At 38.4% G+C, this 65,870-nt stretch overlaps 1 long non-coding RNA gene across 1 annotated transcript; it reads right to left on the bottom strand.

Moving 5' to 3' along the window:
- Nucleotides 1-9,782: 9,782 nt before the first annotated feature.
- LOC110296727 lies at nucleotides 9,783-31,098 on the bottom strand. Its single transcript, XR_002378201.1, has 4 exons — nucleotides 30,900-31,098; nucleotides 29,928-30,008; nucleotides 22,723-22,810; nucleotides 9,783-10,190 (listed from the first exon to the last, which is right to left on the bottom strand). It is a non-coding gene; the product is annotated as an uncharacterized LOC110296727 (long non-coding RNA).
- Between the last annotated feature and the right edge of the window lie 34,772 nt (nucleotides 31,099-65,870).

Below are 65,870 nucleotides of genomic sequence, written 5' to 3'. Positions count from 1 at the left end.
TCTCTCTGTCTCTCTGTCTCTCTCTCCTCTCTTTCTCCCTACATTTCTATAATAAAGCTCTTAAACCATAGAGAGTCTCTGTTCCATCAAGATCTGCTGTGGACTCTGGTCAGTGTTGGGAACCTCCTCCCTCATTCCTCTCTCCTATAACCCCAGGGCAACATGGTGCCACCTTGGGGTCCCGGGTTGGGAAGTGCCCCTTGTCCACCCCCAGCCAAGTGGGGTCAGAGGTTTAGATGCCCACCTGGGACCGAGTGGAAAGCGCCTGGAAGTCCTCCTGGGTCCACCTGCCCAGAGCACAGGAACTCTGGCCAGAAGTGACCTATTTCTTCCCCCCTTCTTCCCCAGGGCCTCCCCAGGCCTCCCCTTTTTGTTCCCAACAGTTTTTGGTGTTTTGTTTTGTGAATTATTTTTTTTAAAGATTAAGTTTATGTTTCCACATCCTCATGGTTAGTTTTGGAAACCTATACAAAATTGAGCAACATGACTTTATTATTTGGGAGAAACAAATTTCCAAACGATTCAGAGAGCAAAGGAAAACTAAGCATGCAGTTTAGTGATCTGTCAACTAACTGATGTGTGAGAGCATGTCAACGTACACTATCTCAGGCACACGATAGAGTAAACACATCGTTCTTAAATACAACGCCCAAAACAATGACGACGTTTCTCTATACAATAGAAATACACATTTCTCTCCCAACCCTCTGCCCCAGCCCCCAGAGTACTGCATGGTCAAAATCAAAAAGGTCACCTACTAAGTGCTCCAGTGATGACTTTACCTTAAGGATCAGGATTGGACTCATGCTTGAGGTCTTAGGTGAAATGAGTTTGACGGATTAGGTTCCCTTACTGGCTGTCAGTACACTACATAAAATACACTACACACATAGGGCTTAGTGAAACTAGCTGTTTTCTGCACAGGAAAATTCCTTGATAGAGTTAGCATGAAGACAAATGAACTGTTATCCCCTAAGAAAGGTGTCCCTTCAGGTTAGGCTCCAGGTTAGCAACACCAAACAGAAAGTGCTCTTGACTCCTTACAGCTGACAGACTCATTACCTTTGTAAATACCAAGGCTCAGCTTTGAGTGCCTGGATTTTTCCCTGGCTTCAAGAAAGCACTCTTAACACACCAATTACTGAAATAATAAAGAAATTAAGATGAGAGAAATAAGGGTGATGTAAACAAATGCCCTTCATCGCCTGCCATCAAGCGGTGTTTAAATTTTCTCCTTTATTATTATGACGTTTAAATCCCCACTATTTATTCAAAGCCACTTAAATAGACCATTGGACTCCATTATATTAGGAAGTCTATAAGAAACTGTTTTCTTTAATAGGTTGGAAAACGAAACCACACATTGGATTAATTATAAGATGGTAATGGCAGGATTAGAAATATTACCTTGCAGTGTGGAAAATTAGTACTTCCCCTCGTCTTCGCATGCAGAATTTGTTATTTGAAAGCTATTTTTCTTATGAAGCTATATAGTCAGTGTTTCCCTTTAATCTTTGATTATTTTCTTTTATTTTCTGCCTTCTAATCTCCTCCTGAGCAAATGCTGACAAAATATTCCTGACAAAGCCTTAAGCATCGCTCTCTACTGTTCAAATGTCTTTCACTTACATTATAAGCATGGTGCTTTTTATGTATAATTATCTTTTATCCATGCTCATTTAAATGACTACAAACACTTTATTACATAGAGTACATTATTGTGCATATTTTAATGATCTTTTAAAAATATAAAATAGTCTAATTACATCAATAGATTACTCATTATTGTCATTACCTATGATTCTGTAAAAACCACGGCATCCTCCCTCAGGACCCTGATCTTCTCCTGTAGGTATTTCCTTGTGAGTTTCTGTACACATTTATACATTGGTAGACAGTCACAAATCTGACACAGATGCACAAGCTCTGCTTTCAGCACTGCTGCCTCATACAAGGCTTCTTCAGCCCAAGTCATTCTGACTTGGCTCTGTTGCCTGAACACAACCAGTGCATTGTGGTCAGGGTAAGGTTCCCTAAGACCTCAGCCTCTTGACCAGATCAATCTGTGACTGTCCAGAGTCTGACCTTTCTTGCCCCATGGACAACCACAGAGAAAGCTTAGAATCTGCATCCAGAGTTGCCATCATTAAAGACACAGGATGATGGCACTTTGAGGTATCTAAGAGGTATCCTTGTGGAAAGTGAATAAATGGGGTAGGGTATAATATACAAAGAAACCATGGAAACAGACTCAGCAAGTCAAGGTGGACCCCATTGGCTCTACTCTTGCTAATTTGGAGCCTATCTGAAAAAAAAATGTATTGATTTCAAGCAGGTATTTTTATCAGTGGGTTTTTTTTGTTTGTTTGTTTGTTTTGGGTTTTTTTTGTTTTTTTGTTTTTTGTTTGTTTTGTTTTGTTTTTGTTTCTCACAAGGTAGCATCCATTGTCTTCCATTGAAGTAAATTCTTGTTTTATTCCCCACTGGGATTTGTTTTATCCTCAAAATAAGAGATTTAACACTTGATTCAGATAATCCAATCTAAGAAAATAGGCATGACGATATGTGTTTAGTGAAATACAGCAAACACTGAATCAAAATGTCACGGGCTCACCCACTCTCCAGTAAGTGATAAGGGAATTAGAAAACATACCATTACTTAAAAATGGAAACATGAGAAATCAAAATGCAGAGGAAATTAAATCAGTATTCATAAAGAATTTGTTTTAAATAGTCTGTTGGGAGAGCTATAAATCAAAGATTGACTTTTCGTTTAAAGCTGTAGGGATACTGGTGAGATCTCCATGACGTTTTCCATAATGTCTGTTCTAACCAACATTCTCTCCAATAGCATGCATTGGCTGTGGTGGTGAAGACACACAGTATGGGATTATTCCACCTCCTGATGGGTGCTCATTTTCTGACTTGTCCATGATAATCACACAAACAGGACAGCTCCTGTCTCCTTGTAGTTTTGATTTCCTTTCTTGCCAATAGTAAATTTGAGCCCCTTCAATACCTGCTGGTCATCTGAACACCTCGTCCTTGGAGAAATGTCTCCTCAAGTATTTCCCTATTTCCTCAGCAGATTATTTTGCTGCCAGGTTGTATAACTTCTTTATATAGTTTGTCATGTATCCCGGGATATGCAAGTACTCTCTTCTTGTCCACAGCTGTCCTCTTGATGTTGTTTAATACATGGTTGATAAAATCCTTACATTGATGTTGTGTCACTGTGCATACTCTTTGGTTCGATATCATTGCTTTTGGTGTCATACCCCCAAATCATCATCACTTCTGCCAATGTCAAGCCAATTTACCCTACCTCTTCCTTCTCATAGTCACAGGCGCGAACCTGTTACAGCCGGTTTGCTCTGATTTTTGTATATAGGAAGAAAGGGGTCCTGTTTACTTTTCTTTTGCTTTTGTATGCAGATATATAGTTATTCCAATGCTGCTCATCTTTGTGTACTGTACAGTTTCAGTACTTTTGTCAAAGACTAGTTGGTCGTACAGGTGTACATCATCTCTATACCCTTTAATAGTAGATATATCAGCTTTATATCCCTGCTATGTTATCTTTAAAAATGTGACAGTACACTATAATCACATCATTTCCCTCTCACTTTCTTTACTCCTAACATTCTAATGTACCTGTCCCTCTACGCTCTCTTCCAAACTTGTGGCTTCTTTCCACAAGTTAATTGTGGCTACATTGTATATAAGTAACCATTGTATATAAGTAAATGCCATTGTATATAAGTAACTATATGGAGATGTTCACACAGTATGAACACAGGTCACTGATATTTTGAAATATTCTGCCTACCTTTACTTTTTTAATTTGTAAGTTTAATCTACTTATATTTAAAGTATTCGCTAGAAAAGCAATTATTCAAGCCAGTTTGCCATTCATTTTCAGTATTTTCTATATATTTTTTTTCTGTCCTTTTTATATTGACCCCTTTTGGTATCTAATTCATTTATAGAACTTATATTTATTTATTCTTTTTATTTTTATATATTTTCAGTATTTCTTTAGTGATTATATCGAATGTCACATTTAATATCTGAATTTTATAGCAACTCAGTTTCAACAACAATATATATTTTTTGGCATTTAATCTCCGTTTTCACAATTATTGGTCTACCTTTGTAGTCACTATTTCATTTTACGTTTTTTGTCATTTTAACCCATTAACATCTTTTCTTTTATTATTGGCTTGGCATTTACTTGTTTAGTTACACAGGAACACAGGTTTCAAATTAAGAGCCAAGTAATGCTGATTTTTTCATTTCACTAAGGAATTACAGCTATAATTATTTTTTATTAGTTTCCTTTCTGATAACTTCAAGTAACTTCTTACTGTCTTTTGAACTGAGTCTAAGAAATCACTGTCATCATTTCTTATATCACAGCTCTACCATTGAAAATGCCCTCAATTCATATTTATCTGCAAATGGTTTTACTAGTTCAGTCTCGAAGGACAGTTTTCATGTTATAGAATTTCTGCTTTATTTTCCTCGCTTTGGGATGTTAGCTACATCTGAAAATTGTCTCTCATCTTCCATGTCTAGTCAAAACCAGCTGTTAATTTCATGATAGCTGAAGGGAACCACATTAAACCACAGGTATGGATTACTGTAAAGTCCAAAATTGATGAACCAAAGCAACTAATCAACTAACTGACTGACAGACAGACTGACTGACTGACTGACTGACTGACTGACTGACTGACTGAGTAACTAGGCTAGACCATGAGTGAAAAGAGACCATCTCAGAATTACACAGATTGCAATCTGGAGATAGATTCTATTGCTGTTGGAAATTTGTTTAAATGAAAGTGTAAAATCAAGGACAAGGGGATGGTGTATTTGCTGTACCCCAATTTTAATTGGGTCATTTGGTTTGTTTGTGTCTCATATCTTGATTTCTTTATATATTTTGGATAATATTCCTCTGTCAGATGTAGGGTTAATATAAATCTTTTTCCACTTCATAGGCTGCTGTTTGGTTCTATTGATGGTGTATTCAGTCTTGCAAAGGCTTTTCAGTTTCATGTGGTCCCAGTTTTTAATTGATGATCTTAGTGACTGAATTATTGGTGTTCTGTTCAGGAATTTGTCTCCTGTGACAATGTCTTCAAGGAAGTTACTCACTTTCTCTTCTATTAGATTTAGTGAGTCTGGTTTCATGTTGAGGTTTTTGATCTACTTGGATTTGAGTTTTATGCAGGGTGATGTATATGGATCTATTTGCATTCTTCTACACACAGATATCCAGTGAGACCAACACCATTTATTGAAGAGGCCCCCTGTTTTCCATTGTATGGTTTTGACTTTTTGTCAAGAATCAAATATCTATAGTTGCGTAGGTTTATTTCTGGCTCTTTGATCGATTCCATTGATCAACATGTCTGGTTTTATGCCAATACCATGAGGGTATTATTACTATTGCTCTGTAGTACAGATTGAAATTAGGAATGATGATTCCTCAGAAGTTCTTTTACTGTTGAGAACTGTTTTCAGTATATTAGGTTTTTTGTTATTCCATATGAACTTGAGAATTGCTTCTTCCATCTCTGTGAAGAATTTAGTTAGAATTTTGATGGGGATTGCATTGAATTGTAGATTGCTCTTGTTAAGATGACCATTTTTACTTTGTTAATGCTACTGATCAATGAGTATGGGAGATCTTTCCATCTCCTGATATCTTCCTCAATTTCTTTCTTCAGAGACTTGAAGTTCTTGTCATACAGGTCTTTCACTTGCTTGGTTAGAGTTATATCTTGTTACTTGTGCTACTGTGAATGGTGTTGTGGGACCAGTCTTTATGTAGAGTTAGTGTTTGCACATTTTCTGGAACACTTGATGTTGCAAGAAGACAAATTTTATCAGAAACCAAGTTTGTAAAAGTTTGATTGATCATTGGAATAACAAAAACAATGAATGACTAATAAAGAAAGCAGCACTAACTCTTTCAGCCTGACTGAAAGAGAGACTGAACAAGGAAATACTTTTTCAGATTTTCAAAATCATAGGGACTATGGTTGTAGTTTTTACATATTTTTCAAAAAGTTCTTGATTAAAGCTTAAGTGAGGAATTTTAAAATAATTTTATATAGTAGTAAAATTAATAGAACATTATAAAGAAAGTTTTGATCAGACCGAAGATAAAAATAAGGTTGACAAGGTTTGGGTAAAGCACTAATGATACAGTCAATTGGAGATGTTGGGAGAATGTTCAAGAGGTTTCAGCTATCTCTAATATACTTACTGATAAATTCAAAACACAATTATAAATTTTCTTATCAAAGGAACACAATGCTACTCCAGTAAGACACGTGGTAAAAAAAATCATCTCATCCCCTAACACATTCTGTCACCAATCCACTTGGCTATAATCCATTTTCATAAAGAACAGTTTTGATTTAGGTCATCATACTACCTCAAAAATCTCTCGGTGGAATCAATCCCTACCCACCTAGACCATTACATGGTTTCAAAAGAAATATTTTGCAGTGCTTCATGATGTCATCTGTCAGTTCATCCCTCTACACCTACCAAGCAAATGCTTCAGGACCACTTGTAAACTCTCTCGTCCTTGGAGTCTTATTTTCTCCTCTCTGAAACTATATCTAGGCATTATTTCTTTTCATAATCCCCAGTGTAGCGTAGTTACTGCATTTTCTGATTTCTTAGAGTATAGAAACTTGTTTTTGTACAGACAAATTTTCATCCTAACTTCACCACTTGAGAGTGGCAAAAGTCAAAATGGGTTCTCTAAAAGTTAGCCTTCATTTGTAAAACAGCCCGTGACAGCTAATATTGTCAGCTTGGCAGGATGTGGCATCACCTAGGAAACATGCCTCCAGGCACATTTTGAGGGATAGATCAGTTAACTTCTGGAAATATATATATATATATATATATATATATATATATATATATATGAGATTGCTAAATTAGACTAACTGAGTTGGGAAGACCCACCCATCAAATGTGCGCTACTATTCTCTGGGTTGGGATCCTAGACTGCACAAAAAGGATGATGTGGGCTAAACCCCAACAGTCATGGCTCTTGTCTTGCAACTGAGATTGTTACAGAACCCGATGCCTTAAGCTCCTGTCGCCTTGACTCCCCCACCATGCTAAATCATATCTTTGAACTTTGATTCAAAATAAACTCTTCATTTGTAAAGCTGTTTTTATCAGGACTATTATTTTTAATTCATGCTGCCAACGAGGTAGCTAAAACCCAGACATTTAATATCGAACTAACTGTACCAGACTGTGTTAGCTATGTTTTCTTGTTGTTGCTGTGATAAACACAGTGACCAAGGCAGAGGGATGGACGTCTCTTTTGGCTTACGGTTCGACAAGGAGAGTCCATAATGACTGGGAAGTTACGTCAGCAGGCAGCTATGGCAGGAGACTAAGCATTACCCATCTTCACTTGCATGCACAAAGCAGACGGGGCAAACTGAACGTAAGGTGAGGTTCTCAATGTTATGAGAAAATGGCCCTCAAAATATACCTCTGAACTATACAGTTCTGCTCAGGCACTAGCAAAAGCCTTTAAAAACATAATAGAATGCTCTTCACAAATCTCCCTGTGCCTGCAGTCTCTCCTCATTAGAACTCTGGGTTTGATTGATTTATACACCTTGGAGGAGATATGGATGGAGAAAAGAGGGTCGGTGTGGACCAGTACCGGGAAGAGGTGGTGCTGAGATTGGACCCACTGGCGGGAGGATCAGTACTAGGTTCTCTTTCCTGGAACTTGTACCTTTAGAAAGCTTCAAGCTTCATTTCCTACAATTCAACTTCAGCTGCCTTTCTTTTGAAGTCGGACTGTGGGAATCCTTGATAGTATAGAAGTGAGTGATAAAAGGAGCGCTGGAGTTTTCTCCTCCTGTTGTCTGAAATGTCATCTTCACTAACGATTGTATCTCTTCCTCCACAGATGAAGCAGGGACCACACAGGGTCCCCGCTGAGCCTTCAGTATGGAACCAAAGGCCCTCATCCTGCGGCCTCTCTTACACTCTGGCAATCTCCCTTCAGTTTCTCATCTGGAGAGAGTTCCTTTTCCTTTCCAGCGTCTCAGCTCTTCTATCGCTCTGCGTGAGACATTGTGTCTCCTGTGCTGGAGTCATTGTGATAGTTTCTATTTCCCTGGAGAGACTTCTTGTGGATAGGAGAGCTATTGATAAGATCTTCTGATACTCAGCAGTTACTCGTCCAGTGTCCGAGAGCAGAGCGCTATCATCTGGGCTGTGTTGAATCATATGTTAAGGAGAATATTACAGAAATACAATTGATAAGTGTAAAAATATAAGTATTATAATTAAGAAAATGACTGAATTCAATAACATCTATTTGATGCAAAGCCTTGTATTTTTTAATTTATAACAATACTCAATATGGTGAAAGCATTAAATTTTTCTTTAATTTGGGGTCAAATAACATAGTCAAACAAATTGACTAATTTTTGAAATTTTGTTGTGAATGGATTGACTTTACGTAATTACATAAAATAAAACACCAGAGTATATTCCTGTTATAGTGTTTTATAAAAGGATTGCATATTTTTGTCTTAAAGATACGTGAGTAGGGAAGATGTATATAGTTTATATTACTCTAGATCAAGAAGAGAATAGCAATGACATATTGTTCTAGACACAGACCATGCCTCTACATGAGAAGCGGTTACCCTATCTGTAGTGTTACTGAATTTTGAGATCAGATATATTTTCTTGCTCCTATATCTTTCTTCCCAAATTTAACTCAGTTCTTTTCAGGAAGTGTGATACACAGTTATGTGTAGCATTACTAGTTGACTTATTTTACCAAACTGAAAGAGCACTTTTACGTACTTTTAAGAAACTAAAAGTATACTTCCTTCCACATCAAGTCTATAAAGCATGCATGTATGCATGCATGCATCACATCTATCCATCCATCCATCCATCCATCCATCCATCCATCCATCCATCCATCCAGAAACAGGTGTAATAGAGAAATGGTATAGCAAAAGCTAGACCTGGAGAAGAGGGGAGCTGCAGCCATTAGAGGTTTGCAGCTCTCCCTCCTTACACTAGGAGAAAATGAGGAGTCAAAGCAAATAGCAGGAGGTGCAGTACTCAGAATTACAACTGATTTCCTCTCAGTACAATGAACTGTGACCTGGTTTATATAGTTATCAATCGCCACAGTACGTTTTCCATTTTCCTCCAATACAGTGTTCTGTTCGCTTACCTCCTTATTATTTTTTAAAATAATTTAAATGTATATAATTTACCCATATTTGAGTATGTAACAACTTCTGAAGGTAAAAATCATTCAAAATTTACAAACATTTTTATGAAAGATATAAAAGTGTGTTCAGAAATTAAAAAGGGCTAGTGTAAAGGAAATTTCCCATTTTCAACCATCTTGACTCATGAAATAGTCAGAAACTGACATCAAAGCTGATTAATTATTTTCTGTTTAGGGAAGAAAGAGAAAGGGGGGACTGTAACGTCTCTTACTACTAAAATAAAGTTTTCTTTAGTAAAAATCAAAACAGTAAAAACTCAGAAATGGGAATAGGCAAGGGTCAGCAAAAGAGATTAATACCAATGTGACGGGATTCTGTGAACAGTGAGCTGGATTATCAGCCAAGTTCTCTTGCCTCTAACCCTGGCCACCTGGTCTCAATCTTGGGGACTCATATGGTAGAAGGAAAGAATTAAATAAAACCCATCACCCTACACACAAAGTAAATAAACAAATGTATTTTGTTTGGGCTTTTTCTTTTTTTTTAATGAGAAAATGAGCAGTTTTTAAGGAAATTAAAAACATTCATTCCACAGAGGACCAATGTCTTTTGTCACCTCTCAGGAAATTTAATCTGTAATGTAGAGGCTTGGTTCTATTTAAATGAGTACAGTGGAGCAGTGAAGTTATGATCTAGGCTTACAGATGTGTGATATAGTTCTGTGAAGAGAAATAGTTTATAAGTCTCTGAGGTTTTCCTCTTCATAAAGGTTTTGTCTCAGCCTCGCCTTAACAATATTGATTTTTCTAATTACTAAGTTATTACTTGGGACTTCCAATTCAGTGTGGTTGATTGGACACTGTTTCTTAGAGTTCACCACTTTCCAAAGATGTGTAGTAATAAAAAATCATAAAGCGTTCGAGGAGGTACCTAGAGAGAAGAACACACAGAGAATAGCGAAGTCAACCAATTTGAGAGAAGTGAAAAAAAAAACCCAGAATGCTAACTAAGGAGGCTAGATGAAGCTTTTGGCCCCCCTTTTTTACAGCAGGGACACAGAGGGGGTCAGTGGGGATGCCCTGAAGAAAGCTGGGTGCTAGCAGTTCATCCAAAGGCAGCAGAAAGGGGGGAACAGAGAGTTGGCTGAGAAAGTCCATGAGGAGCAGCTGGGCTCTTAGTGGGTGCAATGAAGACATTGGTCAAACTCACACCTTTCTTCCACTGATCCATTCTCTAAGGACATGGAACCCAAGGGACAAAAGCCACACAGGGGAATACAGACAAGCATAGTTTAATAGCAAGTGCAGATCATGATGGGCAAACTGGTCTTTCTGGAACTCCAAACAGCCGGGTGCATGACATAGAGGAAAACTGGAAATAAGGAAGCAGTTAATGGTTGGGGAGTGGTTAATGCAAGGGCCTCTGATCACACACATGTGCGTATGTGAGTGTACTGCTTACATACATCTTACATCTCACAGGGAAGAATTTCCTCCATCCACAATGAGTTTTGATATTGCAGCAGGTGGTCATACATGAAAAAGGGGGAAGCGTGCAAATCATGAACCTAAGTGCACCTTATCCACACCCATGCACATGTTGAGCTATAAGCAGAAACTTGATCCTCACTTGGCATGATTTTTGTTTTCAGAGATGCAGCTGTAAATTGTACCCAAATGATACATTGCTTAACCCAGGGTTTATCCAAGAGTTCTAGCAAGGTATAAAGTCATATCACATTAGCAGTCTCTCATTCCTCCTTTGGATATTGTAGCTAAAGGGAACAAGTGATTTGCTTTGGGAAGAAGATATCCTTACGTGTGTATTTAGACCACTGTTTACACCACTGTTTACCTTACAGAGGCATGAGGAGGTATCCTGCTCTTCAGTGGAATGCGAGTAACCATACCTGGTGTGAACACAGAGAAAGAGAGAGAGAGAAGCTACTATTTCCCATAACAGAGACATTGGTTATATTAGGCTATATGAAGTCAAGAAGATACAGAATAAAAATTATTGAAGCTTCTCACATATATTTCTCTGGAAAAAAAAAAGATCAAATAGAATAATAGAGCTAGAGAATTAAACTCTGGGAAGGACCAGCAGAGTGAGGAGGTTAGTGAAAGGTAGCAGATAGACCTAAGGACAGGACATAGCAGACACACAGGTTATGTAAGCCTGGGGACCTGACAGACTACACCAGGACAGCAGTTCATAGCACACTGCAATGGAGATTTTGTTCACTAAGGAGATCATGACCGTTCCCAGCAGGAGAGAATAATGGGCAGCTGCGATTGACGGGCATGGGGATTTGTTTCACTGTACCAAGCACTTTACTACATGGAATTTATCTCGGAACACTGTGTCATATGCCTCAGACAGACACAATGGATTTCAAGGAGGAAGCCATGCTACTTGACACACGTCAGTGTTGCTCGCCAGCCAGCACATGTCTCTCCACCTGCATTGACAACTGCCACCTCCACAGATAGTCAGCACGTGCGTGCAAGCTCCTGACATATGACATAACCACAAAGTGCGCGTGCTGGATGATTGACACCGCAAAACACATATTTTTTTATTACAAGGTGCTCTCTGCTTCTCTTCTGTTTACATTTCAATTCTGTAAAGACATTATTATTATTGGTAAATTGTATGTGTTGAAAGGTTGGGGTATACCAAAGGATGGCACAGTAAAGGCGTGTTGATAAAGACTCTGCTTTTTTCACAGATGAGCATCATTCATGATGTTGAGGGTCCAGTACCTTAGATGAATTCACTCATTGAAAATTCTTCTCCCAAACGCAGAGCCCAGCCAGTCTTTTGTCCTTAAATGGAGGCTGTCAGGCAGCTGTTCTCAGATATCTGAGGAGAGCTCCTAAACACGGCAACTTAGAGAAAGAGGAAACAAAACAAAATAAAAAGTAAAGCAAAAAAAATAAAATAAAATAAATAAAATCAAGAGGAGAAAAACATGACAACACAGGAAAAAACAAGGTGGTGTGTGTGTGTGTTCACGTGTGCATGTAACAGCAATTTCTAAGCTATATAGATGAGAGAACATATGTGCTCGTTGCCCTTTGCTTGTTTGTTCAAGGTCAAAACCAATTTCCTGATACCATAGAGCTTTTGTTTCTCTTATTTGCCCCCTACTCTCATGAGTGTAAGCTAGAGTTCTTCAGAGGCAACACAATGCAAGAAGACACACGATAAATTAGGATCTAAAATATCTTTGCGAATGCAGCTGTCTTCAGTTAAACTGGTCATTAAAATAGTATTTTTACTATCATGTGACAGGTTTAGTGTTATTTGTAAATTAATAAATGTTTTAATATAACTATGTGTCACTTAACAAGGAATATATGTTCTGAAAATTGCTTCCTTCACCAATTTTACTGGTGTGAAAATTTCCCAGAGTGTACTCCCTCAGACTCAGTTGGCTCTGGTGTGTCTAGTTCACATGGTCTGGAGGGACGGCTGTGTACACAGTCTCTCACGAACTGAAATGTCCTTATGTGGCACAAGCCTGCTGATCAGCTCTTGTGTCTAATACAATACCCACAAATATAACCTACACAAGAAAAGCACTTTGGGATCTTCAGTAAATTTTAATATGTGGGTTTTGGTGACCAAGATATTTGAGAAACAGTGAAGTCCAACTTGTGAAATGTGTATCACCTGTGCGCATGTATGTATACGTGCATGCAGAAATGGTAAACAGACACAAATGAATGTGCACACACACACATGCACACTTACATTTGTACTTACTATCCTAAGGACAATGACAAGGACCATGGAACAAACACAAAGTATCCTGATTAAAAAAAAAAAAAAAAAAAAAAAACAGAAGAGAATGTTTACATAGCCTTAGTGTTTTGAAGACAGAATAACTATTTAAAATAAATAATCTAGAAATTTAAATTTTAGTGGATGGGCTAGAGAGCTGGGTGAATGGTGAGGATCAGTTGCCTCTCTTTTAGAGGAGCTGGGTTCTTCCACACACCCACATCCACATGTACACTACCATCTATATCTTCAGTTGCAGGGCATCTGATGCCCCTCATCTGGCCCCTATCCCCCCCCCATGCATGCAAGTGATGTATGTAAACATAAACACACAAGAGTGTGGGTTTATGTCCACACACAAACAAATGAATAAAAAATAAATTTTTAAAAGTGTAATTCAATAAACTTCTCAAAATGAGTTGCAAAAGACAAAGTATACCGAATATGCAAAGGGGGAGAAAAGGCAAGAAAATTAGATAATAGGTCCAGAGGTTTCTGTATTCAGTAATGAGAAGTTCAGAAAAAAAATATTAAGGGCATTAATTCAGAGAGACAATACACAAAATCACAGAATTGCGGGACAAAACTTGCCAGAATAAAGGGTTAAATGGAGCAAATTGACCAACAACAACAAAATTACCCTAGGAGCCATGCAGTTCACAGCACTGAGGACCAAAATAACTAGAATCTCTCTTCCAAAAGCTGACAGATTGAGTATAAAAATAAAAATACTTGTAAGTGGAAAATGGTAAAATTGATGCACTAAGTCTTTTAAAAGATTAATTCTGTTTTGAGTTGTATACCCATGACATCCCTGTAGAGATATGTGGATCTGCGTGCAGTGCCTATGGAGGACAGAGGAGGTCAGCTGATTCCTGGAGCAGGGGCTACGGACAGTCATGAGCTGCCTGTATAGAAAACAGGGAGACACATCAGAATGTCATACAAAACCTCCAGGTCTGCAGTTTGAGGAACAGCCTAGCCATGAAAAGTCAGGATTCCCAGCAAAGCATTTCCAGGAGAAAGGAGTGAGCCTGTGGGTTTTCCCTCCCTCCCTCCATGATTGCTATAGGAGGATAATTGTTTGGTGTGGAGAATATTGGCACAGAGGGAGTGAAATTGGATTTGAATATAAGGGAATTATCCCATGAAGAAAAAGGGAAACTTGAAAGAAAAACTCACCATAACACATCACTCTCAACTTACCTGGGCAATAATTTATCTGAAAGCTATTGATCCCTTTCCAGCCAGCCCAAGTTGAAATCTTGTAAGCTTACATAGCAATGAAGAAAAACATAAAGGACAAACTAGGTAGATGACAGCGAGAACAGTCACTGTGAATGCCTAGAGACTCGGATTCAAACACACCAATTTATGTGTAGGATTTCAGGATATTTTTAAGTAGCAGTAGAAAGGTATAATTTCATATTTATGAAATTAAAATGAAATTTCACATACTCTTTTATAATATAATGATGATACTTCATACTTTAATCAGACAATCTGAAGCACTTTATAAACATTAGCAAATTAAGTCCCACAATACCCCATGTGGTAGTTAATAATAGTCATTCATTATATACTCAGTCGTTGAAATGAGACATCAAGAGATTAAATGATTTGCTTCAAGATCATGCAATCCCTGAGTTCCAGGGAACCGTTGTCGGCAATTGCCCATGTATTTTGCTCTAGCTGTCAATATTCTCTTACCATTTGTGTCACTTCAGATAATGGACTGAGCTCTCTATTTGCTGTCATTATCTGGAACGCAGGATCACTTGGCCACCTTACAAATGCATAAAATTTCCACATTTCCCCTCGGGTATGGTGAAGCACAAACCCAGTGCTTACCAAATTCCTTTTTATTTCCAAGTATATTTCTTGATGTGAGTTTTTTTTTCCAATGTAAGCATATTTTCAGAATAGCACCTATATTTAACAATTTATGCTTTGAAAAAATCTATTCACCCTTAATTAATCAAATATTTATTAGGTGATTTCTGTAGACCAAGCACTGCAGATTTAACTCTTACCATCATGAATCTTCATGTCTACCTACAAATGAAAGGATGTTTTTAACAGTGGTTACAGTAAAGGCAGCTGGGGGTTACAAAGGCAGAGTATGACACCAAGGAATCATGTATCTACACCCAGAATAGAAGTTACATCTGGTTATTATTTTTGTGGGACTGTTAAGGTGGAAGATAATGCCCACAGGCAGATTGCTGAAGCCTTGTGAGATAAAACTCTGGATAGTCAGTGATGACAGAGAAATATTCAGTTTGATAGCAAAGCATGCAGAGGAACAGAGAGACAGAGCGGGAGAATGAATCTAGCCTGTTCTGGAAGGCTCAGAAACAAGTGCAGAGTGATAATCTGTCTCTGCACTTCATAGGGGTGGTGGTAATGCTTCAAGACAAAGAGAACGCCTCAGAAAACTCACACTATACTTCCAGTACTAAATAACTATATCTATATCTATATCCATATCCATATCCATATCCATATCCATATCCATATCTATATCTATATCTATTTATCATCTATATATCTATATATCTATATCTACATATAGATATAGATATATATATATAGATAGATATATATATAGAGAGAGAGAACAAAAGTCATGCCCACCAGCTGCATGGCACTCTGCTGGGAAAACCCTCTCTTCTCCCCACACAAACAGAGCAGTGGCAGGAAGCCATATTTAAAAAGAATCCCCAAGTCTGCAGCTAGAAGGCTCTGGTGACAAAGCCGCTTCCTCATGGTTCAGTCTGCACATCCAAAGCAAGTGTCATCAGACTGTCTTCTTGTCTTCTGAGATTTGAATCTAGATAAAATGAAAGAACTTTTAGGTTAGTATCACTCAGTGTTTTACCAGGTAGCAATCTGCTCTGTATCATAGTCTGGAATGAAGCTCAGAGAGACAGGATTTCACATGTGACCAGCTCTGTGAGCGAACACTGTTCCTGAAAGAAAGCAGGCAGAGGCAGGAATACAACTGTGCCAATCAGTCATCCTCATTCCCAGAAGCTAAGCAAAGAGCCACATCCTTGCCTAAATGAGAGACAGCGTAGCACACATGGTCTGTTTGACATAGCTCTTCAACCAGCTTGCTGTTCCGTACTGTTTCATGTGGAGGTTAGAAAGGGATGCCAGGATAGTCTCTCATCACTGTCTACCATGTCTTCTCCAATAAAGTCTTTCACTGAAGCAGAAGGTTGTCATTTCAGCTAGGCTGGCAGCCATGAGCTCTTGGGCTCCAACAGTATCTGCTCCTCGGGACTCTGGTTACAGACATGAACAGCTGTACACCTCACCTTTATGTAGATACCAGAGATTCAAACTCAGATCCTCATAGTTGCAATAAAAATTCTCTCTAGCCTGTCTCCCCCTTTTATATCCCTCTCAATTTTTTAAAAATATTTTTTATTACATATTTTCCTCAATTACATTTCCAATGCTATCCAAAAAGTCCCCCATACCCTCCCCCCCACTCCCCTATCCACCCATTCCCACTTTTTGGCCCTGGCGTTCCGCTGTACTGGGGCATATAAAGTTTGCATGTCCAATGGGCCTCTCTTTCCAGTGATGGCCGACTAGGCCATCTTTTGATACATATGCAGCTAGAGTCAAGAGCTCCAGGGTACTGGTTAGTTCATAATGTTGTTGCACCTACAGGGTTGCAGATCCCTTTAGCTCCTTGGATACTTTCTCTAGCTCCTCCATTGGGAGCCCTGTGATCCATCCAATAGCTGACTGTGAGCATCCACTTATGTGTTTGCTAGGCCCTGGCCTAGTCTCACAAGAGACAGCTATATCAGGGTCCTTTCAGCAAAATCTTGCTAGTGTATGCAGTGGTGTCATCGTTTGGAGGCTAATTATGGGATGGATCCCTGGATATGGCAGTCTTAGAGAATCTACCCTGTCTAGGATTTCTCAATGAACACAGTGTGACTGGAGTTAAGTTAGGTGTTTAGATGCTTCAGACTCCTAAACACTGGGATTATTTTAATATCTTTGTATTTCTTTAGCTGTCTTCCTTTTCATTTTTATTATCCCCCCTTCATTTAGTTTTTATTCTCTATTTTCCTTCATTTATTTATAACAACTAGTCTTCACTGTGGGCTGTACAGCTTTTAGAATCACTTCCCAAGAGACTGAGGTGATTCATGAAATTAAATCAGCGGTGCAGAAGACACATCATGGGATCAGACCAAGGAGAAGGATAACCATGGCATGGGAGGATAAGAGAGAAAAGACTTCAATAAAAGAGTAAATAAACAAATGAGGATTAGTAAAATGACCACATAGTCAGAAATTCACAGAGTTAGAAATTTTGAATGTAGGCTGGAGAGATGGCTCAGGGGTTAAGAGCACTCACTGATTGCTCTTCCAGAGGTCCTGAGTTCAATTCCCAGCAGCCACATGGTTGCTCATAACCATCTGTAATGGGATTCTGGTGCCCTCTTCTGTTGTGTCTGAAGACAGCAACAATGTACTCATATAAATAAATAAATAAATAAATAAATAAATAAATAAATAAATAAACCTTTTTTTTTTTTAATGTTAGCAGTCTTGATTTTTATACCCTGCACGAGGTGTACAATGCTGCTCTCAGAAGACAGGGCTATTCAATGAAAATGATTACATGTACACACGCATATATGTATATAAATGGATATATATATATATATATATATATATATATATATCAAGTCATATATATATATATATTAGGTCATATATATATGGCTCACTTGTCATCAAGGCCGGCTCAGGGGTACCCCAAACAATACATGTCATTATAATTGTTCTTAGAATCCCATGGTAATTAGATAGTAAGATTCTATTGTGACAGTAAAAACCACAGTAGTTTTAGGACATTAAGCAATAAATCTTCCTTTGACTAGGAAATTTTCTAATTACTGGCTAGTATTTGTAATGCTGAAAGGAGATTTTTTTTTTTTTTTTGGCTTCCTGGAGAAGAATAATATCAATGGCCTCAATCCAGTGCTGGGATCCTTGTGCTATAATACTGTCATACTAAGAAAAGTATGCTCATTAATGCAATAGTAACATGATAGTTAAGTGAGTGACCATTTTTTAGCTGTATTTGAGGCTTCACAGGAGTATTTTATGCCTAAATTATAAACTTAATCGAAAGTCCATGACTGATGAAATCCTGGGCACGAGAAGAGAAGTAACTGATTTTTTTTCCTAAATAATCTTGTCAGACTAACTTCTTAATATTTATGTTTATACTAATAGATTCTAGCTGCTCTTCACATTGGTCAGATAAACTTCCTTTGCTTTGAATAGTAGTTAATACAGAGACTCATAACTCAGAATAAGAATAAATGGACAGTCATATATGGTCCACCTATATCTGCCCCGTTTTCTTGATCAAAGGCTTGGCAAACATGGAAGGCTTGCAGAGAAACAGAAGAGTTAAATGGCATTAGGTTGAATAAACCTAATAGACATCTTTGGAATATTTCACCTAAATTTTGCACAATGCACACTGTCCCAAGAAAACCATGAAATCTCCTGTAACATAGGCAGCAATTGGAAGAGAAAAGATGTTTTAATATGAACAATAAAAGATAGTTTATTATTATTATTAGATGTGTGTGTGTGTGTGTGTGTGGTATTTGTATCACATTCAAGCTCTACCCTCATTAAACTCTCTTATCTCCTTCCTAATCTCACTGCATCCTTTCTTCTTCTTCCTAACAGCCCCCTTTCCCTGTTCATGTCCTTCACATATGTGTGTGAGAGAGATGTGCTAAGGTTGATTCAAGTGACTCTCAGGAGCATGAGTGAGTATTTTATACTAGAACATGGGGAACTAACACATGATCACACTATTAAAGAAAAGGCCTCCCCATTCCCAAGCAATAAGATCTCATCAAGAAAGGTGGGGACTCGGGAGCCTCTCTTCATTCTGTAATGGAATGTCAGTAGGTCTTTCTTGTCTAGATATCTATAGCCACTATAAGCAAAACAACAATAGGAAGCTCTGTTCGATGGCCCATGACCTCCTCAACTGCAGGTTCTGGATGAGACTTACAGTATTAGGTATGACTTTCCCTCCTGAAAAGTAGACCTCAAACTCAACAAGAAGGTGGCTAATTAATCTCATTATAGTCATGCCACCATCGTGCCAGTGGGCCCAACTTGTCTGGCACATTGGTGTTTTGTGTGAGATTCAGCTTTACCTCACTATGGCACACAACTGAAGTGCATGATTGCTTCAATAGCAGAGTCTTCCTATGAAGCTCTGAGAGGCAATCAATAGCAATGACAGCAGCCTATGTTGTTCCAGAGAGCTTCCCTGGAGCATCCCCGAGGCATCCCTGATTAACAACTTCTAGGGAAATATCCCACACTTCAGACTAGCATGTTTGTTTAGTTACCATTGTCTTCTGGGAAGAACCTTAACCCCAAGCTACCTACCCCAATCCAAATACTTTTTATAACTATATTTCAAATTAGCTTACAAATGGTAGTGTTTCAAATACTTTTTATCCACTGTTGTTGTTGGTTAACGATTTGCCAATAGTTCCTTCTCTTCTAAAAAATTCTCTTAAAATTTTCTACCAACAGTAACCCCCCTTTTAAACTAGAACTAAACAGAAAAATAAACTGCAGGACTTACTAAAGATACTGGGAAGCAACAGATGAATGACGAGGCCTCATTAACGAAATCATGAGGAAAATTAAGCATTTTCCAGAACTGAAGGAAGAAGAAACCACGGTAAACCAGAATATGTGAGACCTTGTAAAACAGATTTTATTGCTTTAAGAGGGACAATTGCAACTATAAATGCCTATGTTTAAAAGGAAGCAGAAACATCTTAAATAGAAAAACTTAATGGGATACCTCAGAGTCTTAGAAAAACAAGAATGAAAATTCAAAATCAGTGGATGGAAAGAAACAAAAATTGAGGCCGATTTGGTTGAAATGGAAAAGAAAAAAATGAAACAAGAAATGGATAAATGAAGTGTTGGTCCTTTGAAAAAATTAAGTGAGACTGGAAAAACCTATCTCTAAACTAATCTGAAGAGAAAGAAGCTCCAGAGTAATAAAATTAGGAGTGTCTAGGAACATTTGGGCATTCATTTAATATATTGCAATGAATTATAAACTATACAAGAAATCAGTAAGTATAAAAGTAGAACATGTGACCTCCCAAAAATTAAGGCAGAAAAAAGTTTAAGTAGATCTGTAACAAACAGGGAGGTTGAATAGTAATAAAAATGCTCTTGCAGCTGAAGAGATGGCTCAGTGGTTAAGAGCACTGATTGGGTCCTTTCAGCAAAATCTTGCTAGTGTATGCAATGGTGTCAGCGTTTGGAAGCTGATTATGGGATGGATCCCTGGATACGGCAGTCTTTAGATGGTCCATCCTTTTGTCACAGCTCCAAACTTTATCTCTGTAACTCTTTCCATGGGTGTTTTGTTCCCAATTCTAAGAAGGGGCACAGTGTCCACACTTTGGTCTCCGTTCTTCTTGAGTTTCATGCGTTTAACAAATTGTATCTTATATCTTGAGTATCCTAAGTTTTGGGGCTAATATCCACTTATCAGTGAGTACATATTGTGTGAGTTCCTTTGTGATTGTGTTACATCACTCAGGATGATGCCCTCCAGGTCCATCCATTTGCCTAGGAATTTCATAAATTCATTCCTTTTAATAACTGAGTAGTACTCCATTGTGTAAATGTACCACATTTTCTGTATCCATCTGCTTGTGGACGTTGTACATCGTGGTGCGGAGCCTAGTGCGCACCACGATGTACAACGTCCACAAGCAGTCTCAGGGTTGTTTTGATTTGCATTTCCCTGATGATTAAGGATGTTGAACATTTTTTCAGGTGCTTCTCTGCCATTCGGTATTCCTCAGGTGAGAATTCTTTGTTCAGTTCTGAGCCCCATTTTTTAATGGGGTTATTTGATTTTCTGGAGTCCACCTTCTTGAGTTCTTTATGTATACTGGATATTAGTCCCCTATCTGATTTAGGATAGGTAAAGATCCTTTCCCAATCTGTTGGTGATCTTTTTGTCTTATTGAAGGTGTCTTTTGCCTTGCAGAAGCTTTGCAACTTTATGAGGTCCCATTTATCGATTCTCGATCTTACAGCACAAGCCATTGCTGTTCTATTCAGGAATTTTTCCCCTGTACCCAAATCTTAGAGGCTTTTCCCTACTTTCTCCTCTATAAGTTTCAGTGTCTCTGGTTTTATGTGGAGTTCCTTAATCCACTTAGATTTGACCTTAGTACAAGAAGATAGGAATGGATCAATTCGCATTCTTCTACATGATAACCGCCAGTTGTGCCAGCACCATTTGTTGAAAATGCTGTCTTTTTTCCACTGGATGGTTTTTTCTCCCTTGTCAAAGATCAAGTGACCATAGGTGTGTGGGTTCATCTCAGGGTCTTCAATTCTGTTCCATTAGTCTACTTGCCTGTCGTTATACCAGTACCATGCAGTTTTTATCACAATTGCTCTGTAGTACAGCTTTAGGTCAGGCATGGTGATTCCACCAGAGGTTCTTTTATCCTTGAGAAGAGTTTTTGCTATTCTAGGTTTTTTGTTGTTCCAGATGAGTTTGCAGATTGCTTTTTCTAATTCCTTGAAGAATTGAGTTGGAATTTTGATGGGGATTGCATTGAATCTGTAGATTGCTTTTGGCAAGATAGCCATTTTTACAATGTTGATCCTGCCAATCCATGAGCATGGGAGATCTTTCCATCTTCTGAGATCTTCTTTAATTTCTTTCTTCAGAGACTTGAAGTTCTTGTCATACAGATCTTTCACTTCCTTAGTTAGAGTCACGCCAAGGTATTTTATATTGTTTGTGACTATTGAGAAGGGTGTTGTTTCCCTAATTTCTTTCTCAGCCTGTTTATCCTTTGTGTACAGAAAGGCCATTGACTTGCTTGAGTTAATTTTATATCCAGCTACTTAATTGAAGCTGTTTATCAGGCTTAGGAGTTCTCTGGTGGAATTTTTAGGGTCACTTATATTTATACTATCATAACATCTGCAAAAAGTGATATTTTGACTTCTTCTTTTCCCAGATATAGGTGTCTCTTGTGAGACTAGGTCGGGGCCTAGCAAACACAGAAGTGGATGCTCACAGTCAGCTATTGGATGGATCACACGGCCCCCAGTGTAGGAGCTAGAGAAAGTATCCAAGGAGCTAAAGGAATCTGCAACCCTATAGGTGGAACAACATTATGAACTAACCAGTACCCCCGAGCTCTTGACTCTAGCTGCTTATGTATCAAAAGATGGCCTAGTCGGCCATCACTGGAAAGAGAGGCCCATTGGACACACAAACTTTGTATGCCCAGTACAGGGGAACGCCAGGGCCAAAAAGTGGGAGTGGGTGCGTAGGGGAGTTGGGGGGGGTGTACTGGGGACTTTTTGGATAGCATTGGAAATGTAAATGAGGAAAATACCTAATAAAAAATTAATTCAAAAAAAAAAAAGAGCACTGACTGTTTTTCCAGAGGTTCTGGGTTCAATTCTCACCAATCACATCGTGGCTCACAACCATCTGTAATGGGATCTGATGTGCTCTTTTGCTGTGTATAAAGACAACAGTATATTTATATACGCAAAATAAATAAAATCTTTAAAAAGCAGATTATCTTACCTAAAAGCTCTAGGCCCAGATACATTTACTGCTGAAATTGTCCAGATCTTCAAAGAAGAACCATTATCAATGTTCCTGAACCCATTTCCTAAAATGGAGAGAGAGAGAGAGAGAGAGAGAGAGAGAGAGAGAGAGAGAGAGAGAGAGAAACCTCTATAAAAATCCCTTCATAAATTATTAACAACAACAACAAGACAGTAGTAGACCAATCTCCTGCCAAGTGTGGATGGAAAATTTCTCAATAACAGACTTAAAACTGATAAAAAATTACGATCTTCTTTGCTAACCCAACGGACTTCTTTACAGTGGTGAGCTTAGAATTAAACAAATGAAATCATAAAAACTCAGAAGAGGAATTTGTAAAACTAAAAATAAGACAGCCAAATAAGCAACAACCAACCAAGTAAAATACAATGAAGATGTTGATGCATAGAGAAAACCTTCTGATAATATGAACACAACTATAAAATTCAAGCAAGACAACTTGTAACACCAAGGAAAAAGACCCGTTTTAAGGGATTATCATTTGTGTTTATATCCTTATGTTTTAAACTTAGCCATGCAGTCCCTAATACCAAAAAATCATCTATAAATTCAAAGTACAATAGTATATCATGTCATAAAATCACCAGGGGGATCACATTTCTATATAAAAGAAAAAAAAAAGTATTCTATTTCCCTGACACAAAGATCTAGGAAACCACAATGACATCGCAGATGGTAAAAGCACAACAGAAACTCCCAATGGTACAAGCCTCACTTGGATCGTTCATTCTTGGAACTATTTCAAGTTTTTCAATTTCTTACCTTCTCATAAAACTCAAAACAAAGAGTGCCATGGTTCAGCTGCCCACGTGGGGAACTTGTTTCTCATCTTTTACTTCATCAAAACAATAGACAGAGCAATGTAGAGCTTCTTTGTGGCCCCTTCCCCTTCCCTCCACTTTTTATCTGCCCCACTGACTACTGTGTAGCTTCTAATAATTTATAACATGGAGGCTGAAAAATAAGCATCCAACCCAACCAGCATGAGTGAGGAGATATCAGGGCAAGAGGTCAGCAGTGGTTTCTGAAAAGGACCATTTTATAAATTATTTAGTTGTGTATTGTCAACTCAGATCTGACTTAGTTGCAAAGGAGTTTGGGAAAATATGTAGATAATTTTGGGTGACTCTATTATGTTAAAATTTTAATGACCACAAAGCAGGTGGCAGGGTAGATTTGGTCTGTAAGCGCTAGGTGGTTGACAACTTTATTTAGTCTTTTCAGAGAAACCAGAAAGTACTCTGAATTTCATAAAGCCAAAATATCTTCTAACTGTCTGAAAGCAATTTTTTTCTCAAATAAAGACAAAAACATTAAGTTTGTGGGTGATATTTGAATTGCTAATACTCACATTAAGATATGTGACTAATGATGAAGATTTTCTTGAACCAAGATGCCCATGTTCCACAGAAGAATAAACCTCAGACGAACATCTTTGCTATCCTGCTGGAGAGAAGCCCATTAATAGCAACACACTATCAGGGTATCAGAGGCTTAGGACATAATGTCTGCTTTGTGCACACTTTGACCCAAACTCAGGAAGCTATTAAGTGATGTTTGACTGAACAGAAGCTCTGATCAAAATGGCACCTGAGGGCTGACTCTAATTGCATCTTACTCCTGTGACTCTAATTGCTTCACTCATTTCTCCCAAACTTCAAACCCCACTAAGATGCTCAGTCCATTTTTGCTGACTATGCACCCTCCTGGTGCACAACTGGGTCTCAGGCTTCCTCATCATCTGTCCTATTGATCAGCTTAGCCCAGCATAATAGCCAACCTTTCTCACGTAGCTTCATGGCCTTTGACTCATGGGAGTGGCTAAATGCAGTCTGAGTTTAATCTGCTTCCTAGTTTTTTCTGTATCTTCATCCAAACTTTACCAGATCATCCTTACATCACAGGAGTGGCTGCAAACCTCCGACAGATTCTCCACCCTGCTATTGTGACTTGGTTCTCTCTTTCTTCAGAGATGCTCCAAAAGCTCTCTGTTGGCTTCACAGAGCAAATGTAACTTTTTACTTGGTTTCTTTTCTTTCTGTTACAGTGCATCTTTAGTTTCATAGTTTTGCATTTGGTGCAAATGTGGAGTGATGGGGTCCTATGATCAGAATCTTCCAAAATTATACCTGGAAGAGGACAGAGCTACTATTCTATTCCTAGATTAGATATGCTTTCTAATCTTACTGGTGTTCACTAATATTAATTTCTTGTAGTTATAAGATAGACGTCCCCCATGTGTATCTCTCTGTTGGCTAGGGACCAAGCAAACTATGTAAGCCATTTGACTTCCTCATCACACCTTATATCAACGTCTTTCACAACATAGAATTCATTGTCTCTTGGTCAGCAACAATTGATACCTCTGATGTCCTCATCTCTAACCACATGGGGAATTGTTTTAGGGGTAACGCTACTCAGCAAGGTTCATTCAAGATGATATTTTTCTATAAATTAAATAATTATAGGAGCAATGTTGTCTCACAACACAGTACCTAGAGTGCTGTGTCCGAATGTTACTCTGAGAGTAGGTGCCACCACGAATGTCACCTTGGAACTCTTCCTTTAATCTCTTCCTAACTCTCAGCTAATATAACTCTTTTGTTCACTAATTAAAAAGTGATTATAAATACTCAAAGAAATGCTCTGATACTTTTTTTTGGTGGGTCTTCCAGCCTGTTCTCATCTGAAGACTTCTTATACAAGGTTTTCTCTTCCAGTATCCTTTTGTGTTACTGTGATAGGAACAATGATCAAAAGTAACTTGTGGAGGAATGGTTTTGTCATCTTCCATGTTACAATCTATTAGAGACGGAAGCCAAGACAGCTACCTCAGGTAGGATTCACAGAGGAATGATGCTTAAAGACACATTACCTGGCTCATTTTCAGCTCCCTTTGTTATATAGCACAGACCCAGCTACCTACAGATAGTATCATAGGTAGAGGGCTAGGCCTTCCCACATCAATCTAGAAAACACCGCTACGCATGACCACAGGTTACTCTGCTGTAGGCATTTCCTCAGTTGTTGGTTCCTCTTCCTAGGTGCATCAACCTAGGCAACCAAGATGAAACCTTGAAAGTTCAGATTTATAACTATACCTGAATTACCCATTCTCTAGTCCTACAGTCAACTCCATATGTTCACAGGGTCTTACACAAACCACTCGACTTCAGAACGTGGGCATTCTAATTATCTTCCCCATAAACATTCTCAGCCACATGTGAACAGTCTACAATATAACCAAACAGATTTATATTTTCCCCACCAGCAGCTCATTCCTTTCACCAGTAACCCTAATTATCTAACTGTATTCATCTGTGACTCCCTCCAGAACTTACACAAATCTGTCTTGCCTCCTACCAGTATTCCTAGGAAAGTAAATGATACCCTTTTTTAAGGGAAATATCACTGTCGGTTACCATTTTCTGGTGACACTCAGCATCCATCACACTGTTCAGTTCCTCTATGAAACACTCCCCACTCCTAAGATTCTGGACATCACGTGTCCTACTTCTCTGTAATGATGGTCCATGTAGCATCCTTCCTGAACCTTGTTTATCTCTATACAAGACATCATCTTTAGCTAATAGTTCCACTAATACATTGTAGCAATTCTTGAATTTCCATCATTGCATTCATATAAAAGCAGTCTGTAACCAAACTGTTTGGCCTCACCTTCAGACATATCTCTTCTTTGTTCTTGGTTCTACAGCTACTGACAAGCTGACACCCTTCTTTCCAAATCAATGGCAGTCCCATCCTTTAACCATACTCTTCCTTCAACTCCTGCTCTACCAAGATTCCTTCTTTCCATCAACCTGTATGACAGTGTAAGACAGAAAGTGTATTAGTTAACTACCTTTACTGTGAAAATAACATATTTTCATCCACACTAGAGATAAAGGTTATATTTAGAGAGTCTGTTGAACAGCAAAGAATCAGGACCTGGTCTGGTCTGTCTCACCTACAACGATAGATAGCTTTGCTGCCTTTATAAGCAAATAAGAAGATGGACCCTGTGGTTTTGCTCACAGATGAACTAATGGTATTTTCCTCAGCATCACTGGGACTTCTGTTTAAATGACACCTTCCTATCTGTAATATTGAAACTAGAAGCCTACCAGTCTCTTTCCATTTACTAACCCCTTTGTTTCTCTACAATACTACTACTGTGTTACACTACAGTTCTTACTTACTGCATAACATCTATAACCTACAGTAGCATAGAGAAACCATGGGAGCAGCCTTTTCTGCTTTATTACTGACATATTCCCTATCAATAGAGCACAGTTTGGTACATAAGACTATTCACCAAGTATTGAGTATTAAATAATTTAGAATGCAATATGCTAATGATCAGTCAACATTTATATGCCAACTCTAAAACTCTGCTAAGTCCCCTTGATTCACAATTTTGGTTGTGACACTTGAAACAACAAAATACAATTATCAGATGTTAATTGCTAATAATAACACAATTAAAGAATAATTTTGTCATAACCATCTTCTATAAGTGTATTTTACTATATTCCTAGTATAGGTATGTAAGAACTTTGCCCAGATATGGAATGGTCAGGCTATGGGGCATGTGCATGGCCTTTTGGATAATGACAAACTGTATTCCAAAATTTTCAGAAACGAAATGAATACATGACATTTCTTCTTGCTAGGTACGGATGAGAGTAAAGGGGGTGTGCTTGGGATATGTCTAGAAATGCCACGGAGACTCTCAGGAAAGCTTTCAACCATGTAAGTGTCCTAAGCTTATATGGTTATGTACATATCCTAAGCTTACGCGGTTAATCTACAAAACCAAACGATTCACTTTAGCTAACGTACAAATGAGTGATAAAAGGATGATTCACAGAAGTTCCAGATTACTGTTTGACTTGTCCCCGAGCAGAAAACAGGGACTGGAAGTATTTGCCATGGCAGAGACTTCAAAGATACTGGTCATGTATTTTTCTCCAGGGATCTGCTTTATTTAATATTTTATGATTCACATGTATATGTTTTCTATAGATCTTCTTTTATATGTATAAACTAAAATAGACTTTATCCATATAACTCCTGTTTACTGAGCGTGTATGATCTATTCAGGTTCAGTTTGTCATTCCTTCTCATAACCAAGGAATCAATTGCAAGCATAATAATTAAAAACAAAAGGAACACAAACAAACTGAAAGACGAAATGTTGGAAAAGAGAAGACCAGCTCACGGAGACCCACCTTACACATAGGCAAGAACAGTTTATGACCTAGTGAAAGAATCATAGTGTGTGACTGCAGAGTACAACTTTTACAAAAGACACTGAACAGTTGTATCCACCCTCTTGTTTGCTGCCCTTCAGTGAGGCAAAGCTAAAAGAGACCCTGTGTTTTAAATGGCATTTGAAATGCAGCTTCATGGTATCCATAGCCTATCACCCTTACAGGAACTGGTATGAGGCCTGGAGGTGCTGACCAGAAGCACGGTGCTGAAATGCCAGGCACAGCCAGATTTGGCTGCATTCCGGTGGATGCCGCACCCACACCCTTTGGTCATATTCTCTGGACTCTCATTTCTCAACACTCAGGAGGCACTTGGGAAGAAAGTCTGCAGACCTGCAGGAAAGACTCGTGCCTCACCTCTACCTTTCAGCTCTCTCTGACTCAGAAGCAACTCAGCTATCTAAGCCACTTTTACATGTCCCCCGGCAGTGATTATGGAACTGCACATACAGTATCGTATAAATTAAACTAAGTGAAAAATTAACTTCCTGGAGAAAAACCACATGCTGTCCTCCTCCAAAATATGTGTTCATCCTGACCTTTCAGAGGCAACGACACATCCCAGCCTTTTAACTTCATGAAAATCTTTCTCGATAGCTTACTCCCAGGGCAGATTTATGTCCGGAAAATTTGGAGTTGCTTACCAAAAGGATGAGAGTCATTTATTTTCCTGTTTCTGGTCTGCCACATGAATGAGATAACATCAGCTAAAATATTCAGCAGAAGCTGGTAGACGGGTTATATATATATATTTTTTTCTCCTTTCCCTCTTTGAGACCAGTTACCTATTTAACTCCATCCTGTCAATTAAACCGGAGAAAAAATGCAAAGAACTAATTAGGCAACTGTGTAATTTTAATTAGCTGTTTTGATAATTAAACTAATTAGTTCCCCTGTGTTTCCACAATATGTGGTGGACTGGTTTTGATATCACAGCTTCCGAGTTCCATTCCATTAGTTAATTAGTCACTTTTGCATTAGAAAGCTTTATTAATGGCCTTAATTTGCAGTTGAAATGAGAAATCTGCTGTCAATAATTTGGATAATTGCCTACTGTTTGATTATAAAGTACAAAAGTAGCAGAGCCCCATTACATATGCAAATCCCGGGGGGTTATTTCCTGGATGCTTAGCTTTCTTGATCTACATTTCATCCTCTCTTGCTTTCTGTTTTTTTTTTTTTTTCTTGACCCTGTTAGGGGGAAGAGAATCCAGCTTATTAAGAAAATGAAGGCCTGTTTTCTTCCCCCCTCCCTTCCCCTTGTCCTGTACTGCATGTATGCTTGTGCCTGCAATTGTTAAAGTTATTGCTTGCTTTGTACCTAATTAGTGTCCTTGGAATTAAATGAACAGCTCTGTATACACCTCAAGCTCCTGCAGCCATGTTTGTGCATTGAATAATTGATTCTACTCTGCTAATCAGATAGGGACATAATGAGCCAGTTTAATTAAATGGGGATCTAACCTGGTGAACACTGGGAAAATATTTGCTCATTTACTTAGTAAAAGGCCACAGTTGCTTTTCATTGGATGGAAGGGAAGGTTACAGAAAGTAAAGTAGGCTTTCAGAGCGGCACATTACAGTGGTCCACGACCACGGCTGGAAGAGCAGAAGGGTCCAGTTGGTTTGGGACTGGGGGCCAGCGTGGGAAGACTTTAATCAAAGGACCAGAAGACGCCGAAACGGCTGCCAGGTTTCCCTGACTCTCCCGAGGTGTGAGCACTGCTGTTCTGCTATGCACAGGGAGGCAGGTTTCTCGGTCATACATGGTCTTTAGTGATTTCCAGAAAGAATTCAACTCACTGCCCTGCCAGTTGGCGCCCGTGCGACCGCATAAAGGTAAGACACTGATGCAGTTTGGCTTCTTGGCCAAGCGACAGGACTGACCTGATTGTTTTCCTGTGACCCTGTGGAGGGTGCCTGCTGGAAATGAGTAACCAAATGTGCGCATCTCCTGCAGCCTTATTTCTGTGCAGAGGAGAGAGAGAGAGAGAGAGAGAGAGAGAGAGAGAGAGAGAGAGAGAGAGAGAGAGCAAGGCATGGGAGGGAGTAGTGCAAAGTTCTCTGAGCATGTTCGAAAAGGGAATTTCTTCACACTTCAGGGGCAGCAGTTGATCATTTTCAAACTTCAAGCTGACCACAGCAATGGTTGCGTGTGTCCACCCAGGTGGAATCTCGGGAGCGCGAAGACAACGCTGGCCTTTAAGCGTAGACATTTACCCACATTTTCAGTTCCACATTAAGTGAGACACATCAGTATCCATATAATCAGTGAAACATGGTCCAGTTCACCACAGGCACCACCATGCTCCTCTAATTCCTACTGCACATCAGACTAACTTTAGCTGCAGGGATCAAACACTGGGAGGCCGATATAACCACACATGGTGCTCATCTGCTGGGGTGCAGAGGGATGAAATAGCATATTGACCCTGAATCTATACTCTGAGTCATAGCAATTGTCATTCTGCCACTGTATCACCTTGTTGCCGCTGGCAATGTAATTAAAGCTGTGAGGACTCATTTTCCATCCTTATCTCTTAAGCTCCTTTGAATCAGAAACTGTTTGTCTGTGGTAACACAGCAAACCTACTACAAGGCTATATGTTTATGTATGAATGTTTGGTAGCTTTTCCATTTGGGGGGCCGAGGATGTGGACATGATTACCAACATTCATCTGAATAATATGTACGAACAAGTGCTGAAGGCCCGGTGTACTGGGCACATGCAGCAATTCTTGTCCATAGTGCCTTGTGAATTTTTATATATGCACAGAGCCCAAAGATGATCTATATAAATAAACATATATGCTGCACACACGCATGCACACATGCACACAGAGTCTAAATTTTACTCACCCCCTTTGCTCCCCTATTAAAATTCCAAACGGCTAAGAGGATTTTCTCAATTTAGTCATACTTTTAATCTTCACTGAAATGACTGATGACTTCTTATAATAAAAAGTTGACAGGCTTACATTGCGCAGAGGTGGATTAGTTCCCCTTGGTGATGAGGTTTTCTTTTGTGCACCGTGTGTCTGTTTGATGGAGGTTTAACAGAAAGCATTTTGGCAGAAATTGGATGCAGCAGGGATCATCTGGAGATGGCTGCTGTTCGATATTAACTGCACACAGTAACTTTTTTTTCTTCTTCCTTTTTTTTTTTTAATGTTCTTCAGCCAGGTGACAGAGAGAATGAGCCAAATGTTGTTTCTTTCTTCTTCTTTTTTTTTTGTTTTCCTTTTTTCTTTTTTTCTTTTGCAAGTAAAGTTTTTTTTTCCTTTTAAGGATAAAGTATTTTGCAATCTGCAAACACCTCAAAGTACACTTATTGTACTTGGCCCATTGTTTAATCAAAGCATAGCAAAGAGGCTTGCTTTGCAAGGAGGTATGAGTACATAGATAGTTGAGATGTGTGTTTCTAATTACCAAATGACTGGGGCACTGTACACATCCACATGCAAACAGGAGCTGGATACAGGTAAGAATTAAACGTTTAATGGAAGATATACTTTTGATACTTGACTAAAATTTAAAAAGGGGGAAGGTGGGACTTGAGGACTGCCCATCCTTAACTCTCTCCTGAAATACCTGCTTATTCCTCATTAGAAACATTAAGAATCTCATAATAGAGACTTACCCAGCTGTCAAATATTATAAAACATGCTCTGAACCATATGTATACATTTATACTTGTAAATATTACACACTGAGCAAATAAACAACAAAATGGATACATCTCCTCTGACAGGTAATCTCTGACCAGGTCAGTGGTCCATAGGCTCTATACCCGATGCACTCAGTCCAGTCATTTGCAGTGTATCACTCTGCATTTGACATGAGGACAGTAGGCCTGAGCGCTCCTGTCCTGTACAAGTGAGGATTTCCTTTAATCAAGAGCTTGATCTGTGTGTGCTCATTTAACACACCAGCGAAGCTATCCTATCTAATAGCAAATATGTATCTCTAAAAAGAGCAGTGTTCTTTGAAATATGTGAGAATTTAATTACTGCTTTAATTCTCTGGTAATAAAGAAAACCTTCAAGTCTGCTCACAGTGGGAAGTTCTTAGGTCCCAGCAAAAGTCTTCTGATAGAGACAGCACAAGTTTAATCTGCACTTACCTCGGCTGCAGAAGGCAGCATTGACAATCCTGCCTAGCTTGTCAAGTTTCAAGGACTTGCAATCCTTAATTTAAACCCTTGTGAGATCTATGGGGCCTGTCAGTCTGGTTAATTAAGGTCCTCATCTTTCACCCCATCCTCTCCACCAAAACAAAATCTGGTTCTTTTTTTTAATACCACTTAAAGTGTTATCTACTGATTAAGCAAACAGGTTCGAGTTTAAGTAGTCTATCTTAGGAGACTAAGTGGAAGAGCTTTTGTTCTGAAAGGGAACGCAAAGTAAAATCTAACTGGTGAGTGTCAGAGATTGGTCAACCTTGCCTTCCTCAGCTCTCCCACTTCAGAACTAATTAAAGAAATGTTGAATAATCCAGGATGTGAAATGATGGTGGAGTGGTGTTTATGTCACCATGTTTGCCAGGACTTAATTTGTGAGCAAGGGAGCGAGCTTCATGTATGTCAGATGACACTCCGAACTGGGAAACACCAGTTCCTTCTCATTTGTAAGATCTGAGTCGCTGGCAAGCTTGACCAGGAAAATTTGTGAATGAAAATTTGGTATCCTGTGGGAAAACAGTGTCATTTGCAAAAATCTCAGGCTGAGGTCATCAAGATGGTTCTTTGCGTGAAGGTACCTGCCACCAAGTCTGAAGATCAGAGAGTGATCCCTGGGGCCCTCATGGTAGGAGGGCAAAAGCAACTCCTAGAAGCACGAGCGTGCGCACACACACACACACACACACACACACACACACACACAACCAGTAAATTAAAATGTAGTTAATCAAATAGGGGAGCAGCTAAGGGTTGAAGGTGTATTTACAGAAATATGTGTATTTAAAATACAAATTCAGGGAGATATCAGTTGATATTTGTTGCCTTGGTGTCAAGCCCTAAAACCAGGTATCCAGCACCCAGGTCAAAAGTTGAAAGTCGTCACCTGTGCCTGTAACCACAACACTGTGGTATGTGGAAACAGGCAGATCTCTGGGCTTAAAGGCTGCCAGTCAGACTCCAGGCTCAGAAAGGGACCATGTCTCAAGAGAGTAAGGTTAAGGCCTTGTTGGGCATCAGTGGGAGAAGAGGCCCTTGGTCCTTGTAAAGGCTGCATGCCCCAGTGTAGAGGAATGCCAGGGCAGGGAGGCAGGAGTGGGTGGGTGGGTGAACACCCTCATAGATGCAGGGAGAGGGGAATGAGATACAGGGTTTCCAGGGAGGAAAACAGGAAAGGGGATAACATTTGAAATGTAAATAAAGAAAATATCCAATGGAAAGAAAGAGTGATAGGGCAAGAAACCCAAAGTTATCCTATGGATTTTACATGCCTAGCCATAGACACAAGCATTCCCTCAACATATGGCACACACATCACACTCATATAAACCATCCACATATATGTACACACATGCTAAAGGAGAGAGGGACCAAAATGTGAGATTATAATCATGAATAAATGAAAATAGTCCACTAAAGAAGGCAACCTACATAGAGAGCCCAACCTTCCTGCATCGACAGGGAACAAAGGTATGAATTGGCACAATTTATATAGTGCTGGGGATGGAACCTGGGTCATTGAGCATTTTAGGCAAGCACTCCAACTAGTGAGCCACATCTCATCGTGTATATCTGATTGTTAACGAATACTGCCTAATCAATCAAAAATTACTTTCATTCAATGTCACAATTCATTTTTTCTAATTTTTATTAGGTATTTTCTTCATTTACATTTCAAATGCTATCCCGAAAATCCTCTATACCCCTACCCCTGCTCCCCTACCCACCCACTCCCACTTCTTGGCCCTGGTGTTTCCCCTGTACTGGGGTATATAAAGTTTGCATGTCCAATGGGCCTCTCTTTCCAATTATGGCTGACTATGCCATCTTCTGCTACATATGGAGCTAGAGACACGAGCTCTGCGGGTCCTGGTTAGTTTATCTTGTTGTTCCTCCAATAGGGTTGCAGACTCCTTCAGCTCCTTGGGTACTTTCTTTAGCTCCTCCATTGGGGGCCCTGTGTTCCATGCAATAGCTGACTGTGAGCATCCACTTCTGTGTTTGCCAGGCACTGGCATAGCCTCACAAGAGACAGCTATATCAGGGTCCTTTCAACACAATCTTGCTGGCGTATGCAATAGTGTCTGTGTTTGGTGGCTGGTTATGGGATGGATCCCTGGGTGGGGCAGTCTCTGGATGGTCCATCCTTTTGTCTCAGCTCCAAACTTTGTCTCTGTAACTCCTTCCATGGGTGTTTTGTTCCCAATTCTAAGGAGGGGTGAAGTGTCCACACTGTCACAATTTATTTTAGCATCTCTTTCTGTCTCTATCTCAATGACATCACAAATTGTGGCTTTTTCTGTAGATCAGATTTATGATAGAAGACTCCACATTAGTCTTTATCCAATATTTAATGACTTGGTGTCAGGATTGGAAGTGATGTTTCCTGTGACCTCCTGTAGTTCCAAAGGCAGTGGTACTTCATTCTGAAATTCTTGATTTCCCAGTGTTCTCTCTCCCCTCCTGCAAAACACCCCCCCCCAAAATGTACCGTGTGCTAAGAGATAACACTGGTAATGAAGAATTTTAGACACAAAACAAGAATTCTTCAGTATATAACTTTTTTGGACAGTAGTAAGGCCTGTATATACCATGGGATTTGGGACAAGTTACAGAGCAGTGACCTACCAATGTTTGTAAAGTGATGGGGGGGGGGGGGAGAGAGAGAGGGGGAGAGAGAGAGAGAGAGATAGATAGATAGATAGATAGAGAGAGAGAGAGAGAGAGAGAGAGAGAGAGAGAGGACAAAACACATTGCAAGAACTATTAGAAGTAATGCAGGCAAAGGAGTAGGTCCACTTCAGTGACTTATTTTATTCTATTTCATGGGATTTTACCACAGGAATCTCAGGGATGGATTTGAGCATCTCTCCCCTTTTACTTTTCTCCTGTTGGCTGAGAAAATGTCCAGAATACACTGCAGGGGCTTAAATGTCCAGATATAACAATGTCTTTTTGACAACATGGAAAACACTCTTGTGTTATAGGTACAACACAGACTCAATTTATCCTTGCACCTCAGTCACTGAGTGCAGAAATGTAAAAATGTCCCCATTTTTTTTTTTATTTTGGCTAACATCCTTGCCTTGGATCCCTCTCTCACTGGGGCAGGCATGCAAAGATCCTTTTTCACTGACAGATACGACATGAAGTGTCAGTCTTCAGTTAGCAGGGATCCTACGGAACCTTACATTGCCTGTAGCTGAGCAGTTAGCTCCTCTGTAACTGAAAATCCCCCCCCTCAAAAAAAATTCAGTCAAAACTTCAGTAAGCAAACTTTGAAGCATTATCCTCATTTCGAGTTGGTGAAAATGAAGGTAGAGACACAGAGACACCGAGACAGACAGAGAGACAGAGAGCAAGAGAGAGAGATTATGCACACATACAGAGACAGAGAGGCAAGGAGACATGTAGACAGAGAGAGGAGGAATGGGAGGGAGGGAGGGAGGAAATGAGAGGGGGATGGAGAGGGATAGAGAAAAGGGACTAGGCCATGACTCTATATCTATATTAATTTCAATTTAGCTCTAAGAGTTCTGGCTGTTTCGTGTACTGTCACAGATGTAGAACAGTACACATCCACTGTCTGTTTTCATCTGACATGGACTTCAGTCAACACAATTACAGAACTTAGTAACATGACAAGAAGGCTAGAACACTCAGACCTGCTTACATCTGAGCTCCCACTTGCTGGGACAAAGGCCCTGATGTTAAGAAGCGCAGTGAGACTAATGGCTAGAAGTTCCACCATGCTTCATAACACCACACTTTCAATGACGACCATAGCATTGAAACCAGCTATTTCCCAGTAATGCTTTCTGCTAGGTCTTAACATGTTTGTGATTAAAATGAGCCTTTTATGACCCCTCTGCAGCTTGCACTGAACCTTTAGAAATAATTTTATATACCCACTCACTGGCACCAACCTTTGTTCCTGATTTCAACAGAATGGAGTGGAACAGGAGATGATAAACACTTCAAAAAAAAAAAAAACAAAACAAAACAAAACAAAACTACTGCTCTCACCTTTAGTAAATTTTTAAAATTTAATTTAACACAACTTTCCCAGAGTCACAAGGTAAACACCAATAATTTTACTATAGTTTTGGATAAAAGTATTTTAATTTTTTTTTTCTTTCTTGGGCCGGTGTACTCTTTAACTAGTACTTGAAATGACTCACTTCTTCACTTATCAAATGTGATTTACTTCTAAACAGAACTTTAAGCACATGACATAATCCTGAATAATTCAACACTCTGTGGTCATGTCCTCTTCATGATGATGATTGCTGTATTCATGGGTAGCCATGTCTGACCACACACTACATCCTTATTCATTTAAAGCCTAGATTTGTCCATGGGCAGGAATACTTCTTTAAAGTTGAAATTTGCAAGAAAAATGTTTTTTTTTTTTGACAAGAGTAAAGGGTCCTAATAATTAGCTATGTGTTTGTTCCAGGAAAAGACTATTTGAGAAATGCTAAAATGAGGAAGATTCATTGTCTTGAAACCTAAAGAGCCTAAAGGAGCCCCCTGAGGTGCAACCGCTTATTCACACTCCCATCAGTGACTCAATATCTTCCGATGTCTGTATCTAGGATCTTTAGCCCACTGGATTTTTTTCTGTCTATCTAACTACCTGTCCCCATTTTCTTCAGATCCATTTAGTATAACCAAGTACATTGTGGGGAGAAGAATACAGTAAAGTCTTGTCCCCGTATGAGGAAAGTTTCAACATATATATGTGTGTGTGTGTGTGTGTGTGTGTGTGTGTGTGTGTGTGTGTGTGTGTGTATAGATTAAATAGATGATCAATAGATGATAGATGATCAATACTTGTAAAGTACATAGAGACACTTATGATAGGTATAGATACTTAGACAATGTATAAATATTATAGATAAATAGATGATAGATGATAGATATAGAGATGATAGATAGATAGATAGATAGATAGATAGATAGATAGATAGATAGATAGATGATAGATAGATAGATGATAGATAGATAGATACATAGATACACAGATACATAGATAGATGATAGATAGATAGATACATAGATATACATAGATACATAGACACACAAATACATAGATACCTACATACATACCTAGATACATAGATAGATAACAGACAATAGATACTTAAAAGACAGGCTGAGAAGACAAATAATACAATCCCCTTACTCTCCATTAACAAAGTTAAAAGATAAATTGGCCCAAATAATCATCAGCCTGCTACAATAGTTTATCAAACAATTTGAAAACTAGGATATCCAAGAAGAAATACAACAAAATTCACATATCATAAATAGAGGCCATTTCAAAGGCATCTACTTGTTACTGTGCAGATGAAGACTCTGTGGCGACAGAAGCTTCTATTGAGCCCTGTCTTCAGATACACAATGCTGAAAATATTCACGGTTAAGGTGCCAGAAGGGAAAGTGGGGGAAAATTTGCAAGAATTATGAACTCATCAAATAAATAATGAAGTGATCGTGTATTTATCTGTCAGCAAGAATAGGTGAAGGCACTTTAATCTCAGATCTTTACAAAAGTGACTTAATCTCATACTTTATTGAAACATAGGGGCTCCGATGGTAGAGCTACGACACATTCCAGCTTGGAAGAGATCATACGGGAGCATGGTGCATTGAGGGTAGTAATCACCCCCTAAGCCCCCTAAGTTCTAGAGGAGACAGGGGACTGCTTACTGGAAAAGAATGTTACAGTTGACTTAGAGAGAGGCACATTAGCTCGCCACACTAACTACAGTAGCCATGCTAACAAGTATATCATGGAATATCAGAGTTGCTTTGATTTGCATTTCTGTGATTGAGAAGGATACTGGACTTTTTTTCTTTTTGTTATTGGTTATTTTGTTTATTTCCATTTCAAATGTTCTGTCCCTTCCTGGTTTCCCCTTCGCAAACTCCCCCACCCTACCCATCCCCCTGCCTCTATGAAGGTGCTTTCCCATCCACCCACTCACTTCCACCTCACCACCCTAGCATCCTCCAGCTCTGGGACATTGAACCTCCATAGAACCAGGGGCCTCCCCTTCCATTGATGCCAGATAAGGCAACCCTTTGCTACATAAGGAGCTGGTGCCATGGGTCTCTCTATGTGGACTCTTTGGTTGGTAGTTTAGTCCCTAGAAGCTCTGAGGGGTACAGTTACTTGATTTGTTGTTCTTCCTATGGGGTTGCAATCCCCTCTAGCTCCTTCAATCCTTCCCCTAACTCTTCTATTGGGGTTCCCCTGCTCAGTCTGATGGTTGGCTGCCAGTATCCGTATCTGTATTAGTCAGGTCCTGCCAGAGCCTCTCAAGGGACAGCCATATCAGGCTCCTGTCGGCAAGTACCTCTTGACATCAACAATAAATAGTGCTGGGGTTTGGTATCTTCAGATGGAATGAATTCCTAGGTGGGGCGATCTCTGGATGGCCCTTCCTTTGGTGTCTGCTCCACTCTCTTTGTTCTTGCATTTCCTTTAGACTGAGACAATTATGGGTTAAATTTTTTGAGATGTGTGGGAGTGTTTCTCAGCCATTTGAGATTCCTCTTTTGAGAATTCTGTTTAGATTTGTACTTGATTATTTTTAAAAATTAGGTTATTTGGTTGTTTGATATTTAGTTAATTGAGTTCTTTATATATTTTGGATATTTGTCCTCTATCAGAGGATTTGTTTTGTTTTGTTTTAATTTTTCTCATTTTACAGGAGGCTACATTGTCTAATTGATGGTGGCTTTGTCTTACAGAAGCTTTTCAGTTTTATGTTGACCCATTTGTTAATTATTGATCCTGATGTCTGCATTACCCATGTGTCATTCAGAAAGTCGTCTCCTGTGCCAATGCATTCAAGGAGAGTCCCCACTTACTTTTCTATCAGGCTCGGTATTTTTGAATTTCTGTTAAGATCTTGGATCCACTTGGAATTTAGTTTTGTGAAGGGTCATAAATATGGATCTATTTGTATTCTTCTACATGTAGATGTTCAATAAGACCAGCACCGTTTGTTAAAGATGATGTCTTTTCTCCAGGTCTCCATATGTGTGTGGATATATGTCTGGGTCTTCAGTTTAATTTTATTGTTTAACATGTCTGCTTTAATGTTAGTACCTTGTAGTTTTTATTACTATATGTATGTAGCACCTCCAGAAATTCTTTTATTGTTCAGGATTGTTTTAACTCACCACAGTTTTTGTTTCTTCCATATGAAATGGAGAATTGTCCTTTTAACTTCTGTACAGAATTATGTTGGGATTTTTATGGGGATTGCATTAAATTTATAGATTGCTTTTGGTAGGATGGCCATTATTATTGTTATATTAATCCTACCAATCCATGAGCAAGGAAGATGTTTCCATATTTGATATCTTCCTCAATTTCTTTTTTCCTAGACTTCAAGTTTTTGTTATACAGGTGTTTCACCTGCTTAGTTAGATTTCCTCCAAGATATTTCATATTATTTGAGGAAATTGTGAAGGGTGGTTTCTTTCTTAGTCAATTTGTTATTTTTATATAGAAGGTCTACAGATAATTTTTAGTTAATCTTGTCTCCAGCAACTTTGCTGAAAGTTGTTTATCAGCTATAGGAGTTCCTTGGTGGAATTTATAGGGTCACTTATGTATATTATTAAATCATCTGCCAATTACATGCTTTGACTTCTTCTTTTTTCAACTTGTAGCCATTTGATCTCCTTCTGTTGTCTTATTGCTCTAGCTAGAACTTCAAGTGCCATCTTGTGTAGGTACAGAAAGAGTGCACAGACTTGTTCTTGATTTTAATAGAATTTCTTTGAGATTCTCTCCATTTATTTTGCTGCTCTATACAGGCTTGCCATAAGTTGCTTTTGTTATATTTAGGTATGACCTTTGTATTCCTAATATCTCCAGGACTTTTATTGTTATCATAAAGAGGTGTTGGATTATGTCAAAGACTTTTTCAGCCTCTAATAAGAAGACCATGTTGTGATTTTCTATCAGTTGTTCTTATGGTGAATTACATGGGTAGATTTCCATATATTGAACTACTCATTCATGTATTTCTCAGGGATGAAGCCCATTTGATCATGTGGATGATCATTTTTATGTGTTCTTACTTTCAGTTTGCACGTATGTTACATCTGTGTTCATAAGATAAATTGGACTGTAATTCCCTTTTTTGTTGTTGCGTCTTCATGTGGTTTGGATATCAGGGTGCTAGTGACCTTGTAAAATGAATTGGACAATGTTCTTTCTGTTTCTAGTTGGTGGAATAAATGGAGAAGTACTAGTGTTATCTCTTCTTTGAAGGTCTGGTTGAATTATCTGTTATAACCTTCTGGCCCTGGGTTTTTGTGTTTGTTTGGTTTGTTAGAGTGGTACTTGTAATGATAGCTTTTATTTCACTAGTGGTTATAGGTATCTTTAAATTGTTTATCCAGTCTTTATCGAACTTACCTAACTTGTGTCAAGAATATTATCTTACTTTCAGATTTTCCAGTATTGTAGCATGCAGGTTTTTAAAGTATGTCTGTATGAATCTCTGGATTCCCTTGGTGTCTGTTTTTATGCCCCTTTGTCATTTCTGACTTTGTTAATTTCGATCTTTTCTCTATGACTTTTAGTTTGGTTAGGGTTTGTTTATCTTGTTAGTTTTCTTAAAGAACCAGTATTTCTCAAAGAACTAGTATTTCTCTGTATATTTTTTGCCTGGATGACTTGGGAGTTGGGAAGAGTGGGCTATTAAAGTCTCTCACCATCATTATTCAAGGTTCAATGTGTCATCTAAACTATAGTAATATTTCTTTTACAAAAGTGGGTGCCCATGTGTTTGGGGTATAGGTATTAAGAATGGAATGTCATCCTGGCAGATTTTTTTTTCTTTGATGTAAATGTAGTATCCATCCCCAGCTCTTCTGGTTAATTTGAGTTTGAATTCTATTTTGTTAATATTGAACAGCTACACCAGCTCTAATTTTAGGTCCATTTGTTTAGATAAGTTTTTTTCCAATCCTTTACTCAGAGGTACTGTCTATACTGGATATTCAAGTGTGTTTCATGTATGCAATAGAATAGGTCCTGTTTTCACATCCATTCTGTTAGTTTGTATCTTTTTATTAGGGAACTGAGACCACTGATTCTGAGCTATATCAAAGACCAATGATTGCTAATTCATAGTATTTTGTTGTCATTGGTCGTAGTAGTACTGTGTTTGTATGGTGGTGGTGTGTGTGGGGGTGTGGGGGTGTGGTGTGGGTGTATGTGTGTGTTTCTTTTGTTTTATTTGGTATGAGATAAACTTTCTGTGTTTTCATTGCTATACTTAATTTTCTTCTTTTGGCATTTTCCTTCCATCACCTTCTATAGAGATGGATTTGTGGATACATACAGTTTACATTTGACTTTATCATGCAGTATCTTATTTTCACCTTCTATAGTGATGGAAAGTTTTTCTGGGGATAGTGATCTGGTATCTCTGGTCTCTTACAGTGCATAGCTCATCTGTCCAAGCACTTCTGGCTTTAGAGCCTCCATTGAAAAGTTAGGTGGAATTGTTATAGGTCTGTCTTTATATACTCCTTTGCTTTATTTCCTTGTACCTTTTGATGTTCATTCTTGTTCTATATGTTTAGTGTTTTTATTATTAAGTGATTGGGGGACTTAGACTTTATTCTCTGGTCCAATCTGTTTGCTGTTCTCTATGCTTCTTGTACCTTTATAGGCAACTAGAAATTCTAGTTCTTTGAGAAATACTGGTTCTTTAAGAAAGCTAACAAGATAAACAAACCCTAACCAAACTAAAAGTCAGAGAGAAGGCATTTCTTCTTTGGGTTAGAATTTTTTTCTCCTACTGTTTGTTGATAATATTTCCTGGACTTTAGTGCTGGGATTCTTCCTCTATTCATTTTAATCTTAAGTTCAGTGTTTTCAAATTTTCTCAGATTTCCTAGTTTCTAGTTTCAAATTTTCCTTTCTGGAATTTTTCAGATTTAACATTTTTTGACCTGTATATCCATCTCACTTATTATATCTTCAGTGCCTGGGATTCTTTCTTCTATCTCTTGTATTCTGTTTGTGAAGCTTTCTTCTATAGGTCTTAACCTGTTTTATTCATTTACTTCAACTGTTTATTCTTAGCTTTCTTTAAGGAATTTGTTTCCTCCAATTTTTTTTCCTGTTTTCCTGGCTTTCTTTGAGGTATCTGTTCATTTCCTTCAATTTTTTGTCCATGTTTTCCTAGATTTCTTTCGGGGATTTATTCATTTCTTCTTTAAGGCCCTCTATCATGTTCATGGGGTTGGTTTTAAGGTATTTTTCTTCTTGTGCTTTACATATGTTGGAATATTCATGGTCTGATGTTGTAGGATAGCTGGGCTCTGCTGTTGTAGACATATTGCCATGGTCATGACTAATTGTGTTTTTTATGGTGGCATCTATGCATCTGGGTTTGGAGTGGTTATAGGTCTTGGTTCTGATTGCTATGTTTGTCTTTGTTAGATGGGTGTTTTGTCCCTTGGTTCTGCCTTCCTTTCTGGATTTTCAGAGTGTGTTAGCTGTATACTGCAGGCTTTATTTGCTTGATTGATTGACTGGTTGGTTTGCAGAAGCTACTTGCTGGTGTGGATGCTGGGGAAAAAGAAGATCAGCAGGGGTGTGGAGTTGGGTATAGTCTATGAAATCCACAGGAGGTATGAACAGGGGGAGGTGAGTCTGCATCTGGTATTCAGTTGCAAGGCTAGAAATGATCCTGTTGCTTGGGTCTAGAAGAACAGAGAGGAGAAGTAACCTGTAAGTTTTGATAGATGAGCTTTGTCAGATAGAAGAAATTCTTTGTGTTCCTAGTTTGCCTAACACCTCCTCAGAGACAAATCTTCATGTTTGCCAAATTCTTTTCTTTCTCATGTTGGGATGTTCACATGTTCTGTTTCTATTTTAATTTTTTGTCTGTCAATTGAAAAAATTGCACAAATTTACATGAATATATCCAAATAGTAAATCACTCCTGAGACCTAGGCATGCTGATATAATCCTAAAATCTCAGTAATTGAGAGACTAAGGCAGGAGGATCATAAGTTTGAAGCTGGGCTTCATAGCAAGATCTTATTTCCCAAATAAACAACTATATATAAATTCATGATTTGGGGAACAAAATACATTTGGTAATATGCTATTTATATTCTTGCATTATAGTGAATTTGAATTGCTAAATTTTTATACCTATTCTGATAAAAGATACTCTCTATTTTTGTTTTCAGTGTATGTAGCTCAGGATAGCTTCACAGTCATAATTCACCCATGCACATGAGTATACATTTATTTGGAGATAAGACATCCACAAAATGTCTCCTCCTCTTCTGCATTCCTCTTTATTCTTTTTGAGGTGAGCTTCCTCACTAGACTGAGAACTCGCCAATTCTCTAGGGTTGAATCCAGCAAATGCTAAGAATTCTCTTGTCTTCTTTCTCAACTCAAGGGCTACAGGAAGTGGCCTAGCTCTGGGTCACTGGAAATTATTCAAAGAGGCAGAGGTGGTATTAATATGTGGCTAATCAAGCCCTCGTATAGTAAGAATCTTGTATTCAAATCAATACCCTATTTATTGTGAGGGTTGCTCTGCTCATGCATAGTAACATGCCTCATTCCCAAGTTAATGTGAGCACCAGATACTATATCCTGGTAGTTATTTTATGCTCTTCTTTCCTTAATGTTATCAATGTTAATTTAAGTTTAAGTGTATCCTTCATCTCTAAATCCTCTTAAAGAGAGTAAAATCAAGGAGTAAGATAAACAATTCGATTCCTATTACAATCCTACTCTTTAAAATGCTCTATATCTTAAACACTTTTATGCTGATAGGTATGAACACCTCACTTCGTAACCACACAAGGTACATGATATACAGATAGTAACTATTTGAGTGCTCTTGGGGTTAGGGGGTACACACTATACCAGAAGTAAAGTTGGTTGTGAGGGTGAGTTTGAGTTCAGGGAACAGTGTTTTCTGTCTCAGGAAGCAAGTGGTGGCATTTTATCAGGAGATGTAAGACCCTTGTAGCTAAAATGAGGCATAGAATGGTGGGGACCAACATGGCCCTGTAGTTGATTTATTCCACATTAGGTCACACATAGTTATATACATCTCTTTCAATGTAGAACTTCATTAGACATTACATTTTAGAGTTTTCATCTCTATATGACCCAGTGAGTTGCAGAACTTAAAACTTGCATCTATTTCTGTATATTTTTCTCCTTTTTTCATTCTTCTTTTAATAAATATTTCTTACCAATCATCCAAATCATCTGTAGGATTAATCCAATATTCTCTTTTTTGATTACCTATGTATGTGGGGGAGGAAGAGTGGAGGATCATTCCATAATTAGAGGTTAATGCTGTCTAATTGATTTCCAGGACCAAGAAAGGCAGACAGTAGTACACAATAATAATAATATGATACAGTAGAGCAAGTTCAAACCTGAAAGTGCTTCATTATCTCACTCTGTATCATCTCAGAACTCAGAAAAAAAAAAGCCTCTGGAGAGATGGCTCAACACTTAAGTGTGCATAGCTGCATATCACTCTTGCAAAGGACCCACACTGAGTTCCCCAAACCATTGTCAGACAACAACTCACAACAACCTGAAACACCTTCTCCACGGAATCTGATTCCTCTGGGCTCTGAAGGCATCTGTAGTCCTCTGCACATACCCACACACTGGCATACACACATACACACACACACACACAACTAATAATGAAAATAAAATAAAAATTTAAAAGCAGAGGAAATAAATTTCACTTCCAGACACACTAGCATTCAGTATTCACTGTGCTTGAAGCTATCTAGAAATGTTCCTATTCTCTTTCTTCTTGTTCTTGTGTCCATATGTACACAGTTATCCAGAATGAACTTAGGTTCAACCAATAATCATATAGAAGGAGTGAATTCCACAGCACAGAATCTGCAGTGATATTCTGCTATGTCTACAAAGCTTTCCATTCAAAGTGGGTGGGCACATCCCCTAGCCAGGACTATGCATCCCACCATCAAAAAGCAAAGCCTTTCCGGAGACATTTCATGGGATCTGTGGCAAAACAGTGGCTCCGTCTGGTTCACAGTTTTATTATTCTTTCAGACAGGTGCACAGCTTGCATGGCAGATGTCAATCATTTCTAAGTCCTTTTCCTATTTCAGTATCATAAGTGTCATCCCAATTATGATTAGTCTTAGAAAGTAATGATTTATAATTTGAAAAGTGGATGACTTTGAATAATTTTATCTTTAACTGGATGTGATTATAAGCATGTCCCCTTAATGTCATGTGACCATGAACACAAGTAGCAGAAAGACATGCACTGTAGTTCCTGACCACAGAGAGTGCACGATGGAGAAACTATGTGCAAGAGTGGGCAAATTTAATTATGTGATTAATTCTACTTCAAACCCCACTTCTTATTGAAACAGGTTTAGACTTGTCTCCATGAGTTGTGTTAAGGACATTCATTATTTTCTTCCCCTGAATGCCACGGCATCACCTTACTGTCCTTGCATAGGCATTAATGACAACAGACAGTGTGTTCAGAGTCATGAGCTCAATCTGTCTCCTTTTCCTTAATTACTCAGGAGTCCTGCTTCATAAGCATTAAGTGGCCTTCTCCTCTGCTCCCCAAAATGGTTGCTTAATGGTGGAGAATTCTAATCTTCTCTCTTTTAGGAGTTTGTTGTCTTAAGTGTAGCCTCCTGGCCTCTTCATTACTGCTGAACTCAGCTCTTCTGTTGGCAAGGAGGTTTTAATGTTTTCCTTCTCCGTCTTTCTTTAAAAAAAAAAAATAACATTTCTCTAGGAAGCTTCTAATGTCATCGCTGAACAAATGGAAAGAATCCCCCCTCACCCCAAAATAATTTTTTTTCCAATAGAAAGTGAATAAACGGAGCCCAGGCAATGTTACCTCTTCCCTCTGAGTGATTTCTTTAAATGTATTCCCTGCCTTCACACAGCTACCTGGCATTTCTGCTTTATTGCAGCCAGAAGGTTGAAAGGCATCGCTTTTAAATATCTTGAAAGTTTTTCATTGATAAGAAGAGGTGGTAGAAATCACTTTTAAGTGAACAGTAGAACACACATCATAAATCGGGCATTCTGATTCCATCTAAGTTCACACCATGTGGTATGAAGAACTCTGGCAATTGTGCCTCAGCTGGGCACAGCCAAAAAAATTGTAGAAGAAATATCAGGAAATTATAGGGTTGTTTGGGTTACTGTATGAGCTGTGTTCTTTGTGTATATGTACACAAAGTGAGTACATATACACACACATTGAGTGTGTGTGTGTGTGTGTGTGTGAGAGAGAGAGAGAGAGAGAAATATCTGTTTAGGTGTATGTCCCTGTTCACAGGCACAGCACTTTATTTGTGTATAATATATTATTGAATAAATTAGTTTTTATCGTTCCAAACAAGAGCATTTTATAGTACCCAGTCTATTTTCTTTAGTTTAAAAGGCCATGGAAATGGATAGCAACTACCTCTGAAAACAGGAGCAAGTCAGAAAAGATTAGTGTCTGAAGATCGAGCAGGAGAAAACTGGCTTTGAAATCAAAGACTTGCCATCGATCAAGTCTTTGTTACTCTGGTACAAGAGCTTATAAACACCTCCTCATTTTTCCTGTGGGTTTGAGAGTAGCAGGGGCTAAGGAGAGTGATGGAGGATGAGGTGAGCAGAAGAGAGGACCAACCGGTGCTCATCCTAGAACAGACTTGCTCAAGTTCTCCTACACTGCTCTTCTCTTCAAGTGACAACCAAACATTCTAACAAGGTGAGTTTCAAAACACTCTGGTGTCACTGTCCTGAATAGTATAACCAGATGTACTTCTGACAGATAGCTGAAAAGGAGTTTGGCCATGCAGGAAGATAGGTGGCACTGAAGACCTGCGACCCCGCCCCCAATGTCAGGCATAGTTTGTTTGGTTTTGTCCCCCTTTGTTTCTATTTTCATCATGATTCTAAGAATGAGGAGGTAGGTGTTTGGCTGCACTTGCAGAAGAAAAGTAAACCATTTAAAAGCTAAGCTATGTGACCTGAAGGAAGAGTAGGGTGATGTGATATATATTATATGGATTTTTACAGAGCAAAGTATGCTATCCAGTAATGCCAAAGCATAAAACGTATTCCTGCCAGGTTTGATAAAAATATTTTGGGGATGACTATTCAATTTCTAGCCATCATCTGTTCTTATATCAAAGATTATATTGATCAAACAAATGGCACAGAGGATGAAATTATTCATTAAAGAGCACAATTTGTGAGACTATCTGTTATTAAACCTTGAAAGGGAGTGTGTCATATAGTGTTCTGTTCTTTGCTCTTACTAATACTCAGCAGGCCAGAGTGGGGTGGGGCACAAGAATCCTGTAAGTTGTCAGAACACACTGATGTGTGAGGATTGAGACAGGTTTTTATCTTTGAGGAAGGGCATCACTCTTGTTCCAAAAAGTGTCGTGTTGGCAAGTTTATATTTTTCCCTAGAATATTTAGGAGAGAAGAACCAGCTCCCATATCCTTTAAACACAGCCATGGGCTAACTCTGCAAACGAGCTGCTCTAATGTGAACACACATTCAAAGTTCTAAATGAGTTGTCCCTGCGGTAATAAAGAGGGGACATTTTACAGTATGACAGTCCGTAAGACAGCATTGTCAGCTGTAGTTTATTTAAAGCACGAGGCCTGTAACAGGAAAATAATGACTTTAATAAAATTTACTATTGACTTTGTAGGCTAAAATCTTTCTGTCATCAGGAATACAGAAAAACAACCTGTCTGAAACCGTTCAGTTAAATATATTCCTTTAATATTTCAAAGCAATTTGATTTTTTAATATACTCGCTACTTCAGAAGACACTGTAGAATGTGGAAATTAGTATTTTTAATAGAAAGTTGGTATTGCTTACATAAGGGAAAATCAGTAGCGACCTATGACACTCTCGGTGGATTTGAAGAGTTGGCAAAGGCAGTCTCTACAGTCCCTTGAAATACTCTGAAAAGCTGTGTCGCAAGTGAACGATTTATGCCTCACCCAATGCCCTTCTTTCCTGAAAGGTATCTTTTCATCATGCCACATAATTTCTCAGCAAGAATGCTGAAGAGCTTGCTGGGCATACGTGAAACTCTACAGCATGTTAACAAGGTTGGGGTCACATCTGAAAACTGGGGGAAGTGGGAAACACACGGCCTGATTTTACTCTCCAGCCAATTTGATGAAACCTGGTATAGATTGTTTGCGGTGTGTGAGAGGGGTCATGCCCACTCTCTGTGAAAGGCTGGAGAAATGCCATTCCTTTAACGTTTTACATAGTTAAAATAAACTGTGGTAAAAAGTTTCCCAACAGTATATGACAGCTCAATTTAGAGGTGAGGCCTTTTAATAAAACCTCATGAAATGAATACTTTGGTTTATGTGCTGTTTGCGTTTCCCGCCGGAGTGCTTAGCATTATGAAGCTGTGGCTACTTGCTTTACTGCTGCAGAATAAGACCATGCAAGGCAGCCTCCAGCTTTCTATCAGAAAATAGCCAAGGAGTAGGCATGCTGATGGCTGAACCTCACTGTGGAGCTCAGCTGCTGTCCTATTTGCATTTCACATGCTATTGTACAGTATATCGGCTTGAATTACAGGATATTATTTAAACAAAGAAGAAAATCCACGGGGGCTTTTACATATTAACTTATAGCTTACTTAAAGAGAAATGTCAAACCTCAGAATCACACACTAGTAAATTTTCCTAAGCTTTCAAGATAATAGGAACTTTATAACAGGAGCATGCCTCCCTGAAATAAGTATATGTGCTGTTCATATTTGGGACGGAGGGAGGGAGGGAGGACGAGAGGGAGGGAGAGAGTGAGAGTGAGAGCAAGAGCGAGAGAGAGAGAGAGACAGAGACAGAGACAGAGACAGAGAGACAGAGATGCACACACACACACAGAGAATGCCATAATAAACATTAAAAATAAGAGATGGCATTTCATTTGTGTAAAGGTTGTGGCATGAATGCACCATGGGAAGATGGAGTTCTATTTCAATGTCATCTAGCATCTCAAAAGTGTTCCTGGGAGAGTTGAGTTATGACTTAAACTGATTAAGTGTTCAATATATTGGCATTAGCAGATATAAGGCTTCCCAAGGGTAGTCTTTACCCTGACCTTTTCCCCCCACCCCTAGTAATGAACTTTATGTGGCTTCCAGGATTGTCCATGATATGAGGAACAAAATCAGGGAGGTCAGCTTTTTCCTCACTCCCTTCCACGCCTGAACAGCCCCCGGAACTTCTCACCCTTTGTTCTAACTCAAGTACTGTAAATTTCACAAGATGTTTTGTTCTTATGCACATGATGGCACATTTGTAAGCACGGTATGCAAGCACCCATATGTTTGCAAGCAACCATGGATGTTGGTGTTTAGTGAATCCTCAAACCTTTGGAAAGCTGTAGGGTGAGTACCTACCAGCTGGTGGTGACATTGTGTGTCATGATGGAGTGAGTACATTGAATATTCACTTCTCAAATGTATGGAAAGAAGCTAATCTTCATTACTTAGTTATCCATAGACAATTTAAATATAGTTAGACATATAGTTAGAGTTAAGTAGTTAGAGTTAATATAGATAGTTATAGTCAAATAAGGAGAACAACTATGTATTTCGTGGCTTGTTTGGATGATTCCAGGTAGAACAATTCTGCTCCATAAGTCCTTGATTATGAGGGGTGAATTTGCAAAAGGAAGGTATCATTGATGACAAGTAGAGATGACCCTGCTATTTAAGGAAGTTACTTGTGAAATGCAAATGTAAATATTTTGATTTCTTAGAGTTTGGGGGTTTTGTCATATGGGATGCAGAGATTTTGAAAACTCGTAAGAATTGCCTTTATTTTGACTGCCAAGTGGGTTTGTAGAAAATAACAATGATCCTTCTGGACCCAAGTGAATCACTAACTTGATCCAATCCTTTATATTTGAATATAATCTTAGACTCACCCAATTGAAGCAATAACAACCAGAGAGCCTTACAAATCAATTAAAGAATTGATCCAAGCAAACCCTTTGCTTTATTTATTACTTCAATGAGTATTTACTGTGTTTTATTTCTCAGACATTGATTAGAACAAAAAAAAATCCCTTAGGTGAAAGGATCTTTAATTTTCCTATCAAAGTCAGATAACAACCCAGACACATAAGTTAATACATGTCTCAAGTGGTCAAATGATCTATGAAATAAATAAATAAAATGGAGGAAAACAGGAAGGAAAAGGAAGGGAGGCAGGGAGGAAGGGAGGGAGGGAGGAAGGGAGGGAGGGAGGAAGGGCTAACAGGAAAAGAGGGGGAAAAAAGGGAGGAGATGAGAGAAAAGAAGAGAAAGAAAAGAAAAGAAAAGAAAAGAAAAGAAAAGAAAAGAAAAGAAAAGAAAAGAAAAGAAAAGAAAAGAAAAGAAAAGAGGGAAAGAAAGAAAAGTAAACACAAAGTAGGTTGAAGGTAGCAGATAGAAGATCAAGTCTGCAATCAGCCCAGAGAACTCCGGGAGAGCTGCTCCCTTTCATCTGAGGCACTGTTAATAGGACTATCATCCATTTGACTCAGTGGGTATCTTAGTCAAAAATCAATTGAAAAGAAATCTATCCCCAGGATGGTTTCAATAAACCCATTTTTCAGGTGATCCCTGCTAAGAAAACTGTTCAGGCAAAACCCTCTTTGTTAATTTCCCATTCCATCCAGCTAACTTGTGTTCTAAAGCTGATCAGTAATCTCACAAATTCAGGATGAAATGAAAGGTATCGCTACGTCAACGACAACCTCTCCAGGCTTTTTAAATGTGTATAAAAAAATGGCATGGCAGTCTCTAGATGGTAGGCCCATTGGTCTTGCAAACTTTATACGCTTCAGTACCTGGGAACGCCAGAGCCAAGAAGTGGGAGTGGGTGGGTAGGGGAGTGGGGGGAAGGGTATGGGGGACTTTTGGGATAGCATTGGAAATGTAAATGAAGAAAATACCTAATAAAAATAATTTTAAAAAAAACGACATGGGCACAGCCTTCTGTTGTAATAGATTTTGTTTAAAAGAATATATTGCTCTGCCAAATTATGAATTTAGGAGATTAAGTATTGAGCAACCTGAAGTTCAACTGTCTTGTAGTGAACCAAGGACAAAGAGACAATACAGGAATAGGCAGACGGCATGTCTTTAAGTGACATCTTTAGGGGTGTTTGCTCCAACCCCCCCCCCCAAATTACTCTACTAGGAAAGAAGTTTCCAAATGCTATGGGATGAAAGGGCCTAAGTCCTAGAAAGATTGGGGGTGGGGGGAGCAAAGTCTTCTTGGTTGATATTGTTGCTCTTCCTATGAGGTTGCAAACCCATTCAGCTCCTTCAGTCCTTCCCCTAACTCATTCTTTGGTTCCCTATGCTTAGTTCAATGGTTGGCTGCAAGCATCTGCTTCTGTATTGATCAGGGACTGGCAGAGCCTCTGAGAAGGCAGCTATATCAGGCTCCTGTCAGCAAGCACTTCTTGGCATCAGCAATAGTGCCTAGGTTTGTTGGCCGCATAAAGGATGGATCCCCAGCTGGGGCTGTCTCTGGATGGCCTTTCCTTCAGTCTCTGTTCTCCTCTTTGTCTTTGTATTTCCTTTAGACAGGAGCAATTCTGTTAAATTTTTGAGAAGAGAGGGTGACTCCATCCCTCAACTGTGGACTGTGCCATCAACCAAAGAATACACATGGAGAGACCCATGGCTACAGCTGCATATGTAGCAGAGAATGACCTTATCTGGCATAAGTGGGAGGGGAAGCCCTTGATCCTGTGAAGGCTAGATGCAGCAGCTTAAGGCAGTGAGGCTAGAGTACTTGGATGTGTGCATGGTGAGCACCCTTGTAGAAGCAAGGGGAGGTGGAGGTGATGGTGGTTCACAGAGGGGAAACTGGGAAGGGGAACAACATTTGAAATGTAAATAAATAAATAACCAAAAAAAAGTCAAAAAAAGAAGGGCGCTAAGTCTGGATTCACCCTTGCTTCATCTTTACATTGGCAACATTTACAAAATAATGCAATGGTGGTTTTACAGCTTGGGATGTTTAAAGGAGAGAAAAAAAGCCATGTGTGGCCACATGTAACCCTAGCTCTAGGCATATAAAGGTTCAAGGATGAGAAAGATGAAGGATATCCTCAGCCCTTGTGTTTGAGGGCAGCCTGGGCCGCATGAGAACCATCTCAATAAACAACCGAAACGTATGAGTCAGCCAGTCGCTCAAATAAACAAACAAACAGTATGGAAACTGTGCCTAATCTAACTGCGAACTTCTCTTTATGGTGGTAGTGAGGCTAAAACAGCTTTCCTAGTTTTGAGATTCACAAGATCAGTGACAAACGGTGGCTATTAAATGTTGATGGAAAAGTAGATCAAATCCCAAGGCACTTCTACTTCAGTTGAGATTGCCACCTCTCCGAAAATATTTACCATATGAAAGACATAAGAACTAGAGAATTATTTTGCACTAAAAACATAGCTCATATAGCTTACAAATCACATCTTTTCAAGTCTACATCTGTGAGGTTTTGCATCTCTTACGCTGATCAGAAGCCAATAGCTGTACATGCTGGTAATGTTCCTTGACATTTGCTTTTTATAAATTATCCTGATGTCAAGAAATACTTGGTCCAAATCTCAAACTGCTTTCATCAGAGCATCATTAGCCACAGCTCCTTGCAAGTGTTGCTGGGTGAGGTACTGGTTTGAAAACTGAGAGATGTAAGATATTCTGTATTTCCTCATTAAAGGGGGAACAGCATAGTTAGTAAGGTCTTCTATTTTGCAATAATCCCTCAACAAATGAAAATAACGCAAGCAAGGCAGAACCAATCCTCTCTAACTTTAGCTGCACGTTTTAACCAATGGTTTCATAAATTCAAATTAGAAATATCAACTTAGCAAGTGTTAGGTCAATAGTAATAAAATTAGATTTTCATAAATGAACAAATATGCCATTAATTTACAGAAAAATATAATTTACTCAAAAATAACATCTCAACTTTAAGGGAATATATATTATTCAAAAGAGAAAACAAAAACTTCTGAAAGACATATAATCCTAGTATCCTGGTGGAAATGGTAGCTCTCTGTATAAAGTATTTTAGAAATTTACAAGGCCCACTTTAGTCCAGTGGTAGAAAAAAGGCGCCATGTTGGCATCTAAGGGACTTACCTGGATACACTGTTATGAGCAGGATAATTCTACATGGTGTAATATATTCCTCTACATATGCTACTGGTTTGGAGTTGATCCAAGAAATCCATATAGTGAAAGTCAGTGTACTCATCTGAGCATAGGGTTTATTAAGCATTTCTACTTGACACGCACACAGTTCCTAAGCAGTTTTCTAGAAATGTACCATGGTGAAAAGCTTGAGCAGATTTTACTTCATTTAGCTAGAAACTTCACCAGGTGTCATTTACAACTTTGGGATATTTTGCCTCCTATACCAATGTTGGTTGTGACATTTGAATCACCAGTCTTTATTATTATTATTATTATTATTATTATTATTATTATTATTATTATTATATTACTTTTTGTAACAGTTTTGAAGTCAAGGACATTTGAGTCTCCCTTAAAGAGTATTACAAAGAATATTCTTTAGCAACCAGGACATAAAATTTAATGGCATTCATAAGGCTCATAAGTAGGTTTGGTTCATATTCTTACTTAAGTTCTGTGTTTTAACAGTTATGGATTCTGAAGATTGTGGATTAGATCTATCTACTTAGTCTATGTGTAGTAACAGTTATGTATTATGAAGATTATGTATTAGATGTAGTAACTTACTCTCTTATTTTCAGAGGGTCCATACTGTCATGAGAGCTCTAATGCTCAACTCTGTTTTTTATGGTTATTGTCTTTTATTTCAAGTACCCTGCATCCTCATCACCTGCCAAAGATTAGAGAACTCAGTTCTTAAGTCAGACTTGAGTCTCACCATGTACCTTGACACATGATATAGAGTCAATGTATATTGACTTTCACACCATTCTGCGACATTATTCTACCAAATAACTTAATATAGGGCATAGGTTGATAAGAATGCTGTACTTCTCTGGTTTGGATAAAAGTATCTTTGCATAAATCAGGGCAGTTTCCTATTTTCACTTATATAAATAAATTAGCACTCAGCATAATTTATTTGGGATTATGATAATCATACAATTTTCCGCTCTTTCATTTCGCTATCCTTCTGCTAGAGGATGGGACCTGAAATATTTTTTAATTAGAAAAGATGTTTGGATGAATATGTTAGAATAAAGGAGTTAGACTCAAATGAAAAAGCAAATAATTAAAATTTAGGTCCTTGTTATAAGAACGTCTTCCCAGATTTCTTTGTTTTAACTGTTGTTGTGGAAAAAATGATGCTGATGCAAAGAAGCAAATGCACATGGTTGGTGAAAATCAAAGGCCAGCATGGGTTACATAAAAGGCAGGGCATCACTCCATGTGTGCGGTGTGCTGCTCTGTGTACTTAAGCACTCAGGTCATGACTATAAGTTATTAGAATAATGCCAACAACTGCTCTGTCTGGATCAGACAGTTTTCCATTGCTGTGACAAAACATTCAAGCAAATAGCTTGGGGGGGGGGAGATTGCATTTAGTTTAACTACATGAGTAGTTCAACCCAGGGTCACCTTGTTCCCATGTTGCTAGGCTATGGCGAGGCAGATTGTCATTGTAGAAGGTCATGGCAGAGCCAAGTTCATCAGCTCATGGAAGACCGAACAGAATGGAGGGAGAGAGTCTGGGAATAAGATATACTTTCAAAGTCTAAACCCAAAGATAGAGGTTACCTCTTATACCCTATCATTTTAAAATTCAGCTAATATGGGTTCATCAATAAATAATTCATTGCTTAGGCCAGCACCGTCATGCTCTAATCACTCCACAAATGTTTGCTTTCACTTTTTAAAAGTCATATGTATATACTCATCTATGTCATCCACCATTGTATATACTATATGTCATCTCTCCAACTTCTAGCCTCTTTTGTGTAACCTCTCCCTTCCTTATCAAATTGTGAACTATTTTTCTTTAAATACATATAATTTACATATCTAGCTTGTAATATATTCAGTAAATATAAGTATTTATTTAGAGAAAAAAAGAGTCCAATATTTGAGAAGAAAGGAAGATACATATAAATATAAATTATATATATATATTTGCATATATACGTATATATCACTGTACAGATATATAAATATGATCTGCTGAGTCTATTTAGTATCAGTGATATGTATATGGTTTTAGGGCTGAGCACTTGATATTGGATAACCAAGTAGAGGGCTCATCTCTAGGAAAGACTGACTCTCCCTCTTTTGACAGCCATTAATCATTTGTAGCTTTTCATCTTGAAGTGAGACCTTGTGAGATGTTTTTTCTATCCATGTTGGCATGTCAACTGGGGATTTCAATGTTCAAGTCTCTTTTAGGCAGCCATGCTGTTGAGATTTCATGGATTCAGCTTTTCTGTCACATATAGAAAACACAATCCCACAACAGTCATTTTGGTTACCTTGTTTTTACAACCAAAGTCTCACCTTTGACCATTATGTTAGGGATCAAGTCTTGAGACCATTGGGCACTGGGGTGGGGGTTGCCCTGAATTGCAAGTATAACCTTATCAGTTGCATTTCATAAGATTTCAGGTTTAGAGTCTCCATTTTTTTTTCACATCAGTCTCCACACGGAAATAGCAATTGTCTTTCAAAGCCCAGACACTGATGGCAAATGAAATTTCTTAATTTTTCAAAAGTGTGTGCTTACAGCTAGCAATCCTGTATCCGATTTCTGAGACTGCACTCAGATATGTTTTTCTTTTATCAACCTGTGGGATTCTGGCACCTAGCTGTCATTTCAACCTGATCAAGTTTGGATGGTGCTATTTGAGCAGTCTCAAATCTTTGACCCGGCTCAGCATGGAGCTCCAGGATAAAGTTAGCTTTATTTTCCTTAAATGCAACAGAAGCAGATGTTTTCAATCCCTGATCATTACCCCCCAGAATAGTTTCTGAGCCAATTCAGAGCGGCTGCCTCACTGCATATCACTCTAAATCGTGGATATAAAAAATAGTTTGGAGGAGAAAAATGTCTAAATGGTAGCTAAATGTAAGTTTCAAGAGATGTTAAAAGAAAATTTAATCAATGTTCAACGCAGCGAACACCACCTTGGCATTAGATGCCATGGATTTCCATCTAACCTCCCACCTTCCGAGGCTTTATTATTCAATACTTTTACAGCAGCAAGATTGCAGAGACATTAGACTGCTTGCTTACAGGTATATCCGACTTAGTAAACTTAAAGGGGCAGGACGAAGGCTGGCAAAGCTGAAATTAGATCTATGGGCTTTGTCTGGAAGCTTGGATGTGCACAGTAAGATATCTGATGCACATTGCCTGCCAGCTTTGTTCTCTCAGGCTGGGGGTGGTGGGGGCAGTGGAACTGACACTTAGGAGAGAGTCTCATTCAGCCTGCAGGCTGCTCCTGACAGCTAAGCAGGAAAGGTAGATCCCCGAACACTGCTAGGATCCTGGTTTTGTTGTTCACGGGTTTCTATTTCAAACTTGGAATTTTAGTCATGCATTCCAGAACAAATTGTTCAAAATAAGAAGACTTGCTTAAATTTTGTGTAGGACAGGGGTCAGGACACAGTGAGAGTTTGGAGCCCTGTGCCTACACTGAGAATGTCAGAGTTGGGTTAACATGAGGTAACCTCATGAAAGAAGTTTTCAATACGAGCACCCCAACTCTGTGACTGAGAAACAGGCTGAGCAACCAGGAAGCTACTCCAACTTTTGCAGCAACTCTTCTAGAAAAATCCACCAATACTGCAGAGGCAGGAAACAACTCAGTCTGTGCGTCTACATTAGCTAATGCTCTTGATTGAGGTGTGAGAGGCCTAGTTGTTCTTGCTGAATTGTCTTCATATGTAAATCAGACTTAAGGCAAGAACAAAGGCCTAGAATATAGGAGCACCTAATACTTTTTAAACTATCAGGCTGTAACTGGGACAGCTTGAATGACTTTGAAATTATGTCAGTCATTCAATCATTATCATCTTTGAAGTATTGAAAAATGGAATGTTAACACATGGAGAGTATGTGTCCTAAACTTTTAGATAGACTAATAAAACTCGTATAATTTTGAGATGCCTATTTTGGAAAAGGAAATCCCTTGTTATTCTTTAGATGTATTTTTAAGAACCCTCCCCCAACTCAACAAAGAAGTCTATGAACCTGGACGTAGAGTCCTACATGTCATACATCCCTGATACCAGGCACCTTGGAAAGGGAAGCATGAAGATAACAAATTTCAAGCCAGTCTGGGAAACACAGGGAGAACCTGCCCCACACCACACAAAGACAAATTTTAAGTTTTATTTGTGCCCAAGAACCTAAACATAATGATTTTGAACATATTTTCATCCCTTTACAATCTTTCAATATTTTGTAGACTACAAATTATCAACACTGAACTTATTTATATATTGCATATTTATTATTACATATAATAATAACTCTATAGAACATCTACTTCATTTTTATGAATAAATAATAATGTATTCATTTTTATGAGTAAATAAATACAATATCCCTTGAGGCTTTTATAACTTCTCATACTACACTAAAGTTTGAGAAGAGAAATGCAAGATTGGAAGCAAGTATTTATCTCTTGTCCTAATTTCTTTCTAATTATATTAACTGTAAGCCATATTTTGAGTAGCAAATTCCTACTAATCTGTCTTTTTTAAGGTGAGACATTTGTTGCATTGGTGAAGTCTACAATGCCTGCTGATGTTCATTTCAGTGTTATGAAAGAATTGTGTGTACTCTTTGTTCAGTAAAATTATATCTGTACTTCAGCTACACACACGAACATGAACACACTATTACACCTACCTATTTAAATAACTTTAAAAATACCTATGTCACAGAACCGAAGAGCACATTGTGAGGAAGCACACATTGTCTGTTTTGAAATTGCTGCTGATTATGCTAGACTCCAGTTTACCGTAGAGTAGAAATTTATTAGGAATCATTGCTTTGACTTTTCCTCCCATTCATCTTTGCTTCTATGCTAGGTCTCTGGGCTACCCAGCCTCTTGTTGCTGGTCCTCTAGGCACTGTCAGTCATGGGCTCCTTTCAGAGAGGCTTAATCTAGCAGCTGATGGGAGAAGATGCACAGATCCACATTCAAATATTAGGCAGAGCTTGAGGAATCCTAAGAAAGAGAAAAAGGAAAGTTTGTAGGAGCCAGAGGGGTCAAAGACACGACAAGAACATGGTCCACAGAATCAACTAACCAGGGCTCATAGGCACTCTCAGAGACTGAAGCAATGATCAGGGATCCTTTATGGGTCTGACCTAGATCTTCTGTGTGTATGTTATGGCAATATATAGATTGTGTTCTTATGAGACTCTGAACAATGGGGGTGGGGACCATCTCCGACTCCTTTGCCTGCTGTTGCGACCCTTTCCTCCAGCTGGGTTGCCCTGTCCAGCCTTGTATGAGACAATTTGCCTAGTCTTATTGTAACATGTTATGCCATGTTTGTTTGACATCCTTGGTAACTCTACTCTTTTCTGGAGGGAAGCATAAGAGGAGTAAATGTGAGGGAGAAGGTGGTGCTGGCCAGGGGAGGGGTAACTACAGTCAGACTCTAATATATGAGAGAAGAATAAACAAAGAATAAACAAATAAAACAAAAAAATACCTTTAAGAAAGTAAAGTACATTATAAAATGCTCATTTAGATATCATGAGGATTCTTGAATACAGGGATGAGGACATTGGATAGATACTGAAGAAGTGGAAAAGGCTTTATGGACATTTTGTTACTTGCTTAGAATCTAGACCCGACTCTCATAAGATGATTAATCAGCCACTCATGGACAGAAAACATATTAACACATATGCTGAGATACCATAACAATGTGTGTGGATACAGATGTAAATGTGAAGGCCTCTCACTGTTTAGGGACTGGAAATTCCACAGGCCTACAAGCCTGTGAGGATGTGGCTAAAGTTGATCTTTTGGAAATGGCAAATTGGGGGTTATTGTCCCCTATTAATTAGTCTGAACTTTAATTTGAATACATAAGGGAACTTCTAATTAATGGATAATTTAATGTATTTCCTAATGACTATAAAAATGCAGTGCATTCTTATATTGAATATTTGGAAGTCAAATCAAGCAATACTACTTCTAAATTGTAAGCAGTGAATTGGCCCCACCAGATTTGTATTTTAGCAAATCAATATTCATACAAAAGCATGAGCGGTGGTCATAGGTTAGATTTCTGAAGATTTCAGGATCTTCTCTGGGCTACTATTCTTTTTAAAAATAGGACATTAAAATACAACATTCTAAATGAGAAAGGAGGGCATTTCCCTTTTACCTAACAATCTGAAAGCAAAAGATGGTCTAGATACACTTCCAGTATCCACCGGGACAGTTAAACAATGTTTTCACTGCTTCCCAGCAGGAAGAGAAAGTAGAAACATCTAGAAGAATTAAGATAATCCAGAGCTGAACAGGTCTTTTCTACTCACAGACAGCTGGGACTTTCTTAAACTCATAGGAAACTGAACCCTACATTGATTAGCTATGAAGTCAGAAAGGAATGAAGGGCATTGGAGAAGCATTGGCTGTGCATTCAATGAGAGACACTAAGTGCCCCTACTCTTGCCTGACACTAGAAGAAATTAGACAACCTAGCCAGTGTCGCAGACCTAGGGTATCTGAGCCAGACTTTTAATGCAAAAATATTTTCTCAAAACTCTTGCTCATAAATTTTATAATATTTTGCATTATTCTTTCTATCATATCAATTTGTTAATAAAACAACTATAGCGTTCATTATTAATTCTCAGTATAATGTTGGGGAAATGAGGATAGGCCATCTGACCCATCGGGTACAACCAGCAGCTAGAAATAAGACACATATCCATGTTTTCAAGGGATTCTTAATCCAGTTCACAAGTCCTTGTTCTAAGATGGTTTTATAATTCTTGGTTGAGAAAGTGATGAGACATTAATAGAAAGACAAATAACCAAAGAGAGAGGACAGAATGCATACGATCAGATCAGCAAATGGGACAATGGTGACATTAACAACCACTACTCTCCCAAAAAGCATGCGTGCCAGGAATCCCATCAGCCTCTGGTACCTTTTTGCTGTGACATTCACAGTGCTGTGGTTTCCACAGCCCTGGGTTGCCATCGGATTTGTTAACAGATCAGCACTTCAAATGCTATATTTCAGTTCTGGAGTCTACCAAAAATAATTTAATCATTTTTATAGTTGTAGACAAAAATGCACAAGGATTGTAATATTCACACATACTTCTTATTGCATTTCATATTCTTTCTGGAGTTACTATTCCATCTCATTTTCTTTCTGACAATGCCCTTAATGTTCTACAAGGATGTTAATCATAGAAATAGAACTGTGGGACCAGAGAGGAATCTAAAGGGTTAAAAAAATCATTCTTCTGTGGAAGATGACTTGGGTTCAGTTTCCAGCACCCACAACCATCTGTAACTCCAGTACCATGGGAACCAATACCTTCTACTGACCTCCTCAAGCTCTTGGCACACAAATGGCACAGAAATATACATGTAGACAAAATACCCACACATATTAAATAAAATAATTGTAAAGGAATGCATTGCTTGCAGTACATAATATAGGTACATATATGCATATTAGTGTGATACACACATATGTACCAAATATATTTCTTCAAGTGTTTTAGTTTGAGTAATCTGGAAATATAATCTGATGTCCATTTTTATTTTTATTTTTTTTGAGCAAAGGCAATTAAAACCTGTTAAATTGAACTTAAACCAATCTTAAGATTTTAAGAACCAATCTTAAGAATTTAAGATGTTCACTTGACTCCTGGTGTCAACTCACAATCTAGAGAATGAAAAACAATGTCCTATGTGCTGCTTGTCTTCAGAGACCACGTATTCTCTCTAGAAAGAAAAACTAAAATATATGCAACAGATAATCAGTAATCTAACTTTAGATATGATAAAGCATCAAGATAAGAAATGTAGTCGATAATTATTACAATGAGGTCTATTAAGGATAAAACTGGAGTAAGATAAATTGAATGGGAAGACTTCAGATTTTTGATTTGATTTATTGTAAGGATAGTAATGGGGCCCAGAGCCTGTGCCTCCTAGAGAAGCACTCCTGAGCTGAGATGCATTCCAAAAAAAAGTTGAATAGATATTTCTGGTTCAAAATAAGGGAAGGGACATTCAAGTTTAGTCAAGAGGCAGAAAAGTATTTATCAGCTTTGAGGAGTGTAAAGAACCTAGCTGAGAAGATTGTGTGAATATAACCATTAAATGAAACATGTTTCAGCTGTGACTATCTTTTAATAACAAAATGAAGATGCCAAGATTGGCCTGACCATCTTGGGCTTCTTTAAATATTATTCTGCTTGTGTTGATCTTGAGAAATTGTGGATGATGTCTTTTCCCTGAGCTGCTGTTTCAAATGATGCAATGGAAAGATTCCCAACATTCAAGTGAGTGGTTAATCTATAACACACTATAATATACTGTCTTACATTTTTTAAATCTCTACATGGCTTAATTTTGAATATCGTATTTTTGTTTATTTGTAATTATTGCCATTTGAGAAAAAGAGAGCATATAAAAATATATATAAAGAGTTCCTTTCACATTACTGTTAGTACTTTACATATTTTTCTTTCAGATAATAACTAACATTTAGACCTTGTCACTCAGGTGGCACAGAGAGAAGGATCATGAGTTTCACAGTAGCTTAGTTTATACATTATGTTTCAGACCAGACTCAGCTGTATAGCAGCCAGAGTAAATGAGAGGGTTGGGATGGGAGCTCACATACAAACACACATAGAAAGAGTGGGGGAGAAACCGTGTGAAAGATTGTAGATTTGTGCTTTTATGCTGAACTTAAGTCTATCTAAAGATTATATATATATACATATATATATGTATATATATATTCATAAGAAGGAATTAAAACAAAGGCTTGATGTTTCTTGAAATTTCAGTATTGCTGCATTAAAACCTGGACATTACACATTGCTTCACGCTCCAGAAGAAGTTTCAGTTGTCCTGTATTGTCCTAGTCAATAGTCATAGGTTTAGGTTTTAACATTATTCTGGCTAGTTTTATGTCACCTTGACACAAGTAACCGTCATTTTAGATGAGGAACATCCGTTAAAAACTGTCCCATAAAATTGGGCCGTGGGCAAGCTGGTAGTACCTTTCCTTGTTGATGGTTGATGTGGGAGGGCCTCTTCTTGCCTCCAGGATCCCCCCTTCAGATCCTGACCTGAGTTCCTTTGAGTTCTTTGATAATGGACTGTGATGTAGAAATGCAACATAAATAAACTATTTATTTCCTCCTCAGTTACTTTTATGGACACCATGTTTAAGCACAGAAACGGAAACCCTAACTGAGACAAACAGCACCAAGTTGCATTTATTTACACATTAAAAACAAGCTTCTTCATTGTGAGACTCATCCTATCTCAATGAAATATCGTTCCTAGCCAGGCACAGTGGAACATACCAGTAATGAGACATCAAAAAAGAGGCTTCACAAGAATTATTTCATTATCAGCCTTAGCTACATAGCAAGTTCAAAACCAGCCTAGCATACAAAAGACCCTTTCTTTAAAAGGGTGGAGCGGGGGTAGGTTATATCCTCATTCTCTTATTCTTAAAGTATAAAATGATATATAGGACTTTTAGAAGCTTTTTCAAGAAGTAGCGTGATGGCCTTTCCCATTATTATTCCCCACACGTCATTCAAGCTGCAAGTAAAGTGTTTACAGGTTTCGCCATATCTCTCTTTTCAAGTTGTTGACCTCCTTCGAATAGAATTCCACCTATCTTCTGTCTTGATTGCATCCCTGTCTATCTGTCTGTGAGGGATAACTCAAATTAGCTCTGTCTGGCGAGTCGTTCCCTTATCTCTGTAACTGGAAGAGATCTCTCACTCTTCTACTCCTCATCCTGATGTTTAACACGGGAGATGATGGTTCACAAATATCGCTTCCTGAAGAGAAGACACTGAAAAAAAATCGGTTAAAAAAGGAGATGAGTGAAGGAATGCATATGACTCGTTTCTCAGTGATTAATACTTTAAAGGAGTTATGTTCAGAAATGGTGTGTGTGTGTGTGTGTGTGTGTGTGTGTGTGTGTGTGTGTAGTACATGTGTATACATATGCTAGCACATTAGTGTATTTGTGTGGATGCCAGGGGTTGATATTAAGTGTTATCTTTAGAAATAAGGTTTGTCAAGGAACCCAGTGCAGTGGGCATCCTAGCCAGCAAGGCCAGAGAGCCTTGATTTATTTATTTATTTATTTATTTATTTATTTATTTATTTATTTATTTATCCCTGCTCCTCTATGCTTACAGACATTTGTGACTAATCTCAGCTGTGTGTAAATCAGAAGCTTAACTGAGCTGGCGGTATTTGATGCTTCTCTGTCTGCCCACCTTTTAAAGAATCTTTTGTAGAGGAAATATCTAATGCAGGACCATAGTTAAGATCCACAAGGTTGCCATTCCCATGGTTCCAAACTAAGAGTAGACCAATAGTCTAGGACCATATGGTGAATCACTCATTTATCCCAGAAAAACAAACTATCTGTGAGCATTATGTGTCTTGAAGCTGACATTTCACTAATGTCATCATGGCTCGGGGAGTTTTGTAGACTTTTGTGAGGAGAGTTTTAGGCTGAAACAAATTAAATAACGATTTGGGATTCTAGGGATTCTCACATGCTTAGTGTGAAGATAACAATGTAATTCTTTTCTCGTTTTTGCAAATTTTTTTATTCGATATTTTCTTCATTTACATTTCAAATGCTATCCCAAAAGTCCTCTATACCCATCCCAGTCCCTGCTCCCCAACTCACCCACTCCTGCTTCCTGGCCCTGGTATTCCCCTGTACTGGAGCATATAATCTTTGCCAGACTAAGGGCCTCTTCTCCCAATGATGGACGACTAGGCCATCTACATATACAGCTGGAGAAAGAGCTCTGGGGGCACTGTTTAGCTCATATTGTTGTTCCTCCTACAGGGTTACAGACCCCTTCAGCTCCTTGGGTACTTTTTCTAGCTCCTCCATTGGGAGCCCTGTGTTCCATCCAATAGAGGACTGTGAGCATCCACTCCAGAGACTGCCCCACCCAGGGATCCATATCATAATCAGCAACCACCAAATGCAGACACTATTGCATATGCCAGCAAGATTTTGCTGACATGACCCTGATAGAGCTGTCTCTTGTGAGGCTATGCCAGTGCCTGGCAAAAACAATGTAATTCTACCCATAGAAGCTCCACTAATTTATCTTTAGCCCATCAGAAACATGTCATCTCACTTTTTTTTAATTGAAAATCACTTCAAATATTCGACTCTAGCTGCATATGTATCAAAAGATGGCCTAGTCAGCCATTACTGGAAAGAGAGGCCCATTGGACACACAAACTTCATATGCCCCAGTACAGGGGAACACCAGGGCCAAAAAATGGGAATGGGTGGGTAGGAAAGTGGGGGGGGGGGTGGTATGGGGGACTTTTGGGATAGCATTGGAAATGTAATTGAGGAAAATACGTAATAAAAAATATTAAAAAAAAAAGAACCAAAATGTTTCTAATGTACAACAAACTTGTGACTCAGTATAGTAGTCAGTGTTTTAAGTTTGCCTTGAGATATTAATTTCCTAATAACTGAATCAAAGTGACTACAGGAAATATAGAATTTTAAAAATGCTTCTTGCCGGGCTGTGGTGGCCCATGCCTTTAATCCCAGCACTTGGGAGGTAGAGACAGGCAGATTTCTGAGTTCGAGGCCAGCCTGGTCTACAGAGTGAGTTCCAGGACAGCCAGATCTACACAGAGAAACCCTATCTCAAAAAACCAAAAAACCAAAAAACAACAAAAAAAGCTTCTTATTTTTCTGATTGTCAGAAAAAATACTGTCCTAACTTTTAATATTTTTATTATGAATTCTCCCTAAACACTTAATTTTGATAGTGCTTGTCAGTAGCATATGAGATTGGAAATAGAAAATTAAGGAATAAAAATTACATATATATATATATATATATATATATATATATATATATATATAGTTTATACTAGCTCTCAATGCAGAAATCTGGATAGATGTAATATTTATTGCTAAGTATGATATGCCTCATGTCCCACATAAAATCATATGCAGATATCTATTTGCTATCATGAACACACCACAGATTTCAATGCTTTAGTGATTTTTTATAATATTGCATAATTCATATTTTCATAGATTCAAAAGTATCCCTCCAACTGACTTACATTTTTGTGTGTTTTCGATCATATCTTTTTCCCTTATAGATGTTACTGAGGCCTGTTGTTGTTTAAAAGTGTTTAGCAGAAGAAATTTGTCTGATAAGATGTGACAAGAACAGTTTTATTTTTCTTATCATTACCTTTCATATGAAGATATACTGGAAAAAAAAGAAAAAGAATTAGCACAGTTACTTTTTAACCAGTTAGAAAAATAATTAA

The sequence above is a fragment of the Mus caroli genome, chromosome 6 (genome assembly GCF_900094665.2).
Source record: "Mus caroli chromosome 6, CAROLI_EIJ_v1.1, whole genome shotgun sequence".
Taxonomy (NCBI): domain Eukaryota; kingdom Metazoa; phylum Chordata; class Mammalia; order Rodentia; family Muridae; genus Mus; species Mus caroli.
The sequence above is the reverse complement of the archived record's forward strand: the minus strand, read 5'-3'. Positions and strand labels throughout refer to the sequence as shown.